The 72089-nt window shown below is 38.4% G+C and overlaps 1 long non-coding RNA gene and 1 pseudogene across 3 annotated transcripts; both read left to right on the top strand.

The window, feature by feature from the left end:
- Positions 1-21031: 21031 nt before the first annotated feature.
- Positions 21032-67205, top strand: LOC133047987 (uncharacterized). Of its 3 annotated transcripts, XR_009690929.1 has the most exons (5): positions 21032-21235; positions 23465-23628; positions 24193-24366; positions 62477-62632; positions 66376-67205. It is a non-coding gene; the product is annotated as an uncharacterized LOC133047987 (long non-coding RNA). The 3 variants fall into 3 exon arrangements; XR_009690928.1 differs by lacking the exons at positions 62477-62632; positions 66376-67205 and having other exon boundaries at positions 24193-28284; XR_009690930.1 differs by lacking the exons at positions 62477-62632; positions 66376-67205 and having other exon boundaries at positions 23414-23628; positions 24193-28284.
- Positions 56478-59529, top strand: LOC133048045 (N-lysine methyltransferase SMYD2-like; annotated as a pseudogene).
- Positions 67206-72089: the final 4884 nt, after the last annotated feature.

Below are 72089 nucleotides of genomic sequence, written 5' to 3'. Positions count from 1 at the left end.
GGATATAGTGGGCCAGTTAGACCTAATTGATATCTACAGAGCATTCCACACCAAAACAATGGATTTCACCTTTTTCTCAAGTGCACGTGGATCATTCTGAAGGCTAGAACACATCCTGGGCCACAAATCTAGCCTCAGTAAATTAAAAAAAAAAAAATTGAAATCCTTTCAAGCATCTTTTCTGATCACAATGCAGTAAGATTAGACGTCAACTACAGGGAGAAAAAAAAACTGTAAAAAGGACAAACATATGGAAGCTAATCAACACACAGCTGAATAATCAACAGATCACCGAAGAAATAAAAAAGGTGATATACATAGAAACAAATGATAATGAAAACAAGACAACCCCAAACCTATGGAATTCAGTAAAAGCAGTGCTAAGAGGGAAGTTCATAGCGATACAAGCATATCTCAAGAAATAAGAGAAACATCAAGTAAACAGCCTCAGTTCAGTTCAGTTCAGTTGCTCAGTCATGTCCGACTCTTTGCGACCCCATGAATCGCAGCACGCCAGACCTCCCTGTCCATCACGAGCCACTGGAGTCCAATCAAACCCGAGGTCCATCGAGTCAGTAATGCCATCCAACCATCTCATCCTCGGTCATCTCCTTCTTCTCCTGTCCTCAGTCTTTCCTAGCATCAGGGTCTTTACAAATGAGTCAACTCTTTGCATGAGGTGGCCAAAGTATTCGAGTTTCAGCTTCAGCATTAGTCCTCCCAATGAACACCCAGGACTGATCTCTTTTAGGATGGACTGATTGGATCCCCTTGCAGTCCAAGGGACTCTCAAGAGTCTTCTCCAACACCACAGTTCAAAAGCATCAATTCTTTGGCACTCAGCTTTCAACATAGTCCAACTCTCACATTCATACATGACTACTGGAAAAACCATAGCCTTGACTAGTCAGATCTTTGTTGGCAAAGTAATGTCTCTGCTTTTTAATATGCTGTCTAGGTTGTTCAAAACTTTCCTTCCAAGGAGTAAGCGTCTTTTAATTTCATGACTGTAGTCACTATCTGCAGCGATTTTGGAGCCCAGAAAAGTAAAGTCAACCACTGTTTCCCCATCAATTTGCCATGAAGTGATGGGACCAGATGCCATGATTCTAGTTTTCTGAATGTTGAGCTTTAAGCCAACTTTTTCAGTCTCCTCTTTCACTTTCATCAAGGGGCTCTTTAGTTCTTCACTTTCTGTCATAAGGGTGGTGTCATCTGCATATCTGAAGTTATTGATATTTCTCCCAGCAATCTTGATTCCAGCTTGTGCTTCTTCCAGCCCAGTGTATCTCATGATGTACTCTGCATATAAGTTAAATAAGCAGGGTGACAAGATACAGCCTTGATGTACTCCTTTTCCTATTTGGAACCAGTCCGTTGTTCCATGTCCAGTTCTAACTGTTGCTTCCTGACCTGCATACAGGTTTCTCAAGAGGCAGGTCAGGTGGTCTGGTATTCCCATCTCTTTCAGAATTTTCCACAGTTTATTGTGATCCACACAGTCGAAGGCTTTGGCATAGTCAATAAAGCAGAAATAGATGTTTTTCTGGAACTCTTTTGCTTTTTATATGATCCAGCTGATGTTGGCAATTTGATCTCTGGTTCCTCTGCCTTTTCTAAAGCCAGGATGAATATCTGGAATTTCAAGGTTCATGTATTACTAAAGCCTGACTTGGAGAATTTTAAGCACCATTTTACTAGTGTGTGAGATGAGTGCAATTGTGCGGTAGTGAGCATTCTTTGGCATTGCCTTTCTTTGAGGTTGAAATGAAAACTGACCTTTTCCAGTCCTGTGGCCACTGCTGAGTTTTCCAAATTTGCTGGCATATTGAGTGCAGCACTTTCACAGCATCATCCTTTAGGATTTGAAATAGCTCAACTGGAATTCCATCACCTCCACTAGCTTTGTTCACAGTGATGCTTCCTAAGGCCCACTTGACCTCACATTCCAGGATGTCTGGCTGTAGGTGAGTGATCACACCATCGTGATTATCTGGGTCATGAAGATCTTTTTTTGTACAGTTCTTCTGTATATTCTTGCCACCTCTTCTTAATATCTTCTGTTTCTGTTAGGTTCCTACCATTTCTTTCCTTCTTTGAGCCCATCTTTGCATAAAATGTTCCATTGGTATCTCTAATTTTCTTGCCTAGAGAAATCTCTAATTTTCTTACTATTACACTTAGTAAAAGGAAATTGTATGACAGCTTACTATCTTAGTTTCTTTCTTTCATAAACTAGCTGAAACTTAATTAAGGACACTCTCAATTAACTTGATAAATCAGAAAACCAAATTGTAGCCCATTTTTAAAAAGTGACTGAGTGGTTAGAGACAATATCATTCTGCTTCAAGTTCTGCAATCTATAACATAATGATAAGAACTGCTAACTTGCCTTCACAAAAATATTGGGGGAATTAATCAAAAGTCCTATCAGATTCCCCTGTCTATGAGATTCTCTAGGCAAGAATAATGGAATAGGTTGCCATTTTTTCCTCCAGGGGAATCTTCCTGACCCAGGGATTGAACTCATGTCTCTTACCTCTCCTGTGTTGACGAGTGGATTTTTTTTACCACTAACGACGTCTGTTCTACAATAGTTCTTCCTTAAAACAGAGTTTTCACAGCATAAAAGGCAGGCTAGGAAGAAGTTGATATTATGTATCATTTTTATATGCCTGCAATAAAACTTTCTAGAGTTCTCTATGAAAACTTTGTTAGCATTGGTGTGTTTAGGCCAAAGAAAGCCACATAACTAATAAGTCAGCCTTAATTTGTCTTTCCTAAAATCTATTGTATATTACATGCATTCTATGTTTTAAATTAATCTTTAGTCAAAATCCCAAGAGAAATCTTTTAAAGATAATGTACAATCTTGCAGTTTCAATAAGATCTTGTGGATCAAAATAATTCCTATATCAAGGAAATATATAAGCTCTGTGTGTCTGACAAGAACTTAAACATCACTTTAATCTTTTTTTCTTGAATGGTATGAATTAGCACAAGGCAGGGACTACTTGCTAATTAAAGAATTGACAGTTTAATTTACAAATTAGAAGAAACTTTATAAAATGTCTTGACATATCACAAATTTCTTATATTTCAATATTTCAAAGATGAAGTATGTTAATTTTTGATTGTATGGGCCATTTGAACAGGAAAAAAAAAATCTGTTTAGGCAGAATTCTGTAAAGAATGCTTCAATATCAGCCCACTCTGTGCTGTTGAATATTTGCTCAATAACGATTTGGAATACATTGCTGGATTCAAATGCCAGTCTTCAACATTACCTGAAGATAGGTGTGTGTGCTTGGTTTGGAGGGATTATTTTTAACCTAGAATTCAATAAAAGGATTAGTAGAGATTAAATGTACTGCATATAACTCAGATTCTCCATATACACATACTCATATTCTCAGATATAATCATAAAGCTCAAATAAGAGGTAGTATAATCTTAGTGCTAAACCCAAATTTCTGCAACTAGAAAATTTGGTGAAGTTTTTAATATCAGATAAGAAAAATATTTTCATCTTGGGGCTTCCCTGATAGCTTCTGATAGCCCCTGATTTGGGGGTTTCCCTGATAGCTCAGTTGGTAAAGAATCCGCCTGCAATGCAGGAGATCTCGGTTCGATTCCTGGGTTAGAAAGATCTGTTGGAAAAGGGAAAAAGCTACCCATGCTAGTATTCTGGCCTGGAGAACTAATCCATGGGGTTGCAAAGAGTCAGACAGGACTGAGTGACTTTCATTTTCATCTTGTATCTGTCTAGAATTTGATTCTATGTGACTAGTGAATGCTTTTCTGTCTCCACACTTATTCACATCCACGTTAAAACAGGTGCTTTCTTTTATCAGAACTAAGAAATTAATTATCCTTATTTCTGTATGGGTTCACAATTATGCAACATCTATAATGTAAGTCTAAGATTCTTATCATTTTGTTTTAATAGTTTTAGTTGCTGTATGGTTGCAACCACTGTACATATCCTTAAAATTCTGGCTTTTAAGCAGGCCTACACTCCTTCAGGGAGCACTGCAACATTCCCTTTGACTTCAAGCATTTTCTTTCTCTATCTCATTACTGGATGCCCCAGGTGTCTCTTGGAGAAGGAAGTAGCAACCCACTCTAGTATTCTTGCCTAGAGAATCCTGTGGACAGAGGAGCCTGGTGGGCTGCTGTCCATAGGGTCGCACAGAGTCAGGCACGACTTCATATGCATACATGCCTGCAGGTGTCTCTAGTGGTAAATAATCCATTTGTCAATAATGCAGGAGATATAAAAGACCCAAGTTTGATCCCTTGGTTGGGAAGATCCCCTGGAGGAGGGCATGGCATCCCACTCCAGTATTCCTGTCTGGAGAATCTCGTGGACAGGGAAGCCTGGTGAGCTATAGTCCATAGTGTTGCAAAGAGTCAGACACGACTTAAGGACTTTGCATGCAGGCACATGACCACCTTAGTTGTCCAGCCCAGCATTTTGCCTCTGTCTCTTTCTCTTTCTTCATCTACTACCCTTAGCTGACCTTTCTGGAGGGCACTAAGTATCCTTCTAAAGGATAAAGAGGCAGCTTATAAAGATCTAAAATGACAAATGAGTATCACACCTGCGCTGCAGCTCTTAGAGCCTGGATTGGTCTCAGAGTGGAGCTACTCTGGCCAGAAGCTTGAGTAGAGAGTTATGAAAGATTGAGGGCTAAACCTTGGATCAGGTCAACTGGACTTTTCTACTGAGATATGAAGGACGTGGGAAGGAAAACAGAACAGGACAGGAAAGATGGATACTAGGAGACAAGAAAGGGGGACCCTAGGAGACAACAAGCAGACTTGGAAGGGAAAGGAGGGTGCAGAGCCTGGAAACTACCTATAAGGAGCTTAGCCACTAGGCCTTTCCATAGCACATAGCCACTAGCCTTTCTATAGGCCTGGTCAGGGCCAGAAGGGAGTCATTATGGGGACTGAGCACTCCTGGACACCAGCTTTGAGCAAGGGACCCTGTAAAAATGTATTTCCACTGAGCCAATCTCTAACTCCAATCCACTTTCTGTGCTAAACCACCCCTCATCCTTCATCCCTACACCAGTGGAAAATTCTCCACTGTGCCATCAACAGCTGGCTCTCCAGGGCTCTCTCCCTGGCGGCTATTTTGTGTTTCTGCTTGTCCTATATCTCAGTGCCCATTGTCTTCTCATGGACCAGTGAGGTTCAGCTATAGTTCAGTAAAACTGAGAAAGAATTTTTAAAGATCATGATCAAAAAAAAAAAAAAAAATCAGAATCAATGAACCAAAACTAGGGTGGAGGAAATATTTAAAACATGTTAAATTTCATGGTTTTAGATAATGTGAACTTAGTTTCAACCCTCTGAGGATTTGTGAATTTTTATTTGGAAACTCTAAAGTACTGATTGGTACTTTACTGTTTTGCTGTTCTGTGACAGAGATGATGCCACAACATGATCTAGCAATGGCTAGATCTTCTACTCATTTCTAATCAGCAGGTCTTTTGTGAGTAGTATGTCATTGTCATAAAACTCCCCTCCCCTCAAACTCATGTTCTATTGTACAAAGAGAATAAAAGCCATCAAACATTTATTTTATTCAACACATATTTATTGAACATCAACTCCATGTTGTGATCTGTGTTACATGTTAGATACAGTGGTTGGGAGACACAGGTAAGTAGGCACTTTTAGTAAGTATGACCCAGTCCTGACTAACTAGTCATAAAAACACTTCTTTTGGGCTCCTGGGAAAGATGATCTCCTTGCCAAGAGACAAGGACATTGCAAAAGGAAAGATCTCGAAGTCCATTCCTTTGTTCCTGCTTGGGATTCTATTGTTTAAAGTCGGATACCTGTGAGGATAAGATGGCATCCACCTCGCAATGAGTAGAGACAAGATGGAGGAAGAAAGTCAACACATTGATTGCAGTGAACCAGAAGGATGGGAGAACCTGGGTTTTTGTGAATATATTGAAGTTGCTGAAGTAATGATCAGGCTACCCCTAGGCTTATCTAGACTTACATTCCACACACAAGCATTTAATGTTCTTACAATTTAAGCCACTGGTAGGTTTTCTGTTACTTGCATTCAGAAGCATCTTGACTGACAAAATGTCCTGAGGGAGTTTAGGAAGGGTGCCTACTTCAGCCTTCTTGAAAAAGTAATATCTATGATGGAAACTGAGAATCTACTAGGAAATTGGTATGCCAGGGAGGACCAGGTTTGAGGGGCAAGTGTGTCCTAGCAGAGGTAACAGGACACAAAGAGTTCAGACAGTGAGTTAGAGGGAGGGATTTCAAGTAATCAGTGTACAAGGGAAAAAGGACATGAAGAGAGCCATCTGGAGTGATGATCTCACTCCTCTGCTCAAATTCCTGCAGGAGCTCCTCTGTTCCTTCTTATCAGAAGCCAGAATCCTTGGAATGAGTTTAAGATCTCATGGTCTGGCTCAAGACACTGTTCTGGCTTCACCTCCTCCTTTACTGCCTTTGCTTTTTTGTCTCAAGAGCATAATCTCTCTTCCTCTGATGTCCTTAGCTTGATCCTGCTTCAGGACCTTTGTGCCTGCTGTTCCCACCGCTGGGAAAGTTCTCTTCCTACAAGTCTGCAAAACATACTCTCTCTTGCTTTGTTCAGCTCTCCGCTGAAGGGTCACCTTTCCATGGAAACTGCCTCTGACCACCCTGTGTAAAATAGCAACTCCTAATTACCTTTCCCTGCACTCCAGGTCCCCTTTATCTTGTTAACGTTTCCTCTAAAGCATGTGTCTCTATTCTATTATGTGCTTAATGTGCTCAGTCACTCAGTTGTGTCTGACTCTTTGTGACTCTATGGACTGTAATCCATCAGGCTCCTCTGTCCATGGGAGTCTCCAGGCAAGAATACCGGAGTGACTTTTTCTCCTCCAGGGGATTTCCCCAACCTAGGGATTGAATCCACTTCTCTTGCATCTCCTGCATTGGCAGGCAGTTTCTTTACCACTAGTGCCATCTGGGATAACTTTATACATTTATTTATCATTATTCTGCCCTTGTGTAAGCAGGAATCTTGTCAGTTTTATTCAAGACATGTCTCTAGCACTCGGATAAACTGTTTCACTGCTGCATCCCTGGCACTCCAGCCCTTATCAGGAGGCTCACAGCCAGCATTTGTTGATAAAATGAATGAATGAATGTGAAAAATGTGAAAGTGTTAGTTGCTCAACTGTGTCCAACTCTCTGTGATCCCAAGTTAAGCCAAATCATCTAGTTTTTGCATGCCGTGGTAAAGATACATTAACTACCTTAACTTGCTCCTTTTCTCAGCATTTCCAAACTTAACCAACTCTTCATTAATCCTTTCCTTCTGAGAGGGTTGTAGGGAGTGGTGGACATGAGGCTAGAGAAGTAGCTGGATCACAGTGTATATTATGGCTGCATGAAGTACTCTGATTTCATAATGAAGGATTTTATAGCAAGAGAGTGATGCTTATCAATTCACATTATCAAAGATAACTTTCCCTTCAGTGTAAAGAATAGGTTTGGAGTGGATAAGAGTGTGGCCAAGGAGATTTATGTGGCAGGGGTTGCAAAAATACAAATGAGAAGTTTTTAAGGTCTTAACTAAATAAGGGGCATCTGGAATTGAGGAAATGCCATTGGCTGAGACCTGATTGTGAGGGAGATGATAAAAATATAGTGTCAGATTAGATGAGAGGGTATGAAATAGAGGGCAAATCTGGAATGTTACCAAATCTGGGTCCTGTGACCTAGTTGGCAGTTCATCAAGGAGGGGAAACTGGCAAGAGGAAGTGGAGTTCCATGAAGTGACACAGTGAACTCAGTTTTGGACATACTGAGTTCATGGTATCTGCAGAGATATTCATAGGCAGTTGGATGTGTTAATCTACATCTCACAAAGAATCAACCACTAATATCTAATGGGTGAGCAGAGAAAAAAGAATTGTAGGGGATTAAGAGGTGAGCTTCCTAAAATGAAGATGAACAACCAGGCAAAGTGCTTCACAGAAACCAAGAAGGATGAATACTGAAAAGATATTACTGTATTTAATACCCCAAGAGCTCTGATGACATTTGAGGAAAACATTTCAATAGACTTACAAGTACAGAGGTGGTAGAGACTGCCAATGCATAAAACACAGGAGATGCAGGCTCGATCTCTGGGTGGGTCAGGAAGATCCGCTGGAGAAGGGAATGCAACCCACTCCAGCATTCTTGCCTGGAGAATTCCATGGACAGAGGAGCCTGGAGGGCTATAGTCCATGGGGTCCCAAAGAATCAGCTATGACTGAGCAAGAATGTGGCACACCCACACACCCACACACCCACATACACACACACAAACACAGAATCCAGATTCCACTTGGTTGAAGAATAGTAACAGTTATATTTAGCATTTTCCCAGGAGGGCTGAGAGGAGCTACTCCATGTTCAAGGTCAGGAGGGGTGGTCATCAGAAGATACCCCTCGTCCAAGGTAAGGAGCAGTGGCTGTGCTTTGCTGGAGCAGCTGTGAAGAGTTACCCCACGTCCGAGGTAAGAGAAACCCAAGTAAGATGGTAGGTGTTGCGAGAGGGCATCAGAGGGCAGACACACTAAAACCATAATCACAGGGGCCACCCAAGATGGTCAGGTCATGGTGGAGAGGTCTGACAGAATGTGGTCCACTGGAGAAGGGAATGGCAAACCATTTCAGTATTCTTGCCTTGAGAACAGTATGAGAAGGCAAAATGATAGGATATTGAAAGAGGAACTTCCCAGGTCAGTAGGTGCCCAGTAAGCTACTGGAGATCAGTGGAGAAATAACTCCAGAAATAATGAAGGGATGGAGCCAAAGCAAAACCAATACCCAGTTGTGGACGGGACTGGTGCTAGATGCAAGGTCCGATGAGGTAAAGAGCAATATTGCATAAGAACCTGGAATGTTAGGTCCATGAATCAAGGCAAATTGGAAGTGGTCCAACAGGAGATGGCAAGAGTGAATGTCGACATTCTAGGAATCAGCGAACTAAAATGGACTGGAATGGGTGAATTTAACTCAGATGACCATTATATCTACTACTGTGGGCAGGAATCCCTTAGAAGAAATGGAGTGGCCATCATGGTCCACAAAAGAGTCCGAAATGCACTACTTGGATGCAATCTCAAAAATGACAGAATGATATCTGTTCGTTTCCAAGGCAAACCATTCAATATTACGGTAATCCAAGTCTATGCCCTGACCAGTAATGCTGAGGAAGCTGAAGTTGAATGGTTCTATGAAGACCTACAAGACCTTTTAGAACTAACACTCCAAAAAGGCTTCCTTTTCACTATAGGGGACTGGAATGCAAAAGTAGGAAGTCAAGAAACACCTGGAGTAACAGGCAAATTTGGCCTTGGAGTATGGAATGAAGCAGGGCAAAGGCTAATAGAGCTTTGCCAAGAGAACATACTGGTCATAGCAAACACCCTCTCCCAACAACACAAGAGAAGACTCTACACATGGACATCACCAGATGGTCAACACCGAAATCAGATTGATTATATTCTTTGCAGTCAAAGATGGAGAAGCTCTATAGAGTCAGCAAAAACAAGACCAGGAGCTGACTGTGGCTCAGATCATGAACTCCTTATTGCCAAATTCAGACTTCAACTGAAGAAAGTAAGCAAAACCACTAGACCATTCAGGTATGACCTAAATCAAATCCCTTATGACTATACAGTGGAAGTGAGAAATAGATTTAAGGGACTAGATCTGATAGACAGAGAGCCTGATGAACTATGGACAGAGGTTTGTGACATTATACAGGAGACAGGGATCAAGACCACCCCCAAGGGAAAGAAATGCAAAAAGGCAAAATGGTTGTCCGAGGAGGCCTTAAAAATAGCTGTGAAAAGAAGAGAAGCAAAAAGAAAAGGAGAAAAGGAACGATAGTCCCATTTGAATGCAGAGTTCCAAAGAATAGCCAGGAGAGATAAGAGAGCCTTCCTTAGTGATCAATGCAAAGAAATAGAGGAAAACAACAGAATGGGAAAGACTAGAGATTTCTTCAAGAAAATTAGAGATATCAAGGGAACATTCCAGGCAAAGATGGGTTCGATAAAGGACTGAAATGGTATGGTCCTAACAGAAGCAGAAGATATTAAGAAGAGGTGGCAAGAATATACAGAAGAACTATACAAAAAAGATCTTCACGACCCAGATAATCACAATGGTGTGATCACTCACCTAGAGCCAGACATCTTGGAATGTGAGGTCAAGTGGGCCTTAGAAAGCATCACTACGAACAAAGCTAGTGGAGGTGATGGAATTCCAGTTGAGCTATTTCAAATCCTGAAAGATGATGCTATGAAAGTGCTGCACTCAATATGCCAGCAAATTTGGAAAACTCAGCAGTGGCCACAGGACTGGAAAAGGTCAGTTTTCATTCCAATCCCAAAGAAAGACAATCCCAAAGAATGCTCAAGCTATCACACGACTGCATTCATCTCACACGCATTACTTTACTAAGTAATGCTCAAAATTCTCCAAGCCAGGTTTCAGCAATACGTGAACCGTGAACTTCCAGATGTTCAAGCTGATTTTAGAAAAGGCAGAGGAACCAGAAACCAAATTGCCAATAACCACTGGATCATCGAAAAAGCAAGAGAGTTCCAGAAAAACATCTATTTCTGCTTTATTGACTATGCCAAAGCCTTCGACTGTGTGGATCACAATAAACTGTGGAAAATTCTGAAAGAGATAGGAATACCAGACCACCTGACCTGCCTCTTGAGAAACCTGTATGCAGGTCAGGAAGCAACAGTTAGAACTGGACATGGAACAACGGACTGGTTCCAAATAGGAAAAGGAGTACATCAAGGCTGTATCTTGTCACCCTGCTTATTTAATTTATATGCAGAGTACATCATGAGATACGCTGGGCTGGAAGAAGCACAGGCTGGAATCATGATTGCCAGGAGAAATATCAATAACCTCAGATATGCAGATGACACCACCACAATGGTCATATACAGATCATACATTTCTGCCTCTCCCATTTCTATGATAGTTAAGTGTTAGGCTTAAAAGCTCAATTTCAGTGTTTTCACAACACTCTTTTAATAAAATGACAGAGCATGGCACACATCCTCTGTCAAAATTTCATTAACCAGCCTCTCTTTAGCCCCACACTCTGCAATATAAACAAATGAATAAGCTCTAGAAAGCCTGGGAGCATGTTTGCAGTTCTAGCCCCCCCACACATGAGCACTTTCAGTTGTTACTGGGTCCTTTTGCCCTCCTATGTCTGGGAAATTATTAAAGGCTAGCAAAATTCTTTTCCTATGGCTGATGCAAGAAGGTCACAGTCATAGAATGTTCCACTGTGGGAGGCAGTGAAGCCAGTGGATGAAGTTATCTGTACTTCCTGACCCTCATCTCATATGTTCCAGGCATGGTGACCATCCCAGCAGTGGCCCAGGCACTGCTAATTCCAAGCTTTCATCTGCTTTGCCTCAAGGTAATATTATTTTTATACCAAGTGTGAAAATCTAACTATGCTGTCTTTGTGAAACTCAACATGTAGAACTAAAAGGTCAGAAAGATGTCAGAATAGTAGTCTTATAAATGTCTTGGGCCATTATATACAATTCTTGGGCATCTTTTTTGGGGTGTGGAACAGTTGGAGAACATGTATGTGTTTCACACTTCTCATGCTACCCATCACCTTTTCTGTCTATGCTGTCATACACCCACCTTGCATTGAAATAGCTCAGTAATTAGCTTAAATATATTTGTAAGCTATATACCTTTGTTTCTGTTGTGGCAGCCTTTTTGTTAGGTTTTCTGCTATTTAAGAAATGGTAGTTTCACTTGGTAGGTGAGAAAAAAGTCATTCTTGATTTTTTTTTAATCTAGTTTAGTATCTCCTAGATTAACAGAAATTTTGAAGTTATCATCCTTACTTAGAGATTGTTTTGGAAAGGAAAATGACATTTGTGTACAGTGCCCTTAAAAATAGCAGGAAAATGGTGGGCTAGACTAAGACTAGCTATTATCCCAATCTCAAAGACTTAAACTTGGCAGCTTTCTCTCTCTCACACACACCCACAAACACATACACACACACACACACACACACACACACACACACCCCAGTGGACCAATCTGGTGTGTCCTAAATATCCTAAATATTCTTGGTCTGTCCCTAAGTAGAATCCCAGTATACTGGAGCTGAAGGCAGGCCAAGATCAAGAGCTAGTTTTTGTTTCTAATTTTTTCCTGAATCTCTTTATCAGGTTCCTTATGTTTCACTCACAAAGAGATGAATACGGTAATGAGTAACCTATACTCTTTATTTTCTTAGTTGCTGACAATGTCATCCCTCTTCTCTCAGCCCCCTTGCTTGTTTCTTGCTCTGTCTCTTTCCTTCCCTAAACAAAGGCGTTTCCTCCGGGAGAACTGCCTCTGCTACCGTTGCGGCTCCTTTCCTCGCCTGCCCTTCTGGAATGTTTTGTGAAATGCCAGACAAGATGACTCAGGGACGACAGGGGAAAAAAGCCTGAGTCCCTCGGTCTCACATTGTGTATGTAACAGAATACTATTAAGGAGAATTCACTGTGCCAAAGTAACCAGAATAAGATGCTGATAATATTTTCCACTATCAGGCGCAATACCGCTGGGACACGTAAATGATGAATGTGAGCGTGAAATGTCCTTGATGTCTGAACTCATGGAAGGAACGTGGACTTCGGGTGTCACAGACTGGCTAGAAGTTCTGTGCACATTTAGACACAAAAAGTAATGTGAACTTCATCTAAGGAATGAGACCAAATGAGGAGCTCCAGACTTCAGAGATGTGTGCTTCTCATTTAGTGCAAACATACCCTTGAGTTCTGTCAGTGTAATTTTAAGTGCATCATTTAGTATTTGAAGTTTTGCCTCTGTTTCAGAGAATATCCTCAAAGATGAAAACTCAACAATTCCAGAAATCCCTTGATCTCAGTCTCCCCTTTTTCATGCTTCAGAAACATTTCCCTCCTGGGTGGAGACACAACGGGGACCAGGAACAGGGAGGGACAGACAGCAAAGGCTGGGGCTGGAAGGAGGGGTGAAGAAATATGAAAACATGAAGAAAACAAGAGTTTCCATAAATAGGCCTTGGTTTTGCCAGGCTTTTCATTAGGAAGTGAAAAATCACTAGGAAGTAACTTTCATTTTATTTTACTTTATTTTACTATATTTTGAAGTTGACTTCATGGCTAGAGAAAAATAATTTTATAGCTCTATCAAAATTTCACAATTTCATTTCCTTGTGTCATAACTGTTGAGATTATATTTTTAGGAGGAGGAAGGAGCAAATTATTAATAATAATATCACCTCAGATTATATGATGATTTTAACTTCTCAAAGTAATTTTATTATTGACAATCTTACTTTGCCCTTTGGGCTTCCCAGGTGGCCCTAGTGGTCAGAACCTGCCTGCCAATACAGGAGACACAAGAGACTCAGGTTCGATGCCTGGGTCAGGAGGATCCCCTGAGGTGAAAATGGCAAGCTATGCCAGTACTCTTGCCTGGAGAATCCCTTGGACAGGGGAGTCTGGCAGGCTACAGTCCATAGAGATGCAAAGAGTCAGACATTACTGAAGCGACTTAACATGCACATATTTTGGCCAGAAATGGCAGTCAAATGAAATGTGCTACCAACGGGGACATAAGCTGGGCCTTGAGGTCTGAGCATAGAGCTCACTCACCAGGGGAAGTCATGGCCTTCGATTTCTCTGGACACAGTAGACCCCATGGGGAGACCCAGCTAAGAATAAAGGATGGAAAACGTGCATGTTGCTGTTTTACTGACAATCTTGCATTCCTTAGCTCTCATTCTTTCTTAAAAGATGAGGAGGTAGAAGCTCACAGAAGTCACACAAATGGTTTACCAAAAGATGTTTCTAATGAATGATGCAATTGTGACTCCCAGGCACAAGCTGGTTTGAAAATTTTAAAACAGATGATAGAACTCATCTAAGTACTTGGATGGAACTCTTCACATGTCAAGTACAAATTTAAAGCTCTTCCCCGCTTTGTTCTATATTAATTTCACATCTGTGTGGATAAAAGTTTTACCTGAAATCTATTGGCACCATTTTTCATCAGTTTATATTATGCAAATTTTCTGGAAGAGGAAGACTGTAGACTTAATGGAGAAGAGATGGGTTAAAGAGGCATGGGTTTTGAGTCCATCCTGAGGCTGGATCTTGACTCCACTGTTCTCATGGACAACACATTTAAACTTCCAAAGCCTCTCCTTTCTCATACATTTAATGGGAATTAAAATACACTATAAGACTGTAGTGGTTAAAGAAGTATAGGAAAGGGATAGCACAATATCTGGCAGATAATAAATAGTAGGTAACTCTCATTGTGATAAATGCTAAATCTGATTACATATCAAATAACAGATAAAAACTGGGTTCAACAAACTTTCCCTATAAAGGGCAGAATAGTAAATATTTTAGGTTTTTCAGACCAAAAGTTTTCTGCAATAACTATTCAAACTTTGCTGTTGTAGCATACACACACAAAAGCAGCTAGACAACAAAGAAATGAATGTGTGTAGCTATGTGCCAATAAAACTTTATTTACAAAAGTGGGAATTATGCCAAATTTGGCCTTTGGGTATAGTTTGCACACCCCTAGGGTAAAGTGGTAAATTAATTTTAAGAAAATAAATATATTTCCCGGGTGGCTCAGTGGTAAAGAATCTGCCTACCAATGCAGGAGATGCAAGTTAGCTTCCAGGATTGGGAATATGCCCTGGAGAAGGGAATGGTGACCCACTCCAATTTTCTTGCTTGGGAAATCCCATATACAGAGGAGCCCGGTGGGCTACACAGTCCATGGGATTGCAGAGTCAGACATGACTTAGCACACATGCCTTGCCAAGAAAATAAATATTTCAATTAATTCTGTGTCTAATAGTCTCTAGAGGGAATATATCCAGAGCTAAAGTGCACGTAACTTGACCTCCATGGGTAAGGGCCACATGTCAGGGTTGGAGGGCAAACTTCATGAACTGCACATCACTTTCCTCACGAGTCAGCCTTGACATGGGTGGCATTTACCACGTTATGCCTGTAAATCACTTTTGCTGACTAAATGCAGATGGACTCAACTGTTCAGATCACCTGCTTGGGTATATCAGGAAAATCTGGGATTGAGATCAGTTTACATGGCATTTCACAACAAACTGGAATCCATTACTGAAATGCCACACAAATTTTCCAGCTAAGGGAGTCTTTAAAGTTTTTCTGACTGAATGTAAAATTTGACAGAGTCCACCTTGGTTGAAACCATGAAAACCTGAGATATTTAAACATAGTGCAATTAATAAAGTTACATTAATTGTTCTCAGTTTTGTCCAAAGTTTTTAATAACTCAGTTCTATTTTTGTTAATCATTTTATCTTCTGTTCCTATGACAAGCTTTTGTTCCATCAATTATAATTTCATGTGATCATACTAAGTTCTATTTGAACTGTGAAGCAGAAAAATTGAATTGAAACACAATGCAATTTTATATGTGCAAACAGCTTAAAAGAACTAGGCAAAATCTAAAAACAAAATAACTATGATTCATCATTGACCAATTTAAATTAATACTTTTATTAAATCGGTGCCTTTACTGAAATGTCAACCTCATAGAATGAGAACTATGTTACTGAGTTCTCAGGAGCTCCTGTATTTTGGGGATTTTCTTGGCTTCTCTTCTCCAGAGTAAAATCTGATTGCTCCTGAATTGCTGGTTTTTCCTGCCAGGAAGTCAGTCTTACATTCAGAAAAATAAAATATTCCCTATGATTAGTTCTAAGCTAAATAGCTAACTTTGGAACTTTGCTTATAAAATCTTGTTTTTTCTTCTTTACATCATAATCTGAAAGTTTCATTAATTTTTCTTTGCTCTCACCCTATGTTACCTCAATTCATCTCAGTTCTGATACTCACTACCTGGAATTATATGACCTTGCACATCAAGATCTCAGTTGCATGAAATGGCCCCCAATATCACTTCTGATACCAATCACAGGTCCAGGTTGTTAAGACTCACTGCTTATAAAATCAAAAGTTGCCACCACCACCTACTAAGATACTTTGCTAGAGCAGTGCACAAAACTCAGGAAAATAGTTCACTTACTAGATTACCAGTTTATGATAAAAAGATATAACTCAGAAGCACCAGATAGTAGATCTGTGTATGTGTGTGGCAGGTAGGCAGGAGGGGCACAAGCTTCTCTGTTCTCCTGGTACTACCTCCCAGCATCTCCATGTGCTTGCAATCAGGAAGTGCTCCAGACCCTGCTGTTCAGGTTTTTTTTTAATGGAAGATTCAATACATAAGCATGATTGATTAAATCACTGACCATTGCTAATTGATTCAAACTCCACCTCTTCTTTCTTCCTCAGAGGTCAGAGGGAGGGGTTGAAAGTACTAACCCTTTTAGTTACATGATTGGTTCCCCTTGCAACCAGTTCCCATCCTTTGGTTACCAAGGAGTTTTCCAAAAATCACTTCATTAAGATAAACTCAGGCATGATTGAAAACAAGAGACTTGCATTTCACTTGTATTACTCTGGAGCTATTTCAGGAAATGGGATCAAAGATTAAATATTACAACAAAAGATGGCTCTGTGGCTTTCATCACCTGGTGAATTACAAGGAATGTTGGAGCTGTGTGTCAGAAGCCAAGGATGAAGACCAAAGTATGGATTTATTATAAATCAAGATATCTCAGGTATTTTCTATATTATAGTAAAAACATTATTCATTGAGTTTAAATCAGCAATAAAAATTTAAACATCAGGAGATAAATTAAGAGTTTGGGATTTTAATATATACACTACTATGTATAAAACAGATAACCAGTAAAGGACCTGCTTTATAGCACAGGAAACTATATTCAATATCTCACAATAACCTATGATATGAGAAAATGTAAAAAAAGAATATGTATATCTGTAACTGAATTGCTTTCCTGAAACTAACACAACATTTTAAATAAACTATATTTCAATTTTTAAAAAATGGAAAAAATTAAAATATAAAAGACAAGTGTCAGTTAATTGTACACAAACATCCTGATTTATTGCTTTTCAGAAAATTATGATGTCAAGAACAAGATGTTCTTGATGTCAAGAACATTGGGTTGGCCTTCCCTCTTGTGCATTTTAAGGGCACATGTTTGCTTCACTGTTTGGGGAGGGGGGAAGTATTTGGTCCTGGGGTTGTTCTGTTTTTTGTGCTCAACTTGTACTGTGAATAAAGTGGCAGTCTTTGAGTAAAATCGAAATGGGACTCTGAGCTCTGATGGCTCAGTGGTAAAGAATCCATCTGCCAATGCACGAGACAGGTTGGATTCCTGAGTTGGGAAGATCGGAGGAGGAAATGACAACCCACTCTAGCATGCTTCCCTAGGAATTCCATGGACAGAGAAGCCTGATGGGCTACAATCCATGGCATCTCAAGAGCTAAACAACAACAATGATGTTCCTTTTACACTATCTCATACAGCTCTGATCAAAGATTTTCTTCTATTTCCAGTTTTTCAAGAAATCTCCACACTGTTCTCCATAGTGGCTGTACTAGTTTGCATTCCCACCAACAGTGTAAGAGGGTTCCCTTTTCCCCACACCCTCTCCAGCATTTATTGCTTGTAGACTTTTGGATAGCAGCCATCCTGACTGGCATGTAATGGTATCTCATTGTGGTTTTGATTTGCATTTCTCTGATAGTGAGTGATGTTGAGCATCTTTTCATGTGTTTGTTAGCCATCTGTATGTCTTCTTTGGAGAAATGTCTGTTTCGTTCTTTGGCCCATTTTTTGATTGGGTCATTTATTTTTCTGGAATTGAGCTGCAGGAGTTGCTTGTATATTTTTGAGATTAATCCTTCGTCTGTTGCTTCGTTTGCTATTATTTTCTCCCAACCTGAGGGCTGTCTTTTCACCTTGCTTATAGTTTCCTTTGTTGTGCAAAAGCTTTTAAGTTTCATTAGGTCCCATTTGTTTAGTTTTGCTTTTATTTCCAATATTCCAGGAGGTGGGTCATAGAGGATCCTGCTATGATTTATGTCAAGAACATTCGGTTGGCCTTCCCTCTTGTGCATTTTAAGGGCACATGTTTGCTCTAGGAGAGAACAGCATCGAAACATGTATATTATCAAGGGTGAAACAGATCACCAGCCCAGGTTGGATGCATTACACAAGTGTTTGAGGCTGGTTCACTGGGAAGACCCAGAGGGATCAGGTGGAGAGGTAGGTGGGAGCGGGAATTGGGATGGGGAATACATGTAAATCCATGGCTGATTCATGTCAATGTATGGCAAAAACCACTACAATATTGTAAAGTAATTAACCTCCAACTAATAAAAATAAATGGAAAAAGAAAAAGATTTTCTTAAGGGTCACAAACAATTTACATTGCAAAAGAGTACCTGATACCTGGTATGAATATGTTAATTATTATCATTGTCATTGCTATCTTAGTATTATTCTACATTTTTAAAATAACAAGGTGTTTAAAACCTTCAGTCCTCAATGTAATTCTTGTATTCAGAATGCTAACAAAAGAAAAAAATCACTATAACATATACTGTAGAAGCTAAATATTAGATTTTATAATAAAAAGCTTTTAGTACTTTTTGGATGAAGACAATTTCAAGTCCATACTTCTTATGAGGTAAATTCTTACAAAGAATATTACTGAATGCTTGAGATTATTTAATCAACACTTATACAAATTTTGTGCATTTAGCAACAGACTTCACCAAAACTATGCTCATTAAGGTAAAGTTAGCATCATCCTAAGATGAAAGAATTTGGTAGCCTTTAAAAATTTGAAAATACCAGTGGTATTGCTTCTGCAGACAGTTTGAATCTTAGCACTCCGACCCATTAAATGCACTAGCAGCCAGCTGACAGACTGTTGAATAGAATTTCCTTTTCAAACTTCCATCTTAGTCAGCTAAATAATATGAAAGCTATTTGTCATGCCACATAGATCAAACATGAACTTGCAAAATAAATTACCTCTGAGGTCATTCACAGACAAATATGATCCTGGAAAAAATGTGTATATGGAAAGATAATACAAGTCGGTGAAAGGAATAACTGATATTCAGAGTGAAGAACAACCATTAAAATTTTTTTCCAAGTTGGAAAAAATGAACAATTAAAGCCTTTACCTTTTCCTTTCCATTGACTCTCTGTTGAAGGCAAGAACTGTGTGGAGATACAAGGGAAGTTGCTGTTTCCTAGTTTAGTATCTGATTTTGATGCTCACTATTTGGCAAATAAGATGAGACAGTTTTTCCTGCTGAGGCCAGGTATTTCTGTAGTTATATCTAGCCCTTAAAAAATAGGAAAAATTAACATAAACCATCCATACAACTGGGTTTCCTAGATGGCGCTAGTGGTGAAGAACCTGCCTGCCAATGCAGGAGACATAAGAGAAGTGGATTTGATCTCTGGGTCAGGAAGATCCCCTGGAGGAGGGCATGGCCACCCACATCAGTATTCTTGCCTGGAGAATCCCATGGCAGAGGAGCCTGGCAGGATACAGTCCATAGGGTTGCAGAGTCAAAGAGGCCTGAAGCAACATAGTAAGCATGCACACACCCATCCATACAATTAAGTTTGTTACATAGTACCTAAGTGTGTATTGTGATTATGTGTGTAACTAATCCTGCAGACAGAATTTTTAAAGTTGAAACATGAGGATTCATGTGCAGATTGTGAAATGTTTTCCCTAGAAATTGTTGTAATATTTTTGTGCATGTGTGCTTGTGTAAAGCAGAGAGTTCGTTGAGTGCAAAAACAGTATTCCTTTGTTTTTGGATCTCAAATGCCAACTGAGTGGAGATATTCAATAGATCTTCCTAATAAATATATTCAGTGGCCAGAAATTCCAGTAGGGAGCCATATTATACATGAATGGATATCATCTAAGAAATATTATTGTTTCAGTGGCACTATAAATGGGAAAAAATAGATTCAAAGTACAAAATAATGAAAAGATCTGGATTCAAGTACTGCCCTATAAATTATTGCTGAATGGCCTAGAGGTGAACATTGTGTCTTCACTGGAAAAAAGTGGGGTGATGAGGGAGTGAGGAAGGGTGAAAAATTACTACATAAAAAGAATATGAGAGGATCATTGATGTTTAGTTAATTTTTTTCAGTCATTCAGAAAAATTTGAATTCTTACTATATGTCAGACACTGTAGTTTGTAAGTAATGGAAGGAAGGTTTCATTCTCAAGGAGCTTACATTCTAGTGATTTATTATATTACATCACATTGTATTGTTATATTATACATGAAATGTTATATTTTTCAATTTTATGCTATGTAGTATGCAATAAATAGATAATATTGTACCAACTGATATCTTAGAAAATACGCTGACACATACTATATTAAATAATGAGATATATAATATTATAATAACAGTATGAAGAAAAATAAATAAGTGTAAGCCAATAATGCTGCCATTTTAGAAGTAGTGGTCAGGGAGGTAACACTTGAGTTGAACCTTGAATGACATATGACAGTAGGTCATGAAAGAAATAGGTCTGGAATATTCCAAGCAGACAAAACCTCAAATAAAAGGTCCTGAGGAAACAACTCAGCTTTATTACTTTAAGAAAAAAAGGAAGAAGTCTGGTGTGATAAAGGGTGGAGAGTCAGGAGAAGAGCAGGAGACAGTGATGGAGAGCAAGGCAGAGGCCAAATTATGGAAAGAGCTTTTCCTGCTGTGCTGGGGGCTGAGAACTCAGAACAGTCAGCCTGGAAATAGTGTTTCGGAGTCATCAACTCCATAGATGGCAATGAATGTAAACAGAGAAAAGTGATTTTCGATGACTGGACCCTGGGGAGCTTCTGAATTTAGGTTTTGGAATCTGGATGAGCCAAGGAGACTTGGGAGTGGCCAGCGAGGTGGGGAAGAATAGGGAGAACGTGCCTCTCACACAAGCAAGAATTTGAAGAGGGATGAGTCACTCTCTGTGCCAAATTCCCCTGAAAGACTGAGGAAGGCGCGGACTGAAAACTCTCTTTGTACTCGCGCCCTTCACAGGAAGAGTTTAGTGAAGTGGAGACAAAAGCTGCCTGTAGCTGATTCAAAGGAGAACACGAAATAAGGATTTGGGGGACAGAGAGACAGTCCTCTCAGGAGAACAAGGGACGAAGAAACAGAGCTACGGAGATATGAGCTTGTGAGGTAAAGGAAGAATTTCTTTCCTAGGATGGGAGCTATCATATCGTACTTTTAAGAAAGATAGCTGGCTGGAACAGATGGACAGCGTGATGGGGAGAGGGCTGAGGGAGAGAAAACACAGGTCAGCCGTGGTCACAGCTATGATGGATGCTTGGGGTGAGTGGAGAGTAAGAACCATACGGCCCGCGATCTTATCACATTTACAGTCTTAAGTTTCCAACTGTAAACGCTGCTGAAAGCCCTCTGGATTACCAAAATCAAGATGGAGCTATGACTTAATCCTCTCTTTGCTGTCTTAAAATCACACCCCACTTAAACAACTGATAGGAGTCGCACACAGGAAACCAAAGACAGACAACAGCCTCTGTTCCTCCTCTGAGTCAGTTTTGCTCACAACCTGTAAAGTACTGGTAAATATTTAACCACCAACCATCTGGAGGGAAAAACACCCTAATTTGTAGTTTTGCCAATGATTGTAGTGTCAGTATTCTCATCGGTGCCAATTTCAAGTTACTAACTGTGTAATAACCAGTTTGCAAATTTCCTAAATATTTCACAAGCACCTCTGACAAGTCGGCATTCCACTGTCAGTCACAACTTCGAATTTACTATCCTTCCATTTACTCTAAGCTTCCTGAAGATAAGAAATGTGTCTGGTCTACTTTCTATCTCTTTAATCACTAAACACACTGATTTATCTAAGAGAGCCACACACCAAATATTTGAGGAAGAAAGGGCAGATACTCTGATCAATAGCTGAGATAAATGACACATGTGAGTCACTGGCTTAGAACACACCTCCCCATCCTGCCTGCCTGGTTCTTCCCCTCACGTGTCTTAGCTTAAAAATTGCCTTGATAGAAAAGCCTTTCTACTGATTTTGTCCAAGTGGTCCCCACAGTTGTTTCAAATCTTCACATTCTGTAGCTTTTTTTTCATAGTACTCATTTTGATCTATCACTTTCCACAATTTATTTCCTCCCCTATCTACACCAACATTCCCTAATTCCCAAACAAGACAGGTTTATTTTCTTCCTAGTGCATAACCAGCGCTAGGAACAACGCCTGACTCATACTATACACTTAATAAAAAAATATACTTTGGACAAATAAATGATTTTACATGATTTGTTAGTAAAATGCTAACTAACTGAACAAAATGCTGATCTTACTGGTAAGTTATTTTGATATCTACAATATCATTATGATACTTTGTTTTGCATTTTTCTTATTTGTCAGTTATCAGAGTAAGAAGTTAGTTTTACTGAAATATTCATCAACTTTGTTTTCTACACACAGATGCCAGTATTATTTTGAGACTATAATTTTATATGGCTTTATTTTTGAGAATGTTATCCAAGTTCTTTGTGCTATTTATCTCAATTTACATACTCACACTAAAGACACTAAAGAGGCAAATACCAGTAGATAAAGGTCTGGGCTCATGCTGCTAATAATCACGAAGGAATGTAAATTTCTATATAGAAATATAGTACCAAAGACTCCTTCCCTGTAATATCATCAGTCCTTGAGCCTGTCTTAGGTAGCATGGCTTACCTGCCTTTGTACCCACTGCTCACGCCGTTTGCTCTGTTTGAAACTTTCTCATCACAGCTTTCACTCATTGAAATTCTATTATGCAACAAATTTCACCTCTACTGCTCTCTCTAAGCATGAAGTGTTTCTCATTTTCATATATCACTCCTTAAAGAGCTGTTTGCTGAGACACTGCTGAGTGTCTGGCATCAAGCAGGAACAAGTTGTGCCAAGTCACTTCAGCGGTGTCTGACTCTTTGCGACCTAATGGACCATAACCCACCAGGCTCCTCTGTCCTTGGGACTCCCCAGGCTGGAATGCCAGAGTGGGTTGCTACGCCCTTCTCCAGGGATCTTCCTGACTCAGGGATCGAACTTGCATCTCTTATGTCTCCTGCACTGGCAGGTGTGTTCTTTGCTCCTAGGGCCACCTGGGAAGTATGAGGTAGTCAGAGATAAATTAGATACAGGCCTGCCCCGGGGGAGCTGACTGTGCAGCTGGGTGTCAGACAAGAAAGCCTAGTGGGCTTTACACCAGATCAAGTAAGAGGCTTTAGTCAAGAACGAGTTGTCAGAGAACGCTTCCTAGAAAAGACGGCCTCTCCTCTGTTGCAGCCACTCTAGATGGGTTTCCTCTTCATTCAGGTTCAATAGGGCATTTCTTTTTCTTATGGCATTTGTGTGCTGTGCGCTCAGTTGTGTCCGACTCTTTAAGACCTCGTGGACTGTAGCCCACCGGCCTCCTCTGCCCATGGGATTCTCCAGGCAAGAATACTGGAGTGAGGTGCCATTTCCTCCTCCAGAGCATCTTTGCCACCCAGGGATGGGACCCGAGTTTGTTACGTCACCTCCGTTGGCAGGTGGGTTCTTTGTCACTTGCGCCACATGGGCATTTGGAGAGTTCTTTATTTTATTATAGCTATTATGGGCATTTTTACATATTATGAATGTATAAATACCTATATACCCATATATATATACACATATGGATTTTATATATATATATATATATGTATGTGTATATATATATATATATAAATGTATTTGTTATCACAATCAAGTTTATTATCCAACCAGGTTATTCAGGGACCCAGGCTGCTTCCACATATTGGCTGTTCCAAACACTCCATCAGCTCCTCTGAGTTTGGCCTGGAGATGAGGAGAGAGAGATCACCAGGGGACAAATTCAGAGGCCACCTGTAATACTGTAGACATTCAATTGGCCAGTGGTAGGCACAAATTCCCAAGTAATTCGTACCTGTTATCAAATTGTGAACTTAATAAGGCTATTAATTTATAATGAAACTATAATTCACTTCAAAATATATTTATTTACAATAACTTTAGCATTTTTCTCCTCTGGAAAAGAAGTCCAGAAAGTTTCATAATAATGTTCCTGTGTTTATGACTTCATTTTGAAATAGGGTGGCTGAAGATATAATTAAATAAGATGAGGTCATGCTGAAATAGGGTGGGCTCTTAATCCAGAATGACTAATGTCCTTATAAAAGATGGAGAAGAGACACAGACACACACAAGGGAAAGAAGACTATGTTACAACAGAGGCAGAGATTGGAGGGATGTCTCTACAAGCCAAGGTAAGCCAAGGACTGCTGGAGGCCAGAGAGGTAAGGCTTTTCCCTTATAGGTGTCAGCAGGCATATGGCCCTCCTGACGCCTTGATTTAGGACTTGTAAACTCCAGAACTGTAAGTGAATAAAGTTTTGTTGTTGTCATGTTAAAAAAATAATGTTCCTGTATAGCATTTAATCTACCCACTTGGCAGATGATCCTCAAAACCTTCCATGCTGGGAAGTGAGGCATCCAAGAGGCATTTCTTCCTTGCATTAAATGTGAAGCCAGGCCCAGCACTATGTTTCACCAGAAGGCTTGGCTGTTGAACATAACCCTTTCTGTCTGCTGGTTTATAAACCCAACTCAACATTTTGAAGTGAGTTTTGTTTCCAGAATTTTATGGCCGTGTGGTATTTTTCAAAGCATTCATCCAAGAAAAACCTAGCTAAAAACTACCTACGATAATACCACCCTGTCTCCCAGTTTTTGCCTTGAAAATCAAATGCATTTGTGTTACTGTGCCCCCTAGGTAGAAATTGTCCCTAGGTACACTCTAGTAATACAGAAAAGGCCAGTGGTAGCTGAAGGACTATTTTCCCCAAACAACTGTACATTGAGAATGGACACAACCTCTAAAAATTGTGTAACCATATAATCTATCATCTTGTAAGACTATGTAAATTAACATCCAGTCAGTTTGTCAAGATAATCAGCAAGAATTGCACGTGAATTTGATGAATATTACGTAGATATATGAGGCGAAGAAGATCAATGTGTGCAATTGAAATATTAACAATCAGTGGTAGCTCTAACCCAGGAATTCTACTGCATTAATTAGGCACGGTGGCTTAAGGGAAGAAATGTGTGCGAGTACATGGCTTCCAATTCCATTCAACTATTTATATTGTGATCTTGAGGAAATCTCTCATCTCCACAGAAGCTTAAAACATCTATGACATATAGTAATCATTAATTATAAGGGTGTAAATTTACCTACAATAGGACCTGACACAGAGAAGCCCCTTGATGGAGCTTTAGGCCATCCTAACTAACTTTTAAGTTATACTTTTAAAGTATACACAAACACAGAAATGCATTTTTGAAAGGAAAAAAAAAAGGAAAAATAAGTATCTCTTATGAATGCCAATACCAAAAAATGATCATTATAAGATTTTGTTGTATTTGACATTTTGTATAGATCTCAATATTTTACTTGTGACAATATTTCAAAATATATTTTAAATAAATGTGGGCATCATATAGTTCTGTACACTTATTTTTAATTTAGCATTAAGAATTTTCTGATGTTTTCAAACATGATTTAAGTTGAAAACAAAACTTAGAGCACATCAAATAACCACAGATACTTTTGTCACCACAAATACTGAATTAAAAAAATAGCAAATATAAAGTTAAAGGAAAAATATAAGTGAACATACAAGATCAGAGGGACTCAGTTAGGATAGAAAGAAGAAATAATCAAAATATTTAGAACTTAAATGGCATAGGGGACTGTATCTTTAAGAATCCATGTCACCAGGGAGATGCTGGGCTTGGTGTTATGCTTTTATTTGCTCAATTGTTGGATGAGCTGCGAGATCTTAAAGGAAAGGTTTAGTTTGGTAGGGCAATGAAGGACTCTCATAGCAATATCTATTCACAAACAAGTATGGGAGCGTAGGGGAGGGGAAACTTCCCCCTTACCTTCTTGAGTTCTTTCAGCTGGTGGAGTACTTAAATTGACACAAGACAGATTAAAAGGAGGAAAAAAATTTAATTTGTGCACATGGAGGGATCAAAGAAGTAAGACCCAAAAAGTATCCAAAGTAAGGAATTGTTATACTACTTATATGAAAAAAATATATATTTGCAATTGATGGGACAAAGAAATTTGGGGTCCTTAATTAGTAAAGAATCTAAACAACTTGGGCTTGGAATAGTCAATTAGTAAGGAAGTAACAAGGTATGTTTTTACAGGCTTCTTGACCCCAATTCCCTATCTGTGGCGGCAAGGGCATTGTTATGTTTTACATAAGAGATTTGCTTCCTGCTTTCAAGGACTCAGAAAGTAGGGTCGAAGTGTCCATCTTGCATTGGCTGTTTCTTAAGTAATCTTAATTCAAAAGAATCAATATATTGCTTTTGCATATTTTGGGTTGGCTCTAAGCCCCAGTAGTGGTAGTGAACTATTTTGACAACCAGAAGGCAGAACAGTAGAACCTAGCATGGTCTCATCCATGGTAGGAAGCAGACAAACCAGGGGGACCTTATGAGCAGAAACTGCTCAAGGTCCTGTCTAGGGACCTGCTATAAAGTGAGTAAGTGACTATCTCATTCTCTCTTCCTTTGATCTGAAAATATTAAAAATTGAGGATAATATTCCACTGGTCTGGCTTAGGTCAAAACATCTATCCTGTGGCTAAGGGTGTGTGGAGCACCTAATCTCATGTTTTATGTCCAGTGGGGGACAGATTTTTGGAAGTATAATACCTGAAACAAGATGGAATGAATATTGTCATTTGTGTGATATAATGATTCATTGAACTGTTTCCCATTGTTGGACAAGTAAGATGTTTCTAATTTTGTTATTATATATAACACCATACCACATTATAGAGTTTTCTAGACTGAAGGAAGAGCAAATGCAAATGACTTGATGAAGAAACAATTTTACCATGTTTAATGAAAGAAATAAAAGCAGTGTTGCTGGAGGTGAATGAAGAAAGTTAAGAGTGAACGTGAAAGTGAAGCTGCTCAGGCGTGTTCAACTCTTTGTGACCCCATGGTCTGTAGCCTGCCAGGCTCCTCCACCCATGGGATTTTCCAGGCAAGAATACTGGAGTGGGTTGCCATTTCCTTCTCCAGGGGATCTTCCTGACCTAGGGATCAAATGCTAGTCTCCCGCAGACAGGCAGACTCTTTTTCGTCTGAGCCATCGAAAATGCAGCCACTTCTGTGCTAGGGAAGAAGTTTAGATTGTATTTAGTTACTGAAATATTTTAAACAGGATAGGACATTTTAATTAATTTGCTAAGTTTGCCATTACAAAGCTCCACAAATTGAGGGGCTCAAACAACAGAAATTTATTTCTTCCCAGTCTGGAGGCTAGAAGTCCAAATCAAAGTGTGGGCAGGGTTGATTTCTTCTGAGGGCCTCTCCTTGACTTGCAGATGGCCATCTTCTTTCAGCATCTTTTCACCATCTTTCCTTTGTGTCTATCTGTGTCTTAATGTCCTTTTGCAAAGACACCAGTTGTATTGAATTAGGATCCACCCATATGACCTTAATTTCTTCTTTAAAAGTCCTGTCTCTAAATACACACACATTCTGAGGTCCTGGAGGCTGAGATTTCAATGTATGAATTTGGGGAGGCAAAATTCAGCCCATAGCAGATGTGACCTGATTCCCAATTTTAAAAAAGTACTTCAAATACTTCTCTACTTGCTTAGCGGAAAACAGATTGTACAGAAACAGAAGTGGAAACAAGAAGATGAGTTAGATGTGTTCAAAATAATTCAGGTGAAGGATGATAGACACTTGAACAAAGGCTATGTCAGAAAATGACAGGTTTGGGATGAATGTAGAGGAGATAGAACCAACTGTTCTTCCCAGTAATAAGTGCACTAGTTATAGTCAAGTAAAACAGTACCAAATAGTCTCATGTACAGAGATTTAAATACAATAGAACTTATTTCCCACTCATGAACCATAAGTATGTATATGACTAATTATTTCCCAATGCAAGTTCTTTGGAACGTGATTAATAGAATCCTAAAAAGAATTATTGAGGAAAATGGATGCTATGATCTCTTAGGTTGAAAAATTCTGGTTTAAACAAGACAGTCTGATTTATTTACTGACAGACTTCTTGGAGTCTTTAAATACTTTAAATACCCACACCACACCTAACTTTCTCAAAATTACTGATCATGTAGCTTCTTTGTTTAAGGAAACACTGTGTGAAACCTGGACACACACAAAAAAACGGCAATTTGGGAAGCAATTATCAAGCTGGAATCAAGATTGCCAGGAGAAATATCAATAACCTCAGATATGCAGATAACATCACCCTTATGGCAGAAAATGAAGAAGAACTAAAGGGCCTCTTTATGAAAGTGAAAGAGGAGAGTAAAAATGTTGGCTCAAAACTCAACATTCAGAAACCTAAGATCATGGCATCTGGTCCCATCACTTCATGGCAAATAGATGGGGAAACAGTGGAAACAGTGACAGATTATTTTGGGGGGGGCTCCAAAATCACTGCAGATGGTGACTACAGCTATGAAATTAAAAGATGCTTACTCCTTGGAAGAAAAGCTGTGACCAACCTAGACAGCATATTAAAAAGCACAGACATTACTTTGCCCACAAAGGTCTGTCTAGTCAAAACTATGGTTTTTCCAACAGTCATGTATGGATGTGAGAGTTGGACTATAAAGAAAGCTGAGTGCCAAAGAATTGATGCTTTTGAATTGTGGTATTGGAGACTCTTGAGAGTCCCTTGGACTGCAAGGAGATCCAACATGTCCATCCTAAAGGAAATCAGTCCTGACTATTCATTGGAAGGACTGATGCTGAAGCTGAAACTCCAATACTTTGGCCACCTGATGTGAAAAACTGACTCTTCTGAAAAGACCCTGATGCTGGGAAAGATTGAAGGCGGGAGGAGAAGGGGACAACAGAGGATGAGATAGTTGGATGGCATCACTGACTCAATGGACATGAGTTTGAGTAAACTTCGGGAGTTGGTGCTAGACAGGTAGGCCTGGCATGCTGCAGCCCATGGGATCGCGAAGAGTCAGACATGACTGAGTGACTGAACTGAACTGAAATTTCTAGCTCAGATTAAGTATGAATTTATTGTTTTAAGATAGTTTGTTATACTAGATATAGAGCTTCTATTCCTACTTCAGTTCTTAAAAAAAAAAATGAACTGGCATTAAATTTAATAGCAAAGGACAGAAAAAAATCTTTTGATATTACCATGCATCTATTCTTCTCGAATCTATAGATAATGATATACTAATAATTTTTGTAATATTATACCATCTTTTAACCTCTGGAATAAATTCTGTTTTATTAGAATGACTACTCCTTTCTAGGAACTATGGATATATGCCAATTAAATATTTACATAGAATTGCTGTATCACACAAATGTAATTGCTCCATAAGTTTTTTGTGCTATTATCTGCTCATGATAATGCTGATTCATGCAGATGAATCAATGGCTGTGCATGGTTTTGAATCATTTGGAACAGTCTATTATATTTAAACTTGAAAGTATGCTGTGTGATGAATCTGGAGTTATTTTTATATGTAATTCTTTGAAAACTTCTTTCAGTGATTTAACATTATTCTTTATATCTTTAATAGACTAATTCTACTTCCTTTTTTCTGATTTTGCTTTATTACGACTAATATTTAGTAATTTTTGTTTTAATATGACTGTCTACTTTGGTCGGTATCCTATATTTCTGATTTTCTTGATGATTGTGAATTTTTGAGTGAGTTTTAAACATGGGAATTTGGAGTTTTAAACATTCACAGTCTAAATTATAACTAAATGTTTAAAGTGAAAAATAAGACAATATCTGTCAGATCATTTTGTCTGTATTGTAAGGTATGAAAATCCGTCTCATATAACCTTTGTCACAATGACTCTACTATTTTTCTGTGACAGCAGTTATAGAGAGTGCATAAACAAACAGGTGTGTCTATTTTCCAATAAAACTTTATTTTCAACATCAGTAGTATGGCCAGTTTTGTTCTATGAGCCATTTTTTTGACACTGGCTATATACAATTACAATATTGTGGTTGAGATGAAATTATTCCATGAAACTGTTTATTATTAAGTTTCTGTCACTGGCATGAAGCAATGTTATAAGTACTAAAAATTTAATAAGATTTTCAGATTTTAGTCATGTGTACAGTCTTAAGAACATAAATTGATTATAAACTTTGTTTTGAGTGTAAATAGCTCAATGTATTGATTCATGTTTTTTTTTTTAAGTGAAATAATATTAAACAAGATGCATAAGATTAGTTTCCTATGGAATAATATGTTCAGTGAGAATAACCAACTTTCCCTAATTATTACACTCAATGAAAGCTCATTTTCACGGAAAAGAATTTTGTCTTGAGAAGGGCCCATTGGTTAGACAGATTTTCTGTATTGTTGATAACAAATTAAAAGATTAAAATTAAATGGGGTCACAGGAAATCCAAACATGTACTTCTTGTTTAATTTGTAGCTTAAAACAACACAAATTTATTTTCTTATAGTTCCGGAGGTCAGAAGTCAGCAATGTCTCACTGGGCTAAAACCAAGGTGTTGACAAGGCTGCATTCCTTCTGTTGGCTCCAGGAGAAATCCTGTGTCTTTGCCTTTTCTAGATTCCAGAGGTCACTTGCATTCCTTGGCTTGTGGCCACCTTCCTCAAGTAGAGGGTCATGTTCTTTTCACATCGCATTGACCAGACCTCCTCTTCTGCCTCCTTCTTTCACTACTAAGGACCCTTGTAATTACTTTAAGCTCACCTGGATAATTCAAAATAATCTCCCTATCTTAATGTTGGTTGATTAGCAAACTTAATTTCATCTGCAAACTTTATTCCCCATTGTCATGTAGCCTAACGTAATCTTAAATTCCAGGAATTAGGAATTGGCCATCTCTGCGAGACCAATATTCTGCCAAACATAAGGATCAAATTAAGCGCAAAATTAAATAAACCAAGATTGAACTTTCCTATAGAAGAGCTGATCTGTCCTGAGTCATCCTTATATCTGAGAATGTAAGGCCTAAGGAACAAAGCCATGAATTTGCTGGAGAGCTAGAATATGCACTGATTTTTTAAAACAAAAGCCCTAATTAGGATACCTAATGGTTTATCAGTTGAAAGCATAGCTCTGAAATAATAAACCTGGGTTCACACTCTAGCACCATCATTTACTGGCTGTATGGCTTTTGGAAAACCACTTAGCCCTAGGCATTGGTTTCTCCCTCTGTAACATGGTTATGATCCAAGATCTACCTTGTATAGAATTGTTGGGATGTTAAAATGAGACAGAACTTAAGGTTCTTACAGGATGTATGTAAAAAAGTGGGGAGGGCACAATTGTTGTTGTTCAGTCACTAAATCGTGTCCAACTCTCTGTGACCTCATGGAATGTAGCACACCAGGCCCCTCCACTATCTCCCAGAGTTTGCTCAAACTCATGTCCATTGAATGGGTGTTGCTATCTAACAATCTAATACCCTGCTGCCCCCTTCTCTTTTGCCTTCAATCTTTCCAAGCATCAGGGTTTCTTCCAATGAGGCAGCTCATCACATCAAGTGGCCAAAGTATTAGAGCTTCAGCTTTAGCATCAGTCCTTCCAATGAATATTCAGGACTGATTTCCTTTAGGATTGTTTGGTTTGATCTCCTTGCCATCCAAGGGACTCCAAGAGTCTTCTCCAGCACATAATTCAAAGGAAACAATTTTTCAGTGTTCAGCCTTCTTTATGGTCCAACTGAGATCTTTGCATGACTAGTGGAAAAACTATGGCTTTGACTATATGAAACTGTGTCTGCAAAATGATGTCTCTGATATTGTCACAGCTTTCCTTCAAAAGAGTGTCTTTTATTTTCATGGCTGCAGTAACTGTCCCCAGTGATTTTGGAGTCTAAGAAAATAAAATTTGTCACTGTTCATTTGCCATGAACTGATGGGAATCGATGCTATGACCTTAGTTTTCTGAATGTTGAATTTTAAGCTAACTTTCACTCTCCTCTTTCACCCTCATCAAGAGACTCTTTAGTTCTTCTTCACTTTCTGCCTTTAAAGTGGTATGAACTGCATATCTGAGGTGCTGATATTTCTCCCAGCAATCTTGCTTCCAGCTTGTGATTCACCCAGTCCAGCCTTTACAATGACGTACTTTGCATTGAAGTTAAATAAGCAGGATGACAATATACAGCCTTGTGCTCCTCTCCCAATTTTGAATCACTCCATTGTTCCATGTCTAGTTCTAACTGTTGCCTCTTGACCTGCATACAGGTTTCTTAGGAGACAGGTAAGGTGATCTGGTAATCCCATGTCTTTAAGAATTTTTCAGTTTGTTGTGACCCACACAGTCAAAGGCTTTAGCATAGTCAGTGAAACAGAAGTAGATGATTTTCTGGAACTTCCTTGCTTTCTCCATCATCCTATGGATGTTGGCAATTTGATCTTTGGTTCCTCAGCCTTTTCTAAATCCAGCTTGTACATCTGGAAGTTCTCAGTTCATGGACTGCTGAAGCATGGCATGAAAGATTTTGAGCATAACCTTGTTAGAATGTGAAATGAGTGCAATTGTACTGTAGTTTGAACATTCTTGGGCTTCCCTGATGGCTCAGATGGTAAAGTGTCTGCCTGCAATGCAGGAGACCTGGGTTTGATCCCTGGGTTGGGAAGACCCCCTGGAGAAGGAAATGGCAACCCACTCTAGTATCTTTGCTTGGAAAATCCCATGGTCAGAGGAGTATGATAGGTTATAGTCCATGGGGTCGCCAAGAGTTGGATGCAACTAAACGACTTCACTTTCATTTTTGAACATTCTTTGGCCTTGCCCTTCTTTGACATTGGAATGAAAACTGGCATTTTCCAGTCCTGTGGCCACTGATAAGTTTTCCAAATTTGCTGACATATTGAGTGTAGCGGACTTCCCAGTGGATTACCTGTAAAGAATCTGCCTGTAATGTAGGAGATACAGGTTTGATCCCTGGGTCAGGAAGATCCCCTGGAGAAGACCATGGCAAACCACTCCAGTATTCTTGTCTGGAGAATCCCATGAACTGAGGGGCCTGGTGGGCTATAGCCCATAGGGTAACAAAGAGTTGGTGATGGCTGAAGAAACCAAGAACACATTGACTGCAGCACTTTAACGGCATCATCTTTTAGGATTTCAAATAGCCCAGCTGGAATTCTGTCACCTCCACTAGCTTGCTGCATATTTTTCCCTGGAAACAAACAGAGAACATTCTGTTATTTTTGAGAATTCACCAAAGTACTATATCTCACACTCTTGTTGACAATGTGGGCTACTCCATTTCTTCTAAGGGATTCTTGCCCACAGTAGTAGATATAATGGTCATCTGAATTAAATTCACTCATTTCAGTCCATTTTAGTTTACTAATTCCTACGATATGACTGTTAAGTCTTGCCATCTTCTACTTGACCATGTTCAACTTACCTTGATTCATGGACCTAACATTCCAGGTTCCTATGCAATATTGTTCTTTACAGCATTGAACTTTATTTTCACCACCAGACACATCCACATCTGAGCGTCATTTATGTTTTGGCTCAACCTCTTCATTCTTTCTGGAGCAATTTGTAATTGCCCTCTCCTCTTCACAAGTAGCATATTGGACACCTTCCTACCTAGGGAGCTCATATTCTGGCCTTCATCTATCTTTTTGCCTTTTCATACTGTTCATGGGTTCTCCAGGCAAGAATACAGGAATGGGTTGCCGTTTCCTTCTCCAGTGGACCATGTGTTGTCAGTACTCTTCACTACGACCTGTTTGTCTTAGGTGGCCCTGCACATCATGGCTCATAGCTTCATTGAGTTACACAAGCTCTTTCACCACGACAAGACTGTCATGGGTGAAGGGGAAGGTCACAGTTACCAGTGAAAAAACGTCACAGGTGCCTGACTTATTTAAAAAACTTTATTCCTCACCTAACAGGACTTAACTGGAGAACACAGAAAAGGAGATATGGAACAAGCCAAAATGGGTTTTCTAATTTTCGTATGATATTTGGATGGTTTTTTCATGGTGAATGAATATGTCTTCCATGTGTGATAGTTTGAATGCTAATTCTTTTCCTAGGCTCTGAGAAAGATGAACAGATCAGTGGGCATGTTCCATGGACAAGAGCACCATGGATGTGATGCATGAGACTGCTCTGCCTTGAGTGGGCTTGTGTCTCCTCATTTGGGCAGTTGGACATAAAACATGATAGAGTTTGGAATATTGGACTCCACTCATTTTCTTGGCACCCTTGGCCTCTCTGACATTTTCTAATGTCTCAAAATAATGCTTAATATAGTTAGTTAAAATAATGCTTAATATAGTTAGTTAAAACCCTGCTCCTGGGAGAAGGAAATGGCAACCCACTCCAGTATTCTTGCCTGGAGAATCCCATGGACAGAGGAGCCTGGGGGGCCACAGTCCATGGGGTCACAAAGAGTCAGACACTAAGATTGAAGAGGTTTAGCACAGCACAGAAAACCTTGCTCTGCCATTATCTAGGTCAGTTAACAAATGTTAAACATATAGTTAATATCTACATTGATAGAAATATTTCCATATATTCTGACTAATATAACTTCATACTTTAGGACTTTGACACAGAATCCATATCCTAGGCAATATTTCCACAGAATTCCTATATCAAAGGTGGTTACAAAATGTAGGAATCAGAAAGTGGGGAGGTCTTGAATAATTAAAGGATTCACCCCTAAGCCTCTTTCTACCATGGTTTAAAGTTTTAGACTCAGGAACTATCATGGAAGAGGTCATTTGAGTTTTTATAGTAAGCTTTAATACCATATTTGTGTGTGTGTGTGTGTGTGTTAGTTGTTCAGTCATGTCCCACTCTTTGTGACCCCATGGACTGTAGCCAGTCAGGCTCTTCTGTCCATGGAATTATCCAGGCAAGAATACTGAATGGGTTGTCATTCCCTTCTCCAGGGTATCTTCCCTACCCAGGGGTTGAACCCAGGCCTCATGCATCAAAGGCAGATTTTTTACTATCTGAGCCACCAGGGAAGCATTTAATACCACTGTTCAAACAACTGAATTAAATTCACATAGTAATTCTACAAAAGTGGTATATCTTTGTTTTTTCTACCTTTCAATGAGTATTTATTATTTTGCATGCATTTCTATTGTAATTTGAACTAAATCTATTCATCTGAAAGATGATGGAAAACTAATATTAACCTTACTTTAAGAGGATTTGGGCTTCCCTGATGGCTCAGACAGTAAAGAATCTGCCAGCAATGCAGGAGACCCGGGTTCAATTCCTGGGTCAGGAAGATCCCCTGGAGGAGGGCACAGTTACCCACTTGCCTGGAGAATTCCATGGACAGAGGAACCTGGCAGGCTACAGTCCATGGGGTTGCAAAGAGTTGGACATGACTGAGCAACTAACACTTTCATACTCACTTAAGAGGATTTAAGTGTAGTACTTCCAGTAGCCTCACCAAGTGGTTTTATGATTTCTTGTTCTTCTGTTTCTTGCAACTGGGTTGAAACAAAAAAGCATCATTTTGTGCTTTAATAAATAAATAACTTGAAAAGATGCATGCACCCCAACATTTATAGCAGCATTATTTACAGTTGTCAGAATATGGAAGCAACTTAAGTGTCCATCATAGATTAATTGATAAAGAGGCTCTGGTATATATATATATATATATATATATATATACATATATATATACATATATATGTTCACATATATGTGTGTGTGTGTATGCTCACTCAGTCATGTCTGACTCTTTGCAACCTTATGGACTGTAGCCTTCAAGGCTCCTCTGTCCATGGACTTTTCTAGGCAAAAATACTGGAGTGGGTTGCCATTTCCTACTTCAGGGGATATTCATGACAGAGGGATCAAACCTGTGTCTCTATTCCTGCATTGGCAGGCAGGTTCTTTACCACTGGTGCCACCTGGGAAGCCATACATATATATATATGGCTATATATATATATTATATATAAATACTATTCAGCCATAAAAGGAATGGAATTTTGCCATTTGCAGCAACATAGACAGACTGGGAGGGTATTATGCTAACTGAAATAAACCAGAGAGAAACAAATGCTGATTAATACCACTTATACATGGAATCTAAAAATACAGCAAACTGGTGAATATAACAAAAAAGAAGAATCACAGATAGAGAAAAAACTAGAAGTTACCAGTAGAGAGAGGGAAAGTGGGAGGGGTAACACAGAGGTAAGGAATAAGGAAGTAAAAAATTATTAGGTATAAAATAAGCTACAAGGATATATTGTACAATAGGAAAAATATAGTTAATATTTCATAATAATAACTATAAATGGAACTACAATAACATATTATAACATAATATATAAAATATATTTATAATAACTATGAATATAACCTTTAAAATAGTGAATCACTATATTGTACATGTGTAGCTTATATAATATTGTATATCAACTATAAATCTTAAAAAGGAACATTGTTTTATGTTATTTTTGTAGCTACACAGTATAGAAAATGTGTGAGGAAATAAGATTTATTGATTAGCCTATATGTCCTAAATATAGCATATTTTATTTAAAACATAACAATCATTAAAGAAACAGTATTATTCCTATTGCAAAGCAAGAAAATAAAATGAAGAGGTTAAGCAACCAGTCCAGTTCAGACAGTGGTTAGCAACTGACTGTGGATTTCTGAGTCATCGTCTCTGAATTCTGACTTCAAGTCCAGGTGCTAGTCCCTGTATTGGTCTGCCTCCTGAAGATCCCATTTATTAAACTGAATGTGGGAACCAGAGAATGCTACCTGTCAGGTATTCAGTATGTCGATCACTCTTAAATCAGAATTTCCTTGTGGATTTTGAGACCTGTACGTAGCACTCCCTATAACCTGTCAGGATATGATTAGAAAGCCTTATACACTGGCAATAAGACTTTGTTACTCTTCTTTCTGCTGATTCAGAATGGTACATAGACTTAAATAGCAAGAGTAACTGAATTAGATGTGTGTGTCAGGGACATTTCAAATAATAAAATTAAATATGCACTTAGGAAAAAAAGAGTTTTGTCCTTAACTTGGAATTTTATATATTCCAAATAAACAATTTATCTTGTATGAAATTATTTCCATTCTACTAAGGCTTTAAAGTCTGCTTTTGATTATTGTATTTTATTGAGAAATTGCTATTCCTTTCCTTGAAAAAAGAATTCTGTTGTTTCCACTTCAGTAATCCACAATCTTCCGTAGTCACTTATAGCAAACATTGGGTATTTCTAAATGAAACATCAGAAACTCCCTGAATTATAGTCTGAAGAACAAATTAAAATATCAAGTGCTGTATAATGATATACTTCACAGAAAAAGAACATAAAACTCCTGCTCAATAGAACAAAGATCATGAACAATGCCTACATTATTAATTCTGTGTGGAATGGATCCTTTATGGCATTAAAGGCCTGCTTGTTCTCCCACTGATGCACATGTGTAACTTCCTTTAACGAAACTGACAATGAGCCCCTTAAGAGGCTTACGCACTCACATCCTCCACTGTGTATGTGATGCAAATTAGAGCACCAAGCTAAGACTCACCACTGTCACATGGTCCTCATCAATGTCTAAGCGCCTGTTGCAACCTTACTTGTAGGGAATTGAGGAAAATAACAGATTCCTCTATGTTCTTCAGATCTTTTTTTTTTTTTTTAAAAAAACAAAACAGGCAAACTTTCTTAGTTCCTTCTCCAAGCTTACACACTCTGATCCTGTAAAACACAATCAAACTTGATAAATACATTACTCAGTAAAGATCCACAGAATCCCTGTCTTGGCACCTAATAATTACATTTTAAATGCAAGTAATGCGAGGACTATTTGTCCAGGAAGCACATTTTCTTGACTAAGGAAATAACCAGAGTCCCACAGAGCACACCTGTTCCACCAGTCTACACATATAATGACTGTTGGGGTCCTTTAATGGACCAGAACCTGGTGGTCCGGAGTCCACGATGAGAAAGTGAAAGAAGAGAAGAGGCTAATATTCCCTGGGTTATGCAGCCTGCCTTCACGCTCCAGGGAATCAGTCAGAAATAGAGAGAGAGAGAGACATGGGAACCCAAGCTCTGATGGAACAAGGGTGCTTTATTGAATTCTGTAAGAGTATATATACTGGTAGCTTCTTAAGATAAAGATCAAGAGACCAGACTTTACAAGTTTACCAAGGAAGCAAGGAGTAATAGAGGCCATAAGGCCAAAAGGCGATCCATATCAAAAGAGGGCCGTAAATAGTTACTTTTCACCATATGGAAAAACTAATGAAGGAAATGCATGCATTCCTCAGTCCTGAGAGAGCCTTGCCTCTCCTTTTAATTCCTGAATATTCAGGAATTAATAAGGAACAGAGAATTCATGACAGATCCAAAACAGCACACAGAAAGCCTCCTGTTAAATGCTTCCTGACAATTCCCCCTATTTTATTATATTTGTAAAAAAGGTCTTGACCAAATGAGTTTGGTTAGTATTAACCAACCTTATAGAAAGGAAATGATAAACAACAAATATAATTACCAATATAATCACCAAAGTTATAGTTTATAACTTATAATTTATAAAGTTATAGTTTCAGGCCCGATGCTGTGGGTGATGTTTTGAAACCATCTTTGTGGGTTTAGCCCAAATAATTGATCAGTGAGTTGTTTAGCTAAAGTTTCTAAATTAGTGGAAGAGGGCAGACATTTAGAAAAAGTTTCAAAGATTTCCTTTTGCATTAATTGTACATTCAGAGAGGCATTATCATGTATAATGTGTTTAATAGAAAAAGATTGTGAATTACATTTTAAATGCAAATAATGCAAGAACTATTTGTTCAGGAAACACATTTTCTTGACTAAGGAAATAACCAGAGTCCCACAGAGCACACCTGTTCCACCAGTCTACACATATAATGACCACAAAGCCAATATTAAAAAGTCAGCCCTTGCCCACCTGGGTCCTACTCATCTCGTCTTTCTCCAGCTCACCCACCGGCCTGCAGAGCCCTGTAAATGAAATTTGATTTGTTCCCAACTGTAGGCACTAAGATTGAATTGAACAGGAGTAACACAAAACTGAGTAGCTTAAAGAAATAGAGGAGTTAAGACAAGTATACCTAGTTTGCAATTAATACAGGTTACAGAACGTAAAGTCTTATAAAGTTGTAAATTTTCTATGTCTATAACAAAAGGAAGTGGGACACAGGCCTGTATAAAATATGACTGATTATAGCGAAAGAAGTAGTTACTATGACCACGACTGGTGCCTGTGAAATGTCCTGTCCAAGTCCCAAGTTCTTCAGTGCTGGCGGCAAGTTTCCAGATGTCTCATTGTTTAGGCCCAGTCTGTTTATCGAGGATGATTCTAGGACGAGGGAATGCCATTCCATCATCAAGCCAGCCAAGAAGTCTTTGGCATGGTAATGTTTCATCGTAGTGTTAGTAACTTTTAAACCACTTAAGTATCATAATACATAATGTTTTTGTTCTTTCCCTAACTCTTTCCCTAAAGTTTCAGTAGTGTAAACATGGTTCACAGTAAATAACCCAAGTAATGTCGGAAGGTCTTCTTTTGGAGGCAGGACGAAAACCCAAGTTTGTCGGCTGACCGTTTATGCATAATTTCCCTGAGCCCAGGCACAATGGAAGGACTTCATAGCCTAAATAAATGTTAATTAGTTTTCTTCCTCTCCAGGGTGTGAGGGTTTCAGGGAGGGGGCATATGGGTGGAGTCATTGGTTAATATGATCTGTCCTTTCTCCGGCCATTTTATGACCTGCAAAAAAGAGGGGTTGGGTAAGTAAGCCCAGTTAAGTCTGATTAGTTAATCCAGCTGGAGCAGGGGTCTGTGCAGGCTGATGGAGCGAGCATAGCAATAAGAATGTTTTCAGGATTCTGAGGCATTCCCTGTTGAGTAACCAGATTTTTAGCTTGATTAGTAAGGGTTTTTATTTGTCCCCAAGAGGGGAGGTCATAACGTTGATGTTGCTGACGGTGGTGCTTCCTGGAGATCTTTAGAGCCAACATGGATTTCTGTTCTTGTCAAGATATCTCCTTGTGGCAAGTTTAAAAAATTTAAAATAAATAAAGCTGTATTAACAATAGTTATAGGTTTAGAAAATATTTTTATGTTGGAATCTAGTAAAGTCTGCTTTAGATAAGGAAGACAGTCGTGTTCCTGTGTATTTCCCCTTCTTTAATTTTTTTATTTGTAATTTTAGTGTGTGATGTGTTTGTCTGACTATGTCTTGTGTCTGGATTATAAGGAATACCTGTAATGTGTTTAATAGAAAAAGATTGTGAATTACATTTTAAATGCAAATAATGCAAGAACTATTTGTTCAGGAAACACATTTTCTTGACTAAGGAAATAACCAGAGTCCCACAGAGCACACCTGTTCCACCAGTCTACACATATAATGACCACAAAGCCAATATTAAAAAGTCAGCCCTTGCCCACCTGGGTCCTACTCATCTCGTCTTTCTCCAGCTCACCCACCAGCCTGCAGAGCCCTGCCCAGGGGCACTTTCCCCTGGACACCACAACCCGTCCCCTTTCCTGTTTCCAGTGAGTAGGTTCTTTGTTCCTCTCCACTTCTTGCTACACAGCCACTCTGTCAATTCATGGATTCTTCCGTGGGTGGTATTTCTGGGATTGGACCTGTGGTCTCTCTGGCCACAGAAAGTGATGTTGATGGTCCCCCTGGAAATTTAAACCACAAGCCAGGCTCCAGCCCCAAAATGCAGGGTCCGATCTCAGTCTAGTTTCTGGCCCTCTTCAGTTAACACCTATCCAGTAACTGAGCAGAGCCACTCTTGGACATGAAGGATCTTTATGGAACTTTAATACAGTCTACCATTGTAATAGCTTATGAGATAAGCCGTTCCTGTTTGAAGGCAAAACGAAACTACTTTTATCAGAATTATGCACATTGACACTCTAATTATTAAGAATTAACACCTAATAAAAACATCTTTACGTCTCCATCTTGATTTCTACAAGCAGGGGCATTCATTTCTGCTTCTTTTCATGCCCTGACAGTCGCTGAACCTCTCTTACTTTTCACACCTTTTCTTTTGCCATTCTCTCTACTGTAAAATGACCAAGGGTTGCGGACAGTGGAGAAACAAAAACATCTTGCCCTTAGTCCTTCCGCAGATGCTTCACTCTCTCAGGGAGTCTTTGCTCATGTTTTTTGATTCACCCAAATTCCGTGAGTCCCAGCAGTTGTGCTCCTGTGCGGCATGATCCTATGGATTTTTGTTTGTTTGTTTTCTCAGCCTGAGGAAAGTGCTCAGCTGCCTATATTGGTTTGATTGGTACCTGGTGGTCTCAAGAAATTCTTTGCCTGTTGTTAAACCAATTCCTCTAGGGTGTTTGGTAGCAAGAGTTTCCAACATGGCTCTAAGAGCTTGGTTAGGTAGAGAGTAAGAGGTAACCACAAGTAAGGTTGAGGTTGGCATTTGCCTATGAGGTTGCTGAAACTGGGCAAAGCTGGACTGCTACTACTAATTTTTTTTTTTAATTTAATGTAACATGTGTTCTGGTTCTATAGATATACTATGTTACTTTTGTTTGAAAATTTCTTTAAAATTTAAGACCTCAGAAAGGGAATTTGAAGTGAAATATTTGACCACTAGGAAGCTGATGTTTGGTTTAAATTCAAAAGCATAAGCAGAAAGACTGTTGGCTGTTAATGTGTTTGTGCTTTCTATAGGTTGAAGTACATTTTCTAAAAGAATTTATGTGTTCTTCTAACATCCTATTAAATGCTTGAGTTGGCAACAAATCAAGATTTCTGTTTATGACACCCAAGGAAAATAAAACTCTGCTAATCATTGCCATATTTGAGAATTTAGAAAATTTGAACTTCAGTTACAGTAATGATTATGTTTTCCAAAGTACTATTTAATGAAATTTTTCCATATATTTTTATTTTTCTGATGAATTATTTGATGTTTCAATGTGGTTTGAAATTGGAAGAAATAAAGAATAGCTCTAATAAGATAAATGGAAGCAACACAGTAGTATATGATAATTCAAATTTAAGTGTATCCATTCCTTGGATAGATGTTTAAATGTTTTGTAACATTTACTTTTTTTTTTTTTTTTTGTATTTCATTAAATTTTGCAGTTGTATGCAATTTTATATCTTTTGCGAGTTTTTCACAAGCTCATTTCACCTAGCCTCTTAATTTGTGAAGTAGATGGGATAGGCATTTTTAATTCCATTTTGCAAATGTAGAAACTAAAGTCGAGAGGCTGTATGGCTTTGGATTAAGGTGTTATAAATTATGCCCACAGGCACTATTCATTCATTCAACAAACAGTCGTTATGTATTGTTGCTAAGTTTCTGTCACTCTTCTGAACAATCAGGATATTGAAGTGAATCTGTCTCCTAACTCTTATTCTACTGCCTTATCAACTGCATAACATGAGCTCTCTACTTCAGTGGTTTAGTTACTAAGTCGTATCTGACTCTTATGGCCCCATGGACTGTAGCCCATAAGGCTCCTCTGTCCATAGGATTTTCCAGGCAAGAGTACTGGAGTGGGTTGCCATTTCCTTCTGCAGATCTATCCAGCCCAGGGATCGAACCCAGGTCTCCTGCACTGAAGGCAGTTTCTTTACCAACTGAGCTACCAGGGAAGCAAAGCAAGTTTTAAAAGATTACTTTAACATTTTTAAAAGATACTTTAGCAAAGTAATTTTTAAAAGATTTTAATGTAAACTATGATTTCTAAATTTCATTCCAGACTTTATTGGAGTTTTTATAGAAAATTGATTTAAAAAAAAAAAGAAGAACATAGTGAAAATGGGCATTTTAGTCTCCTTTAAATATCCAGTTACAACCCAACATCACATCAGGAAAATTAAGGTTCTATTTGCCTTTCTCTGTCTGACATTTTACTAAGCATAATACACTAAGTCACTTCAGTCATGTCCGCCTCTATGCAACCCCATAGGCGGCAGCCCACCAGGCTCCCCTGTCCCTGGGATTCTCCAGGCAAGAACAGTGGAGTGGGTTGCCATTTCCTTCTCCAATGTGTGAAAGTGAAAAGTGAAAGTGAAGTTGCTCAGTCGTGTCCGACTCTTAGCGACCCCATGGACTGCAGCCCACCAGGCTCCTCCATCCATGGGATTTTCCAGGCCAGAGATAACACAGTCTAGGTGCATCCAAGTCATTACAAATACCAGAACTTCATTCTTTTTATAGCTGAGTAATATTCCATCATATAAATATATACACCACAGCTTCTTTTTCCATACTTCAATTTTAAAACATAAATAAATATAGACATTTTAAAAAGAAAAAAGTTAAAAAGAAACTAATCTCCCAAGGCATAAAAACAAACAAAAAATCTGAAAATGCTTGAAAACCACTATAGTAAAGTCAACTGGCTGGGAGATGACAAGTTACTTTCAACTCACTGAACTACTTTACTGAGAAGTACTGATACTTTCAAATCATCTGTTCTTCCTTCATGTTGCAATGGCCAGCTAGGTAAATTGTGTGAAGACTACTGAATGCTGAGACAGCTTGGGCAGCCAGAAACACTGTTTAGAGGGTCATATATACTTCTTCCAGGTAAATATCATCTAAGTCTTTACAATATAAACACCCAGATGATTATTGTTAGGTGTTTAGTAATTGATACCAAAGCTAATTTGATTATTTGAGCCTTAGATACCTTATTAGTACAGTAATCAGATAATTTATTGCCCAAACTGGGAAACTTGAAGATGAACTTTGGAGCTGTTAATAATCATGCTTTTTCAGGAGGCATAAACGGACTATCCCATGTCAACTAGGACTAATCATCACCCTTCTTATGTGGCAGTTTCTTGATCAGCAGAATGCTAGAGTGTATCATCCTTCCTACTTTTAAATGCTCCAGTATAACAATTATCTCAAAATCTGACCTTCATTTTCAAAGGCACTAAATAGATAAACTTATTTCATGGACTTCTGAATATACTACTTTCCTCCTCCAATTAAACAAGAAATTGTTGGACTAAATCAGTAAGAAGCTTTTGGTTGCCAGAAACAGAAAATCCAATTCAAACTTGCTTATTCAATAAATAGAATTTAATAGTTTCCATTCCTAAAAGATTCAAAGACAGAGCTGGCCCAGGTACAGGTTAAGTTAGTGACCCAAAAGGACACTGAAGACTTGATTTTGTTCTGTCTCTTCCTAATGTAGGCTTCATCACAGGCAAGTATTTATGATTCCTGAATCGTTTCTATCGTCTCTCAGTTCTACATACTTCTGTATTAGTATCACACAGGAAAGAGTGTCTCTGTCTCAGCATTCAGAGAAAAGTCAAAGATTTCAGTGTTTATTCTGGGTGAGTTTATATGACTGTCTAGAAACCAGCCTCTGTATTCAGGATAGCAGGCACTGACTGGTCATGTGCTTTATTTTTGCAATCAGTGTTGGGGCCAGATTCTCTGGAATCCAGATGAAAATGGAGAGCCACTAGGCAGAAATGGTCAAAGACTGGGTGGGAGGGGGTGAGGAAAGGTGGTGGTTGAAGTGGGAGTAGGGGGGAGACAGGGCAGATATAAAAGGTGAGAAGAGGATAAAAAAGGACTACTACTCAAACATCAAGAAATTTCTCTAGGGTACTGACAATGGAAATTGTGAGTAGGGACAGATATGTGAGATAGTAAAGAAACTAAAGCTGCAGTAAATGAATTAAGTCAGATTTTAAGAAAGAGATTGAAATCTGGGATGTTTCTAGCATCTCTGTTTTGGGAGATTGACAGGATGGTACTATTCATAGAGATTTAACCGTAGCAAAAGGAGTGGGTATAAGAGGCGAGGCAGCTGAATTGGGGACATGTTGAGCCTGAATTGACTTTGACTTGAACTTCACAAATAGCCTTCCAGTGGATTATTTTACGTTTGTTTTTCTGTTAGAGCCTACTAGTTGCTTACTCAATATTTGTATTCCAATCTCCCCTGTACTGTCAAGGTAACCAATGTACCTGGTTAGAGACATAAATTTTCCAACATCGATTGCTGATAGAGATGACCAATGAGATGTAAGAAGCTCCTGAAATTCAGAAAGGTTCTTTATACGGCTGGACTTAGCCTGGCAATTGTACTTTGGGATTTTGCCCCTTCTCTTACCTCTTTCATCATAAATTAAATTGTACACATATGAATAAAAGCCTGAAGCTTTGGGGATACATCTGAGATCTAAATTATTCATATTTCAGTACAAGTTAACCTGTATCTACAAAACAATATATGCAATATCAGCCTGGAGCAGTTTGAAGGATATAGGAGTGATAAAATATAGTCTTCACCAACAAGATGTTAGTATAAAGGAAAGAGTAGTTGTAAAATAAACATTCAAATTATTATAATGAAATATAATTATAAAATATAATGAGAGTCATGTCTGACTCTCTGCAACCCCATGGACTATAGTCTGCCAAGCTCCCCTGTCCATGGAATTCTCTAGGCAAAAATACTGGAGTGGGTAGCCATTTCCTTCTCCAGGGACTCTTCCGGACCCAGGGATCAAACCTGGGTCTCTTGCCTTGCAGGGAGATTCTTTACCATCTGAGCCACCAGGAAAGCCTAAATCATTATAATGAAGGCACATGTTATGGGCTATGAACAAGGAGACTTCAAAGACAAGATAATATTTTGTTGCGAGTTCTGTGGCATATGAGATGGTGCTTGAAGGGTGAGCCAATTTTTAACTGGCAGTTGTGAGAAAGGTAGGGTATTTCAACTGGAAGAGGCAACTTGATTAATATGGGAGGTTTTAAAGGAATACTTAATTACCTACTTTATTTAAAGGCAAATTCTCAGAGCTTGTTGCAAACAGTAGGAAATTAAGTCTATGAATATTTGAGGCCCATTTGATATAAATACAGTCAAAAGCTTACTTTTTTTTTTTTTTTTTAACTCAACTGATCGGGTTTTGAGGACCCATGTGACCTGATCGTTTGATTATTTAGGCATTAGCTGGATATATTACCTTTTTTTTTTTTTTAATTCCACTGATGACCTCAAATCTGAGTTTGTAAAATCAGTAACATTAAACTCCTACTAACTTATTTTAATGTTTGCCTGTGCACTGGTTTCTCAATCTGTAAAATATGAAACACTGTGTTTCTCAGTTACATGTGGTAAATTAGTTAGTGAAACAGCCACCTTTGAGATTCTTGAAGGGGAAATTTCATATTTTATGTCTCAGTATTAGTATATTGTGAAACACTTTCCTCAAAGAAGGCACATGTAAAACAAATTGAAATAAAATTGTAAAACTAAATATTAAGCCATATGACACCTTCCTAGAGAAATTGAAACATAGATGTATTTACCCCTAATTTTAGTCTGATCCTTCAGTCATTCAGAATGTGACCCAGCCGTGCCAGACCAAAACATTATTTCCTTCAGATGGAATGCTGAATAAGACTGTGACATTAAGACTGTTTGTGGCCTCAGTGCATGAACCAAGACTGAAAAATGCATATTTCATGCCAGCAATTTAGATTTCTTGTCATATTTGGTAATTCAACTTATATATATATATATATATATATATATATATATATATATGTATACACATATAGATAGATACACATATACATAGGTAAAACTTTTTTAAATTAGGAAAATAGCATTGATCATTTCAAGTATTAAAAGAATTTAAATCAGTGGATTTTTTGTCTCAAGAAAAGAAAAACTTAGAAATGTTTTCAGGAACGAGAAGCTTGAAATGAGTATTTAAAAGCTATGACCAACCTAGACAACATATTAAAAAGCAGAGACATTACTTTACCAACAAAGGTCCATCTAGTCAAAGCTATGGTTTTTCCTGTAGTCATGTATGGAAGTGAGTGTTGGACTATAAAAAAAAAAGCTGAGCGCTGAAGAATTGATGCTTTTGAAATGTGGTGTTGGAGAAGACTCTTGAGAGTCCCTTGGACTGCAAGGAGATCCAACCAGTCCATCCTAAAGGGGGTCAGTCCTGAGTGTTCATTGGAAGGACTGATGTTGAAGCTGAAACTCCATTACTTTGGCCACCTGATGCAAAGAGCTGACTCATTTGAAAACACCCTGATGCTGGGAAGGATTGAAGGTAGGAGGAGAAGGGGACGACAGAGGATGAGATGGTTGGATGGCATCACCCATTCAATGGATATGAGTCTGAGCAAGCTCTGGGAGTTGCTGATGGACAGGGAAGCCTGGCATGCTGCGGTTCATGGGGTCACAAAGAGTAGGACACGACTGAGTGACTAAACGGAAATGATAGAACTTCACTTCTGTTTCGGTGGTTGAGAATCCACCTGCCGATGCAGGAGACAAGGGTTTGATTACTGGTTCAGGAAAATCCCACATGGTGTGGGGCAACTACGCTGTGCACCACAAATACTGAAGGCCAGTGCCCTAGAGCCAGTGCTCCACGTCAAAAGCCACTACAATGAGAAGCCTGTGAACTGCAACTGGCTTTCCAGGTAACACTAGTGGTAAAGGACCCACCTGCCAATGCAGGAGAAATGAGAGATGCAGGTTTGACCCCTGAGTTGGGAAGACCCCCTGGAGGAGGGCATGGCAGTCCACTCCAGTGTTTTTGCTTGGAGAATCCCATGGACAGAGGAGCCTGGAAGGCTACAGTCCATAGCGTTGCAAAGAGTTGAACACGACTGAGCGACGTAGCGTGCACAGCTCCGTGTTCATCATAGCCAGAGAAAGCCCACATGCAGCAATGAAGAGCCAATGCAACCATAAAGTAAATTACAATTTTTTAAAAAATAAGAAAAAAAAGAGAAATGATAGATAAAAATAATTCAAGACAGATAATATGTACTTCACACATACAATCACACACAGAAAAAAACACAAACAGACCCACATCTCATGATCTTTTGGTGTCTCCCATAACTTTTGTCAAAATGGTCATTCCATTCGGAGATATTTATAAAAGTTTCTAACTCATAGGGTACTATTTGTCAGATCATAATGTTGCAGGAAGGGGGACCCCTTCCAGGGCCCGAAACTGGGCTCTTGTCTAACACTAGGAAATGAACTGTCAGAGGAGACACATGAGCTGACAAAGCAAGAGATTTTATTGGGAAAGGGCACCCGGGTGGAGAGCAGGAGGCTAAGGGAACCCAGGAGAACTGCTCTGCCGCGCGGCTCCCAATCTCTGGTTTTATGGTCATGGGATTAGTTTCCGGGTGGTCTTTGGCCCATCATTCTAATTCAGAGACTTTCCTGGTGGCCCACGCATCGTTCAATCAAGATGGATGCTAGCGAGAGGGATTCTGGGAAGTGGACGGACACACGGTGTCTTCTTTCGACCTTTCCTGAACTCTTCCAGTTGGTGGTGGCTTATTAGTTCCATATTCCTTATTAGGATCTCCTGTCATAAAACACCTCCTGCAAATGGTTACTGTGGTGCCTGGCCAGGGTGGGCGGTTTCAATCAGTGTGCTTCCCCTAACAATAACTAGTATCCATATAGTATTTTACATGGTATTTTGACATTCAGTCTGGTTCTGATCATGACCTTGTGAATTAGACATTATGAATAATGTATCTCCTTTTTATATAGGAAGAAACTGGTTTGGAGAAGATAAGAAACTGCCCTTAGACTGCACAGGAAACAAGCTAGTTCTAATGTCTCTTTGACAGCTCTTTCTACTGCAACATAATAGTTGCCTTTTATTGTTATGAATATACTTTTAAAGCCTCCTACAGACCAGTCACTGGCAAACAAGGAATCAGACAAATTTTGTAAACCTTGTGGGAACAGCTCAGTCAAAAAGTTGACTCTCCTCAGGAAAATATAATAATTACCCTACTTTTCATGATGAAAATGTGGTTCTAAAATTTTTCGTAGACCTTCATCTATGAATATCAATAATAGAACTAAATGTCAATGACCTCACAATACCAGGTTTGTGCTTTAAATGCAAGATGGAATGCAAAGCAGATGGGATGCCACGTACCCAAGATAGCTTAATCCATTTCCCGAATCAGCAGCCCTCAAAATGCCTCATTACCAACCCATTTGCAAGGTTCCCCCAGACATGACAACTCAGGAAACCCAAAACCCCAACCAACTTGGATGGGATTTCTAGGTCAAACCCTGAATCCTCTCCTTATTTTCCTTGCCATCACAAAATACACAAAACTTGTCTGAGTCTTTTTTATGATACGAACGTAGAACAATTTCCAAGCTATCCCAAATGGCATTCCACATGGTAACTTGAGTGGAGTGAAATAGATGGTAGAGAAATTATTCATACCTCAAAGAGCAAACTAAAGACCTCCTACCCTGCAATTTGGGCTTAATTTACAGTCCTACAGAAAGAGCTGCATTCAGGAGCTTGGGTGGTCCCACCCTGGTAGGGACTGAGCTAAAGTAAAGCAATGCATGAGGCACAGAAGACAAGCTCATAGAACTAAATGCAACTATGATACCAACAGAGCAGCCAATATCCACCCTTTTCTGTTGTAATGCATGCTTTTTTAAATGCAGTGATCTGTTCTTGGCCAAAGTGTAACAAAATATGTTCTTTCATTCTTGAGTTTTTCTTCAGAACACTGTGTCTTAAAGGAGACTAATTTCCACCCTGACAAATAATTGGGTGTGGCCAAGTGGATGAAAGAAAATCATTTCAATCTCTTGTCTTCTACTCATTAATTAACAGGGCTTAAATATGTGGCATTAAAAAGTAACAGGACAAGAACAGTCAGTACCCAAAGGAAGAAATATAAACAGCCAACTATATTAGTAGCCAAAGAAATCAAACCAGTAATCAAATAGTATTTTCACCTATTGTATTGGCAAAGAGTTTAACATAATTTAAAATATCAAGTATTTTTTAGGATATGAGAAAACAGATTCTTATTAACTGATGATAAAATTGTAGATTGATAAAACGTGTCTGGAAAGTAACATGGAAATTTATCGAAAATATTTAATACATGCATGGAAGAACTTCTGAGTCAAAGAATATGATTTATTTTGAAATTATTCATTAGAAAGCTTGTAAGGGTTTATACTTCAATCTGAACAGAATGCTGATTCATTAGACGGCTGTTCTTTGGTCAGGGCCATGAGATCACAAAGAGACATGACTGAGTGACTAAACACGTGTATGCTGTACTAGTTTTAAAATACTCTGATTATCATCCCAATATGAATCTGCCAGCACTCATTTGAATGTATTCTCCATACTAGATGTTAGTCTATTTTTTAAAAATTAGCAATATGGTAGGATCTAAACTCTGATTTATGATTCATGATGTATTTGTTGGTAAGATTGAAAATGTTTTCACATACTTAGCATGGTATTTTTTATGGAGAATGGAGGAATTTTTATGCTCCCCTTTCCTGTTAGAGGAAGTACAGCAAGTAAAGGCAGGCTTTGGGAAAGATATGATTTAATTTTTATCCTTTGAATGTGACAAACTGGTGAATACACTAAATAAGAAAATCATAATTAATGAACCACTACCTGCCCCAAAATGGGTTGCTATGGTCTTAGATTTTTTTAAATATTCCAAATAGTTTTAGTATTGGTTTTATCGTACATGCTGTTTTTAAACAAGGCTTCTCTTGTTAATTATTCTGTCCTTGGCTCAAATAAACAGCAGTCTGGAACACACCTCAGCCAACATAGGAAGCAGAAGGGAGAAATCAAAACAGGATGATAAAATTCACACCAATTAGTTCACAAAATAAAAAATGCCCACATGGAAGATAAAATGCCATCTTCTCATTCTCCAACTTTAGCCTTTCACTCGAATAGCAGGATGCAGATTCTCATATCTCAAGATTCATATATTCCATAGCTTAAGACAGACAAATTACCAAATGGCAGTTCCATACCATCGTTCCCATTGTTCGCTACTATCTAAAAACTAACTCAAATTAGGCAAACTTATATTATGTATCTGGAGGAGAACTGACTAAGTTTTCAGGAATCTTGAAAGTAAGCTTCCAGCATGAAAATGGAAAATAAGTTGAAGAATATTAATAAATGTTAATAAAACTTGATAAGTACGGAAGTAGAGGAAAATTGCATGGGAAACTTTTTGCTCTGGAAAACAGCTTGATGTGCTTCTCCCTTAAAACGCCATAGATGATTTCCATATGCACATCTGTATTTGTCATGCCAGGGAAGAACAAAAGGGAGGAAGAAAAGGAATGTCAGTGGCTGGCAAGGAACGGGAAAGCCTGCTGTGATTCAGGAATTGAGGTTTTACATCACACATAGTCAAGATGCTACTCATACCAAAGACAGGTCACTGTCTTCCCCTTAATTACCTGTGTATACTATCCTGGAAATATTTTCACATTAAACTTAGGGCTTCTTTCCAGCATTCTTTCAGTATATTTGACAAATTCACAACCAATGTGTTTCAGATGGAACTGCTTAGAAAAGCATGCCATATTTTCCATCTATTCATTGATTTCTAACAACTTAGATTTGTGCCTTAATCTCTTAGTAACATCTAACAAACAGTGGAAGTGACAGATAGCTTCAAGGGATTAGATCTGATAGACAGATGTCTGAGGAGGCTTTACAAATAGCTGAGAAAAGAAGAGAAGTGAAAGGTAAAGAAGAAAAGGAAAGATATCCCCATTTGAATGCAGAGTTCCAAAGAATAGCAAGGAGAGATAAGAAAGCCTCCCTCAATGATCAATGCAAAGAAATAGAGCAAAACGATAGAATGGGAAAGACTAGAGACCTCGTGAAGAAAATTAGAGATACCAAGGGAAACTTTCATGCAGAGATGGGCTAAATAAAGGACAGAAATGGTAGGGACCTAACAGAAGCAGAAGATATTAAGAAGAGGTGGCAAGAATACACAGAAGAACTCTACAAAAAAGATCTTCATGACCCAGATAACCACGATGGTGTGATCACTCACCTAGAGCCAGACATCCTGGAGTGTGAAGTGAAGTGGGCCTTAGGAAGCATCACTACAAACAAAGCTAGTGGAGGTGATGGAATTCCATTTAAGCTATTTCAAATCCTGAAAGATGATGCTGTGAAAGTGTTGCACTCAATATGCCAGCAAATTTGGAAAACTCAGCAGTGGCCTCAGGACTGGAAAAGGTTAGTTTTCATTCCAATCCCAAAGAAAGCAATGCCAAAAAATGTTCAAACTGCTGCACAATTGCACTCATCTCACATGCCAGCAAAGTAACACTCAAAATTCTCCAAGCCAGACTTCAGCAATATGTGAACCGTGAACTTCCAGATGTTCAAGCTGAATTTAGCAAAGGCAGAGGAACAAGAGATTAAACTGCCAACATCCACTGGGTCATCAAAAAAGCAAGAGAGTCCCAGAAAAACATTTACTTCTGCTTTACTGAACACGCAAAAGCCTTTGACTGAGTAGATCACAACAGACTGTGGAAAATTCTTAAAGAGATGGGAATACCAGATCACCTGACCTGCCTCCTGATAAATCTGTATGCAGGTCAAGAAGCAACAGTTAGAACTGGACATGGAACAACAGACTGGTTCCAAATTGGGAAAGGAGTACATCAAGGCTGTATATTGTCACCCTGCTTACTTAACTATATGCAGAATACAGCACCCTTTTCAGGGAATCTATCTCCAGTTTTAGAATGTCCATAACTATAAGCAAAGAAAGCACCATAGAGAGGAGAATGAATTAACAGTTACTATCTAGGAAATATTATTCAAAGTCTATTTGAATAGGCCTTCAATCCTATCTCTAAGTCTACAGTTGTGGGACTAAAAGTAGTATACTCAGTATGAGTGTCCAGTAAGGTATGATGATGCCTACTTGAAGAGAAATCATTTCCAAGCCATTGCACCTTGAATAATTTAAAGGTAAGCACTATTGACATACCTGTTAGACTGAATAAACTCAGAATACAGTATACATTGATGAGACTTTTGCTATCTATAAATATTAAATAAGCATTCAGTTTTAGACAGTTCTGGACTTTCTGAGTATAAGCACTGTTCCTAATGATAGGCATATATAGTACCCTGTAGTATACAGGAAAAAAAAGAAAGAGGAAAGGAAAACCTATATTTTAGACCCAGCTGATTAATTCTCTCTGAAAAGTTATCTATGCTCTCTGAACTGTCATTTACCTGAGATCTTAATCAAGAAAGCTGAGTGCTGAAGAATTGATGCTTTTGAACTGTGGTGTTGGAGGAGACTCTTGAGAGTCCCTTGGACTGCAAGGAGATCAAACCAGTTAATCCTAAAGAAAATCAGTCCTGAATGTTCATTGGAAGAACTGATGCTGAAGCTGAAACTCCACTACTTTGGCCACCTGATATGAAGAACTGACTCATTGGAAAAGATCCTGATGCTGGGAAAGATTGAAGGCAGGAGGAGAAGGGGACAACAGAGGATGAGATGGTTGGATGGCATCACCAACTCGAAGGACATGAGTTTCAGCAAGTTCTGGGAGCTGGTGACAAACAGGGAAGCCTGGCATGCTGCAGTCCATGGGGTCTCAAAGAGCTGGACATGACTGAGTGACTGAACTGAACTGAGCTGAACACAACATAGACCACAATACATTATAGTGGAAATAATGATTTGAGAATCAAAAATTGCTAAAGAGCAGAACTGACTTCCATGTTTATTTAAGGACTTTCCATGGAACAATGATTTTTAAATTAATTTCTTATCTCCTCTATTATAGGATTTTCCTGGAAGAATTGCAGTTGGGAAAGTGGCCCCTTTCTTATGATTAAACTCAGTCCTTCACTGCTCCATGCTGCAATCATTAGAGCTTGTAAAATCCCTTTTGCAGACTTGCAAGAAGGTTTTTCACATTATCTCCATCATAGTTTATATACCCAAAGAACAAAGATAGAATCACTGAATTCACAATTGCAAGGTTCAGTGGAATTACGTTATTGAACTACTATTGCTAACAATGAAAGACATCTATTCTCAGTATTACTGTAAGAGCCAAACTGGAAAGAAACTTTCAGATAATCTATGCAAGCAAAATATTTGTCTTAAAATTAATAGAAAATGATTTTTTCTATTATGATCTCTATTTCACATATAAATGACTTTGATAAAGTCTTCTATAAAAGGAAGTAAAAATATTTTTATATCTCTAAATGTTATATTTGGCTCTTACATAGTCCAATATATGGATCATTGTTCAAACTTATAATTTTTAACCCAAATATTTTTATCATGTAGTCACTGTATAAATTTTGTATTAATTTTTAGCACATTGAAGAACAAGAAAGAAAAGAATTTATAAAAAATAGAATTTTACAATTGAAATGTTGCAAAACTTATTTAACTCCTTTAGTGCTTACTTAATTTATTCATTTCTCGTTCTTTTGCAATAATAATGTTAAAGTAGATACATAAAATTTAAGATAACTCAGTTTAGAAAAACAATTGGAAATAGATTAAGAGAAAATGATACTAAAAAGGGTAACCAGTACTTTTGACAAGTCATGATAAGATACAGGGCCTGGTTCTTAAATTCTGGGAACCAACTGTACTGAACAGTTGTACTGCAACAAGAGTAGTCATGCTACTGAGTCCTGACCAATGAAACCTGGCCACAGAGATGTGCAACACTTCCACACCTGGCTTTCCTCTTCTGCTAATTGAAAGGACCCTACTCTAGGACCTAAGGGAGGATAGACCTGCAAATTAGAAGGAGCCTGAGTTTCCAAATGACCATGAAAGTGGTTTAAACCAGAAACACATACATTAACTTTTGTGTGAGAAAGAAATAACTCCTATTGCATTAAGCCACTGATATTTTGGAGTTTAATGCTTAACATAACCAACTTAGTAAAGTAAAGAGAAACTTTTAAAAGTTAAAAATTTTACTTCAGTACACATATACATACATAAAAGCTCAAATGATAGCATGCATAAATGGAGAAATCTGAATAAGCTCTGTGGATTTTACCCATGTCAAATTCTTGGCATCCTTATTATGCTGTAGTTATACAGGATGTTAACTTTGGGGGAATCTAAGTGGAAAAGTACAGAGACCTTCCTGTACATTTATTTGCAACATCCTATATATCTATAATTATATAAAAATAATTTAAAATCTTAAATATTTTCCTTGATTAGAGGTAAAAATTGTTTAAAATATTTAGAGAAAACCAAGTTTGATTTTTCTTATTTGCTTACTATATAGGTACAAATGAGGTATTTCTATCATTAAAAAAGTTGTAGAATATAGAAACTGTCAAAGTGGAGATTTTGCATCTAATTCTTATAGTAACTTTTCACAAAAACTGGAAGACAGTATAAATTGAAGCATTATTTGGTAAAGATGATTTGATAATGATCTAAAATGATATGATCCAAAACCATAAGTGTCTATTTGAAAAACTAGATTTTAAACAAATTAAAAGAAAAAAAGGTAACAGCTCAGGACTTTCCAAGCACTTTTAATTTTGATTCATGTTAGATAATGCTCATATCCACAACACAACACACAATACACACATGTGAATCAGGTGCAGCTTCCATCTACCACTCAGAAAGAAGATAATGGAATCAAGAGCATTAGAACAATACAATCATTAAACCAACCTTGACTTCGCTCTTACTTACTTTTTAATATAAATTATTTGTCTTCTTCAGGACTTTCTTATTGTCAAAAAATAAGTAGTGATACACTGTGAAAGAACTCTTTGCTAACTCTTTGTGGTTAGAAAAAATCCACTAGAGTGAGTTTCTTGGTCTGTCAGACAAGCTAAGACCTATGCCCTATGGCTTTTTGACAAGTAGGCAAATCATATCATGCTGCCTGTAAAACTCGATGTCTCTGCCATCTCTTTACCAGAGTAGGTTCCACATGGTATCTGCCTCACTGGAGATGTGATGTCTGTGATCACTAGAGCAGGAGTTCCTCACTTTTATTGCAAGTGTGTTAGTTGCTCAGTCGTGTCCAACTCTTCACAACCCTATGGACTGTAGTCTGTCCACCAGGATCTCTGTCCTTGGAATTCTCAAGGCAAGAATACTGGAGTAGGTAGCCATTTCCTTCTCCAGGGGATCTTTCCAAGCCAGGGCTTCAACCCCAGTCTCCTGAAATGCAGGTGGATTTTTTTCCATCTGAGCCACCAGAGAAGAAACCACCTTTTACTGAAAGAGTTGTGCATTTTATCCTTGTGCCCCAGCAAAGCAAGAACTTACAAGGATGAGAAATTTCTTATTATAGGAAAGAGGTTCAAAGAATGAGACAGCTACAAAGAGTGACAAATATCTGCTAGACAGCACATATATAGAGTAACATTTAAAATAAGATATTATTGGGGAACTGCAGTTGCAGCTCCTCTGTCCAAACTGAGATGCTGGGATGAGGGCCCAGGCCAGCAGTGGTCTGGAGCACTTCTGCAGCCGGGGCAAGGCCCTACAATGCTTCCACGTAGGGACTCGCTCCTCTCCTGCAGGCCTAGGCCTCCATGCTCACGGTCAATGCATCGGGCAACCACTGTGAGTTCTGTTTCACCAGAAAAGGAGGATTGTCCAGATGCGGAAGATGCAAGCAGGCATTTTACTGTGAGGGAGCATGTGAGAAAGATGACTGACTGATGCACAGGCTGGAATGTTCTCCCACGGTTTGTTTTGGGGGAAAACTGGAATCCCTCAGAGACTGTAAGGTTAATTGCAGGAATTCTGGCTACATATACACCATGGAATATTACTCAGCCATTAAAAAGAATTCATTTGAATCAGTTCTAATGAGATGGATGAAACTGGAGCCCATTATACAGAGTGAAGTAAGCCAGGAAGATAAAGACCATTACAGTATACTAATGCATATATATGGAATTTAGAAAGATGATAATGATACCCTATATGCAAAACAGAAAAAGAGACACAGATGTACAGAACAGACTTTTGGACTCTGTGGGAGAAGGCGAGGGTGGGATGTTTCGAGAGAACAGCATCAAAACATGTATATTATCTATAGTGAAACAGATCACCAGCCCAGGTGGGATGCATGAGACAAATGCTCAGGCCTGGTGCACTGGGAAGACCCAGAGGGATTGGGTAGAGAGGGAGGTGGGAGGGGGGATCAGGATGGGGAATACATGTAAATCCATGGCTGATTCATGTCAATGTATGACAAGACCCACTGCGGTATTGTAAAGTGATTAGCCTCCAACTAATAAAAGTAAATGAAAAAAAAAAAAAAAAAAGAATTCTGGCTATACGTAAAATCCACCCAGAAAGAACACCTTCAGAGAAATGGTTAGCCATGAAGGTGTTGGAGTCATATCTGGATAAATTAGATAATGAGAAGGATTTGATTCAGAATGATCTTGCTGCTCTGTATTGCTTTCATTCCAAGCACTTTCAGTTCCCCAAAAATGATTTCCTGGTAGTACTTTTCATACAGGTTAGCTGTCATGGATTTGCAATTGAAGGTGAGGAACTTTCTCATTTGGGATCAGCAACATTTGCTGATGTTGCCCCAAGGTCATTGTGACCTGCAAGGGGACCCGGGCAGAAGTCAGAGAAATCCAACCAGGAGAGGAGATTTTTACCAGCTACATTGACCTCCTGTACACAACAGAAGATATGAATGACTGGTTAAGAGATTCTTTTTTTTTTTTTTATGCTTGTAAGAGCAAGGATGTACCAACAAAGACAAGGATAAGGCCAAGGTGGAAATCTGGAGGTTCACCTATCCCCCAGAGGCAGAGACATGATCAGATATGTTTGCAATGTATTGAGTTATGAAAGGCCAAGCACTACACAAGTTCCCCAGTGAGCTGCTGGAGATCTGCGAACTCAGCCAGGAGAAGAGCTGCATGTTTGAGGACAGTAACATGTTCAGGAGGCACATGACGTGCCAAGCATCTGCTTGTGCATGCAAAACTGGGAGGGAGCCCTACCATACAGACAGAAAATCACCCAGCCCTACAATAAGCACTGTCCTCTGTATGCCCTCAGCCTCCACGCGGCTGAAGTTAGGAAGACTGTAAGGTGGGCCTGGAGAACAAAGCTTCTGGGGAGAGAGCCCTGAAGAAAGCCATTACCAACATGGAAATTTCTCTGTGTGTTTTTAGTTGCTTAGTCATGTCCAACTTTTTATGACCCTGTGGACCGTAGCCTTGCAGGTTTCTCTGTCCATGGAATTTTCCAAGCAAGAATACTGGAGTGGGTTGCCATTTCCTACTCTAGAGGATCTCCCTGACTCAGGGATTGAACCCATGTTTCCTATGTCTCCTGCATTGGCAGGTGGAGTCTTTACCACTGCACCATCTGAGAAGTCCCAACAAAGAAGTAGCTGATGGCCGAGATAACCTGTACATTTCTGAGATCAAACAGGAACTGGAAAATCACTGATACTGTGCCAATATTTTAGCATTTTAGTTTTTATTTAAACCCTGGTGCAGAAACCTTCAAGGATTTGACTATTTCAAATCATACACGGCATGCCAACATTTCTGTAAACTCAATGGAATGGAAACACGACTCGCACTTAAACCTTATAGATGGCTTACTTGGATTTTGGTCTTAATCTTTTACCTTAATGTCAAATTATTATTTGAATTTTTTTTTCTATAAGAGATAATGGCATGGTTTCATATAATATACCTCAGACAGATTGACTTTAAAATTGCAGTTATTTTTTCCTTCATGCCTACTGTAATGTTCTGAACAATTTAAAAGGTAGCAGTAAAAAATAAATAAATAAAATGTTATTTTTTTTCTACTTGGCAGTTAAGAATTCTGGCAAACACTGCCTCAGTCAGGTGATGAAGGTCAACCTCACCCAAATAATAATTTGTGTACTCCCAACACACTGTGGTGTCATGAGAATGGAATTGCATCTCTTTGACCATCCTCCCCAAAAGGCACAATCTCATTTAACAATGAGAAAAGCATCAGGCAAGAGGCAAAATATCTGAAGAGCACTCTTCAAAACAAAATTATCAAAAATAGGCAAAGACTGAGACTCTGTCATAAAGCAGAGAAGGCGAAGGAGACATGATGACTGAATATAATGTCCTGGAAGGGATCCTGGAACATAAAAGACATAGGAAAAAGTTAATGAACCCTAACTAAAATGTGGAGTACTCCTCAGACTTTTGGCTAAGATCAAATGTGAGTAAAATGAGAAGTTAAAAGTAATGTACCAGTGTTGGCTTCTTAGCTGTGACACATGTACCATAGTAATATAACGTTAATAATAAGAGAAACTGGGCATGTGAAGGGCATAGGGGAACTTGCTGTACTGGCTTTTCATCGTTTCTGTAAATAAATTTAAAAAAAAAAAACCTCATATTAAAAAAGAATACTTTTACACCAGCTGGTTAATGTTCTTGTGGACACTGGAGTGAAAATATTCCCCCATTTTCTTCCTCACTTTTCATTAATGACCAGTAAAGTGCCTTATGACAACAGTTTTACTCTTGCTTTTTAAGTTTTTTAAGACATTATGATACCATTGTCATTTGTGGCTTCTTTTGATTTTAACCAAGATTGATTCAAAGTATTTAAGTCTTGTAATTTTCTATTTTGACAGCATCTCACAAAAAATCACAAGCAACCAAGACTAACAATTTCCATAGACTATTAGATCTAGAAAATATTTCTATGCTGAGGTTATATCTAGACAGTAGTGGTTCAGAGTTACATATCCTGATAGGCTCTGGGGTTGGGAATATTCTTATTCATATTTTAAATGGCATTTAGCCTGTGATTGTGAACATTAAGGGGCTAAATCAATTTTTCTCATTGAATGAAAGTCATATCTCCTCTCCATATGGAGGTAAACTGTGGGGGATTTACCACAGGAATTTAACAAATCATTATAAAGTTGTTCTGAACATTTTTAAAAAATAGTATTACTTATAAAACTGATGTGTAGCCAAAATATACTAGGTTGAACCCTTTAATTAAAGTCAAATTTGTATTTAAGAACATACCTGTATGTCTGAATTCTCAACCACTGAGGAGTAACTTTATTAAAAAGTATTATTTAAACCTGATTAGCTGCTGACTCTGCCAGAATGTCAAAAGAGAAGGAATTGTAAACCTTTTGGGCAGGGTATGGGTTTGGTGAGAAGATTTTCTAGCAACCCTGTGTTCACAGACATGCAGTAAACATTCTGTCTACCCAGAATGTACCTCTCTGCCAAAATTCAAACTAGTTTGATATTCATGATGCTCATAATGTTTCAAACATCCAACTAGTCCTGATGTTTATAACAAATAAAAGAGATTTAGTTATAACTTGTAGTGATACAAGCTGTTCTTTAAAGGACTCTTTCAAAAACACTTTTTATATGAAAACAATTATTAAAAGCAGCAGAATGATAAGTTCTAATGAAATGTAAACTTATATGACATTGTAAGAGAGGTATTTTTATATCTTAATGATGAAAATAATACTTAAGGACTTCTTTCAACTATATTGACAAGAGTAATTTGTTCAAAGTAGATCTCTGCCAATGTTTCCTTCTAATGAAAGGTTTTGAGCAGAGTCTCAGAAACTGGCATAAAGATTTTTGGGTCATATAGCTACCCCAGAACTGGAGCCAGCCATAGGATATGAACAATTCTGGCACAGAACTTGATAAACAAGCTTAGTACAAAAATTTCCAATGCCAAGACAGTTAATTAATATATATCAAACTTCTCTGCATAGCTAAATATGCCCATTGTTTTTTGTTTTTTTGTTTTTGCTTTCTCATAAAAATTTTTTCATACTGTTGATCATCGTTGAATCCTTGCCTCTCATTATTTCTATGTTATCTTTCTGTTCTTTGGGACTCTTTTGCCTCACCACTTAAATAAGAGATAAATTGATGCACCTATGGGCACCTTATCTTTGTCAAAGGAGGCAAGAAAAGACAACCTCTTTAACAAGTGGTGCTGGGAAAACTGGTCAACCACTTGTAAAAGAATGAAACTAGGACACTTTCTAACACCATACACAAAAATAAACTCAAAATGGATTAAAGATCTAAATATAAGACCAGAAACTATAAAACTATAAACTCCTAGAGGAGAACATAGGCAAAAGACGCTCTGACATAAATCACAGCAGGATCCTCTATGACCCACCTCCCAGAATAATGGAAATAAAAGCGAAAATAAACAAATGGAACCTAATTAAACTTAAAAGCTTTTGCACAATGAAGGAAACTATAAGCAAGGTGAAAAGACAGCCTTCAGAATGGAAGAAAATAATAGCAAACAAAGCAACTGACAAACAATTAATGTAAAAAATATACAAACAGCTCATGCAGCTCAATTACAGAAAAATAAACAACCCAAACAAAAAAATGGGCCCAAGAACTAAACAGACATTTCTCCAAAAAAGACACACAGATGGCTAACAAACACATGAAAAGATGCTCAACTTCACTCATTATCAGAGAAATGCAAATCAAAACCACAATGAGGTACCATCTCACGCTGGTCAGAATGGCTGCTATCAAAAAGTCTACAAACAATAAATGCTGGAGAGGGTGTGGAGAAAAGGGAACCCTCTTACACTGTTGGTGGGAATGCAAACTAGTACAGCCTCTATGGAGAACAGTGTGGAGATTCCTTTAAAAATTGGATATAGAGCTGCCATATGACCCAGCAATCCCACTGCTGGGCACACACATGGAGGAAACCAGAATTGAGAGAGACACGTGCACCCCAATGTTCATCAAAGCACTGTTTATAATAGCCAAGACACCAGTGTTCATCGTAGCACTGTTCACAATAGCCATGACATGGAAGCAACCTAGATTTCCATTGGCAGACAAATGGATAAGAAAACTGTGGTACATATACACAATGGAATATTACTCAGCTATCAAAAAGAATGTATTTGAATCAGTTCTAACGTGGTAGATGATACTGGAGCTTATTATAAAGAGTGAACTAGGTCAGAAAGAAAACACCAATACAGTATTTTAAGGCATATATATGGAATTTAGAAAGATGGTAACGATGACCCTATATGAGAGACAGCAAAAGAGACACAGATGTAAAGAACGGACTTTTGGACTCTGTGGGAGAAGGCGAGGGTGGGATGATTTGAGAGAATAGCATGGAAACATGTATATTATCATATGTGAAACAGATCGCCAGTCCAGGTTCAATGCATGAGACAGGGTGCTCAGGGCTGGTGCACTGGGATGACCCTGAGGGATGGGATGGGGAGGGAGGTGGGAGGGGGGTTCACGATGGGGAACACATGTACACCCATGGTGGATTCATGTCAATGTATAGCAAAAGCCACTGCAATATTGTAAAGTAATTAGCCTCCAATTAAAATAAATTGATTAAAAAAAAGATATTTCTTCTCTCTGTTACTTTTGTTTCTTTCCCTATTCATAGTTGGACTCCAGAGGGCCACCCGTAATGACCCCAGAGAATCATTTCATAGGATATAGAATTGAAAAGTAAAGTGATTTTAAACATCTCCACACTGAACTGTAGTATGCCCACACAAAGGCATAAAGTCATTCATCTTCTGACTGGTGTAGCTACAAGGTAAGCATAGTGAAAATGGGTGCTGTTTATACTCCTGCAAAAGAATGAAATCTTCCTGTAGAAGGAATTTGACTCTCAATTACCTTTGCAGTCATCTAATGCAATTCCTTACATTATTTTTAAAAGATACATATTTGTTAATTAATAAATGATTAGGGAATTGTTGCAGTTGCAGAATCTGGATTATCTCATTTGCTTAGGACTGCTTTTAGTTTTTTAATCAGGGCTAATTTTGCACATAGGCAAATGATGACCAACTATGCCGCATAATTTTAAGGTGGAAATGTTATTTCATAGAGAATAAAGGTTTCAAAATCTAGTCCTATCCCATTAATCCAGTAGCATAAATTATATATCTGTATCTATAATTGTTGGACTTTTAGCCCTCTTAGAATTAAGTGACTTAATGATACTTCCTAAGTGAATGTGACATATATCCAAACAGTTCTGATGGAGAAGTGGTGATAATGGTTAAGAAATGATCTGAGAGAGATAGTCTTAAAGGTAATAAGATTTAGGGTTTTTTAGCAATAGCTAAAAAGCAGAGGGGAATGGTATATATGAAAATGGGAGACTATAAACAGTGAGTTCTTTTATAAAAAAACTGCCAAATTCACAACATAAAGTTGATCGTATTTGTGATTTCTTGGTGAATATAAACATGATTCTCACCAAGATTCACAAAAGCTTTACAGCTGTACTTTGACTTGGAGAAGATTTCAATCTTCTGCTTTTAGTTTCTACCTTTCAGTTATAGTCTGCTCATCTCAAAAACAGTCATAAGGTCCAGCTCACTTCTCTCCTAGATTCTTTGAGTCATGCATTTTTTAAGAAATCCCAGAAATAAGACCTTGGGGAGCAGAAAAGAGACTGGATTCTGAGCCATCTGCAGTGGCTGTTAGGGTCACACTTGGCTCTCTGAGCGGAATCACAAATTCTGCCCAGAGTTCTGCTGCCCAGAGCTGGTGAAGAACCTATGAGGGGAGGTGAAAGGCCTTTATCCCTCAGACAAGAAGAAAGAGCTCTCAGATCCTTTCAATGATGAAGAAAAGGAAACGTGGAAACACTTGCCTGAAAATTTAAAGAAAAATATGGTGGAAAGAAATATAGAAGAGAGCTTATACAGGACTTGATTGATATGGGTTACAGTTATCATGAATCCAATTCCTTCATCGATAACTGAGGCATATGATGAGCTTGTTCCTGTCTCTTTGACTACAAAGTATGGAGGATTTTACATTAACTAGAGAGCCCTGCAGGTTAGACAAGCATCAGAATCTGAAGATGACTTCATTAAAGAAAAGAAGAAACAATCTTCAAAGAAGCAGAAGATGAAGGAAGGTGGTGAGAAGATAAAGAAGTAAAAAGATGAGACATGACAAGGAGAAGAAATCGAAAAAATCTTGAGTTTTCCAAAGCCAGTTTCACAGCCCTCAATGCCAGTAAGGAGAAGAAAAGAAAGTATTCTGGCATGTTAAAGAGATGCTGAAGAAATTTTAGAAGGAGAAAGAGGCACAGAGAGAATTGAGGACTGTGGAAACTGGGGACAGTTCTTGAAGAGATGGGAATACCAGACCACCTGACCTGCCTCCTGAGAAATCTGTGTGCAGGCCAAGAAGCAACAGTTAGAACTGGACATGAAACAACAGACTGGTTCCAAATAGGAAAAGGAGTACACCAAGGCTGTATATTGTCACCCTATATGCAGAGTACATCATGAGAGATGCTGGGCTGGATGAAGCACAAGCTGGAATCAAGATTGCCTGGAGAAATATCAATAACCTCAGATATGCAGATGACACCACCCTTATGGCAGAAAGTGACAAGGAACTAAAAAGTCTCTTGATGAACATGAAAGAGGATGAACATGTGAATAAGTTGGCTTAAAACTCAACATTCAGAAAACTAAGATCATGGCATCCGGTCCCATCATTTCATGGCAAATAGATGGGGAGACAGTAGAAACAGTGGCAGAGTTTATATTTTTGGCTCCAAAATCACTGCAGATGGTGACTGCAGACATGAAACTAAAAGACGCTTACTCCTTCGAAGGAAAGTTATGACCAACCTAGATGGCGTATTAAAAAGCAGAGACATTACTTTGCCAACAAAAGTCCATCTAGTCAAGGCTATGGTTTTTCCAGTAGTCATGTATGGATGTGAGAGTTGGACTATAAAGAAAGCTGAGTGCCAAACAATTGATGATTTTGAACCATGATGTTGGAGAAGACTTTTGAGAGTCCCTTGGACTGCAAGGAGACCCAACCAGTCCATCTTAAAGGAGATCAGTCCTGGGTGTTCATTGGAAGGACTGATGTTGAAGCTAAAACTCTAATATTTTGGCCACCTGATGTGAAGAACTGACTCATTGGAAAAGACCCTGATGCTGGGAAAGATTGAAGGCAGGAGGAGAAGGGGATGACAGGGGATGAGATGGTTGGATGGCATCACCGACTCAATGGACATGAGTTTGGGTAAACTCCAGGAGTTGGTGATGCACAGGGAGGCCTGGCGTGCTGCGATTCATGGGGTTGCAAAGAGTCAGACACGACTGAGTGACTGAACTGAACTGAAGTGAAAATGCACTATAAATCCACAGATTTCATTATAGTGTTGACTTAAATTCTATGTTGTCTGATGAAAGTATTGTTACCTCAGCTTTCTTTTCATTTATTTGCATGGAATACTTTTTTCCATCCCCTTACTTTCAGTCTTTCTGTGCCTTTAAATCTGAAGTGTCTATTATAGGCACTGTATACATGACCTTGCTTGTGTATCCATCAGAAGACTCTATGGCTTTTGATGGGGGCATTCAGTTCATTTTCATTTAAATAGGTACTGATATGTTTGCTTTTATTGTCATTTTGTTAGTTGTTCTCTGGTTGTTTTATAGGTTTTTTTGTTTGCTTCTTATTCTTTTGCTCATTTTCTCTGTGATGTGAACTGACTGATCTTTTTCTTTTACTGTTATTTTTGGATAGTGTGTGTCTGTGTGTGTTAGATTCTTGTTTTGCAGTTACTGTGAGGTTCATCTATAACCATATGTGTGTGTGTGCATGTGTCTGTGTGTGGTTATGTGTGTTAGATAAGTTGATGGTCTCTTAATTTTGAACACATTTTTACAATCCTTCATTTTTGCCCCCTCACAGACATTTAATGTTTTCAACATCATATTTTACATGTTTTGTTTTGTGTATTCCTTAGTTATTTATTGTGGATAGAGTTGACCTTACTATTTTTATATCTTAACCTTCTTATGAGCTTTATAAGTGGTTCATGTTTGCCTTTACCAATGAGATTTTTATTTCATGTTTATATTTCCTGGGTGATTTTTTTTTTCTGCTTAAAGAAGGCCCTTTAGCATTTCTTATAAAGCCAATTTAGTGGTACTAAACTCTTTTAGCTTTTGCTTGTCTGTAGAATTCATCTGTCCATCAAATAGAATGATATATTTGCTGGGTGGAGTATTCTTGATTCTAGGTTTTTTTCCTTTTGCCACTTATAATGTATTGTGGTATCCATTCTGGAGGCTTCAGAGTTTCTGCTGAAAAGTAAGCTCATAGTCTTATGGAAATTCATTTGTACATAAGTAGCTACTTTTCCCTTGGAGATTTTAAGATTCTCCCTTTATTGTTAATTTTTGTTATTTTAATTACCATGTGCCTTGATATAGACTTCTTTTAGTTTATCATGTTTGGGAATTTCTTTGTTTCTTGGACATAGATACCAGTTTCCTTCCTCAGGTCCTGCATTATGACAGAACGTGGAGAGAAACTAAAGAGCCTCTTGATGAAAGTGAAAGAGGAGAGTGGAAAAGCTGACTTAAAATTCAACATTTAAAAACCTAAGGTCATGACATCCGGTCCCATCACTTCATGGCAATTAGATGGGGAAATAATGGAAACAGTAACGGACTTTATTTTCTTGGGCTCCAAAATCACTGCAGATGGCGACTGCAGCCATGAAATTAAAAGACACTTGCTCCTTGGAAGAAAAGCTATGACCAACCTAAACAGCATATTAAAACACAGAGACATTACCTTGCTGACAAAGGTCCATCTAGTCAAAGCTATGGGTTTTCCAGTAGTCATGTATGGGTGTAAGAATTGGACCATAAAGAAGGCTGAGCTCTGAAGAACTGATGCTTTTGAACTGTGGTTGGAGAAGACTGTTGAGAGTCCCTTGGACTGCAAGGAGATCAAACCAGTCAACCCTAAAGGAAACCAGTCCTGAATATTCATTGGAAGGACTGATGCTGAAGCTGAAGTTCCAATTCTTGGCTACCTGAGGTGAAGAACTGACTCATTTGAAAAGACCCTTTTCTGGGAAAGATTGAGAGCAAGAGGAGAAGGGGGCAACAAGGATGAGATGGTTGGATGGCATCACCGACTCAATGGACATGAGTTTGAGCAAGCTCTGGGAGTTGGTGATGGACAGGGAAGCCTGGTGTGCTGCAGTCCATGGGTTCTCAGTGAGTCAAACACTACTGAGCTACTGAACTGAACTGCACTCCCCAGGTTAGGGAAGAGAAGTTTTCAGATATTGTTTGTTCAAATAAACTCTCTGTCCCTTTCTTTCTGCTGTCTCCTTCTGGGACCCTGTAATGTGAATGTTAGTATTCTTGATGTTTTCCCAGCAGTCTTAAACTGTATTCATTCTTCTTAATGCTATTTTCTGTTGAGCTTGAGTAATTTTCACTATTTATCTTCCAATTCACTGATCTATTCCTCTGCATCGTTTAATCTACTGTTGATTCTTTATATGGTGTTTTTCATTTCAGTTGTATTCTTCAGCTCTGTTTGATTCTTCTTTATATTTTCTAACTCTTTGTTAAAACTTTCAATGTGTTTATTCATTCTTCTCTTGAGTTCATTGAGCATCTTTATTCTCATTACTTTAAGCTCTATCAGTTAGGTTGCTTATCTCCACTTTATTTAGCTCTTTTTCTGAGGTTTTATCTTATTCCTTCATTTGGAACACATTCCTCTGTATCTTCATTTTACCTAATTCTCTGTGTTTATTTTTAAATTGCTATGTAGTTCAATTACATTTCTCAGTCTTGGGGAAGTAGTTATGTTGGAAATGTCCTGTGAGGACAAGTAGCACACTCTCCTCTAATCACCAGAACAACGTGCTGTAGGAATTTCCCTTTTTAGGCTGTGCAAGCCCTTCTGCTGTGGTGAGTCTAGTTATTGTGGATGTGCAGGAGGGCATTACTGGCTTTCAGCCCAGTGTGGCTGCCAGGTCTTGTTTTATAGAACGGTTGCCAGCTCCCTGGTTGGTGGGGCCAGGTTCTATGTAGCTAGCTCTGAGACCTACAGGCTCCCAGGATTTGTGCTGGCTTTCTGGTGGGCAGGGCTGGGTCCCAGAAGAGGAGCTACAGAACAAGGGGTGGGTGGTTAAACCCCTGGAACTAATAGGCTACAGGAAGAACTCTCAAATGGCACTTGCCAGAATTAGTGTGCTCACAGAAGAGTAAGTTTTTCCAAATGGCCTTGAATCTCTGTCCCCAGGGGGAGTTCCAGTTAACGTCTGCCTCTCTAAGAGTCTTGCCACAACCAGCAAGTGGTTTGGATCTAGGCTTCTTTCAAACTACTGCCCCTGTATTAGAACTCAGAATGTATGAGGTATTTGTGTGTGCCATTTAAGAAGAGAGTTTCTGTTTTCTGCAACACTCTGGCTCTTATTTATGCAAGCCCTGCTGGCCTTCAAAACCAGATGTTCCAGGATCTTGTCTTCTAGGCTCAGGACTCCCAGGCTTTGGGGCCCAATAGGGGCTCAGACCCCTGTTTCTTTGTGAAACACCTCTACAGTTATGATTATCTTTCCATTTTGGGGGTCATCTCCCCAGGGGTGTAGGTCTTGACTACACGGAATCTTTGTCCCTTCTACCTGTCTCATTGTGGTTTCTTATTTATGTCTTTAGTTGCAGAGAACCTTTTCTGCTAATTTACATGTTGTTATCATAGATAGCTGCTTTGCAAATAGTAAATTTAGTGTGCCTGTGAGTGGAGGTGAGTTTGGAGACTTCCCATTCCACTGTCGTGGTCACACTCTATACACATTAAACAGAGGCGTTATATGCTATGTACATCATATCTCAGTAAAACCATTATTAAAAATATATAATAGGGGCTACTTAAACCGATCATTTAAATAATACATGTGGAAAAATTGGAAGAACAGTTGCAGAAACTGGTCAAGCAACAGTTTTCACAGTAAGCGAAGTTTCATGTTGTCAGTGGACTACTGATAATCCATACTTCTGATCAGTCAACCAACAGAATTAAAATTTTCCCTAAAAAGATAAACAGGCAACTTCAAAAAAGAGATTAAGGTCTCATTTGCCTATTTGAACTGTTGTCCAAGGATAATTTGTTTGAAAATTAATATATGGGTAGTAATGTCTCACCAATATCAAAGTGGATCCAGAGAACATCATATATCTTATGAATATTTTGTGTCATAAATACAAAGTGACCTCACAAGTTTAATAGGGCACTCTCATCTTTAGAATCTTTGGCACAAAAATTGACTGAAGCATTTAGAAGCCTTATGCGAACCAAAAAGGAATATTCTACCTTGTCAAAACAAAAATGGTCTTATGGGGATACTTTATTAATTAAATTTAATATGGGGATACTTTATTAATTAAATTTAATTAATTAATTATAATTTTTATGATCAGTTAATTAAATATTTTATTTATTGATTATTATTTATTCTAATATCAGCATGTTCTAGCTTTACTAGATATCATAATCTCCATAGATCCATTGATCAGGAAGGCATAGACAATGAGAGATGTGTGGGCTTGTATAAAGACCTTGGGAATACACCTTGAAGGAAGAGTAAGAATGCATCCTCTCTACTTCTGTCCAAAGGAAATCTGCCTACTTCACCAAGACCACAGATATCTACTCTGAGTAATTAACTATAACTACAAATCCTCACCTGGAGGAGGGCATGGCAATCTACTCCAGTATTCTTGCCTGGAGAATCCCATAGACAGAAGAGTCTGGTGGTCTATGGTCCATAGGTTTTCAAAGACTCAGACACAACTGATGCAACTCAGCATATACACATGCATAAATTCTCAGTGTTGAGATGTGTGTATTTGTGTGTATGTGCCTGCCTGTGATTGAACTCTCATAATTGATTAACATATTTAAAAAAATATATCTAGCATTTTATTTCTAGATACTTTTTCCCAAGCTTTCCTCTCTAAATTCTCCTATTTGTAGAAATAACATTTCCCTCTTCATTTGAAAATAGGCCTCAGGTCCTTTTAAATATCAAATTATAAGTGTTATTTGAAAACCCTGATGATAAAGAAAACCATCTGAGCTAGTTCATGCACCTTGTCATAGGAACTCATCATCGACTTAAGAGTACCTAGTCAGAAGATGTAGACCTAAGAGAACAGACATGTGGACACAGAGGGGGAAAGGGAAGTTGAGATGAATTGGGAGAGTAGGATTGACATAAATCTCTACTATGTGTAAACTAGATAGCTAGTGGGAAGCTGTTGTGTAACACAGGAGCCTCAGCTCAGTGCTAGAGGGATAGGGTTTGGGGTTTGTGAGGGAAGTTTAAGATGGAGGGGATATACGTATATACATATAGCTGATTCACTTCATTGTACAACAGAAATTACCACAACAATGTAAAACAATTAAGCTCCAATTAAAAAAGGAATATAATTCACTGAAATATGTATCTTAGACACGTATGGTTAAAATAAATTTTGAAATAATTGTGGTCGAAATGTGATGTGTCCCAGAAAATGTCAAAACACAGACATTGCCAACAGTAGGTCTTTCTACTGAGGAAATGTTAGCTCAGAGTTTATTCTTAAAATTGTGTTCAAATTTCACCTTTATCTCCCCAAAGTAATTGGTTGTGTAACTCGTTGACCATAAGAGCAGTTAAGTCATAGTCCTTTCACAGAATGGCTTCCCTGGTGGCTCAGTGGTAAAAAAAAAAAAAAAAAAAAAAACTGCCAGCCAATGCAGGAGATGTGGGTTCAATCCCTGTGTCAGGAAGATCCCCTGGAGAAGGAAATAGCAACCCACTCCTGTATTCTTGCCTGGAAAATACCATGGACAGAGGAGCCTGATGGGCTACAGTCCACAGGGTCCATGACTTAGCGACTAAACAGCAACAACTCTCACAGAAACAATTTATGCAATCTTTGGCAATTGATAGCCCTGTGATGGCTCTGATGAAACACTGCAATTTCAGAAGCCTATATCACATACTTTTTCTTATGATAAACATATCCTGATCACATTTCAACTTGGATTTTATTGCATGTTATTGATAATTATAATTATAAGCCTCTTTTTGTGGTTTGAGAGTTGCTTTTATACTATGAACCTAATCTGTGATCATTTGCCAAGTTTAGCTTAGTAAACCCAGTATGAATCATTTACCATATTAGGTAAAAAGACTAAAAATGCAGTCTTTTTTCAACCTCAGCATTCCAAATGAATGAAATTGGTTCATTATCTTGCATAAAGCAAAGTCTGTTTTTGAAAGAAGAGTGAAAAAGTACAATCCTCTCTGAACACATAGTTTGGATTTTGAGTAAGTTATCACCTAATATTAATATTTAATTGATTATATGAGTACATTTTAAAGGAGAAAAGAATGTGTAATTTACAAACATTTCCTTAAGATAAGACACTCCCCTAGAGGAAGATTTCAACAAACAAGATCTTATATTCTAGAGTCTGCACCTTATTGATGACAATAGTATCTTGTCACCTAGGTTTCTAGGTAGCTAGAAATCTGGATGAAAATAGTGTAACACTTTGACTTTTGAATGAAAATTTACAAATATATTTGTGGGACAGAGTAGAGCACATCCCTTTATAGCTGGTTAAGCATTTTCAAATTATCCCAGAACCACACTCATATTAAACCCAAGCAATATCGGGAATCAAATCAAATCCATATTACAATACCACACGAGAAACTTCATGTCTAAACTAAGAGAGCAGTGGGAACAATGCCTTGTGTGTCTTAGTCAATAGTGAAGCAAATATTTCGAATAAATAAATGTAAGATCATGAGCTGTGCAAGATAAAGCAAATAAACACAAAACTGAGAACTAAAATCTTACCAAATTACAAATTTGATTTAAAAAAAAAAGACAAATCAGCAATGTGTGAAAATACAGCCTACATGTATCCAAAACAAAATGTGGATGTTGTTAAGCATAAAGAAGCCTTGCAATATCTGTGTTCCTGCTAACTGGAGTTTGACTGAAAAGAAAGTGAGAGTTGCTCAGTTGTGTCCAACTGTTTACAACCCCATGGACTATACAGTCCATGGAATTCTCCATACCAGAATATTGGAGTGGGTTGCCTTTCCCTTCTCCAGGGGATCTTCTAGGGATTGGACCCAGGTCTCCCGCATTGCAGGCAGATTCTTTTTGTGACTGAAATAAAGA

The sequence above is a fragment of the Dama dama genome, chromosome 28 (assembly GCF_033118175.1).
Source record: "Dama dama isolate Ldn47 chromosome 28, ASM3311817v1, whole genome shotgun sequence".
Classification (NCBI taxonomy): Eukaryota; Metazoa; Chordata; class Mammalia; order Artiodactyla; family Cervidae; genus Dama; species Dama dama.
This window is presented reverse-complemented; position numbering and strand designations above follow the sequence as displayed.